Below are 72,089 nucleotides of genomic sequence, written 5' to 3' on the forward strand. Positions count from 1 at the left end.
TCAAACATCAATTTTTCATACATTCCATTGCAAGGATAAATAAATAATATAAAAATCAAAATTTATTTTATTGCGGAAAAAATTTATCCTTACAATGCAATTCAATTGAAAAACTATGTTAATACATATTTCTTAGCAATCTTATTCTAACTCCAAGTAGTAGCACAAGATTCTAATCTTCAAGTAATGCGATCGAAATCCATTTCTTCACGATTAGATTCCGCTCACTTCTTCCCTTAAGCTTCCTCTCTTTTCTTCGATCCTACAAGATATTGAAGTGTAATCTTATCACATCATGTATTAAGAATCTAGAATAGGAACTTAAAAGAGTTAGTTAATGGATTTTACCTAAAGCAGAGCCATACGTTTTGACTCTCGTATATCTTAGATCTCTTCGGTAAATAGGGCAACTTCGTCTCCAATTCCCCTTCTATTGGCAATAAAAGCAAATTGACTCTTTTGGAACAACACATGGAACTACTTTTGACTTTGCCTTTCTCTTATGATCAAACTTTTCGATCATGGCATTCCTTTCGTTGCCATTGCCTATATCCATAGAGGTTTGGAAGGCAGATCCACCAATCAACTTTGCTTTTCCAGTGTGCCAAATCATTGCTGATTCACCAACAATAATCATATAGGTGAGATCGATGAGGGTTACGTCGTGGTTCATCATATAGTACTCTCTTACGAACTCACTATATGAGTCAGGAAGTGACTGAAGAACCCAGTCAACAGCCAGCTCCTCATAGACAACAGATCCCAACATTCTTAACCTATCAATGTGTGACTTCATCTCTAGGATGTGTGCACACACTGACTTTACTTCTTCATGTTTACTTGCCAAAAGGGCTTGAGTGAGTTTGAACTTTTCAATCTTTTGAACTTGTGGGTTAGGGAGAACAATAGGAGGAGGTGGAGGAAGTGAATCATGATCTTGTGCTCCTCGATCGAATCATGGAATATCATCTTCATGTGAAAAGCTTGTTCCACGGGATTTGGGAAGACCATAGTTGTCATACTTTGACAACTACAAAACGGGAGAAAATTAAATTCAATTTAGTTGATTGATTGAGTCCTTAATAAATCATCCAAATGAGATATTAAGGCTAGGACCCAACACAATACTCTACAACCTAGAAAAGGGATGCCGTAATCTAGTTGCAAAATATTTGAAGGTAAGTGAATGACGATTCACTAATTTCCACCATGAAAAACGAAAAAGAAATTTAAGTTTTAAATCTATGAAAATTCCTTGATCTTTTGAGATTCATTGAACTTTTCAATGGCATGTTTAAATCTCAATATGCCCCTCTAGTTTGTGACTGGGATACCGAGGATCACAAAGCGGGTGTGAATAACCATGCAAACTTACATGGTGCCCCCACATGTTACAGTCACCTATTCGATGTGCTCGTTAACCACACACGCTCCACCGAACTACGACAAACATTGAGTCACCCTTTGCTACCTTTTCTTAGAACCATTTAGTGTGTCGGTTAACCACACACGCTCCACTAACGTCTTCGCAAGGGCACAAAGTGTAATTTCATGGAATTGCATCAATTCCCTTTTGCCTAAAGTAACTAAGATTGGGAATTTGTAAAAGCATTTAGTTACTTTTGTACTTCATTATACTTATAATGGAAGGTTTCTCTCCTATCCTACCCGTTCGGCTAACGACCCTCCACTAGTCAAGAGTGCGGTGGGTAAGATTGGATACCCATTCAATCGCCATTTTATAGGCAATTTCCTTAAACACCCCTTATAGACCAGCTTCGTGAATGAGGCCTACTAACGGTAAGACTGACTTTTACTCATACATATATATTAGACTTTTAATGTTATATATAGTATAGGGTGTATTTTACACTTTTAAAATACTAGGTGGTCAAATTTAATAATTACACTTTTAATCTAATTAAATTGTAAACCAAAACTTTATGGATTTACTAAACATCTTTTAATTACACACTTTAATTAATTAATAAAACCATAAGGGTGTGATTTGAACTTTTCAAAACAATACTAGGGTTTTAGAATTTAACATTTCTAAATTAAACTTTTAATCAACTTTTAAATTCCAAAACTTGAGGGAAAGTTTTGAAACATTTCAAAACATTAGGGTTTAACTTATTTAAATATCAAAACCAAAAGTTTTAAGTTCTAATTTAAACTATAAAACCTACATGGGCACAAATGAAACTTTTTCATAACACAAGGATCAAATAACAAATAATAGAAATAAAACAATTAATTTTGTCATTATCTATATTTGACCTAATTTCAATTTCTTGCAAGATAAGTTACCCAATTAATACAAATAATCATTTTTTAATCATATAAGGAAGTTATTATCTAATCAATTGGTAATTATCTTTTGTTTAATCAAGGATATACTCTAATATAAGATAAAATTCGAATATTAAAGACCCAAAACAGTTAAGGCAGGTATCCTCAAGCAAAACAACAAGAAATCCCGAAAATCCGCCTGTCTGACAGCTAAACTCGTCGAGTCCACCTTGGAACTCGTCGAGTTCATCAAACTCGTCGATTTCCTCATGGAACTTGTCGAGTTCATCAGGCAGTAGGCATAAAAATCGATTTTAAAGCTTGAACAAATAAACAAGGCATCAATACAATAGAAACCAATCAAGGCTCTGATACCACTGATGGGTTTTAGCCATAAGAACATCCTATGTGCTCATGCAAACCCTAATGATTGGATCTAGGTTTCTCTATTGTACATGCAATTCATCCAAGACTTTAAACCCTATTTCTTGCATACAATTAATCATATTAAATGTGAAAGGGTTTTTAGATCTTACCTTGATTGTTATGTAGTAATAACAATCTCAAATCCGCCTTGTAATGACTTTAGAAAGCTTAGAGTTACAAGTGTCACTCCTCTAATGGTTCATAAACACGAAGAGCAAGAGGATCAAGAATAAGGAGAGAGGAGGCTGCCCAAGAACGTCCAAAACCCTAGAGGAACTCTTAGCCACGTTTTTGGGGTTTAAGGGTACTATATATACATGTAGGCTATTAGGGTTTTTAGCTAGGAAACCGTAATCTGACTGCTTAAGCCCTAAGCAGCCCATGGACCCTTTTAGAATATCTCTTGGACGATTTCTAATGGGTTTCCCCATAGAATTCGTCCAACCTATTATTCCAAGGTGATCTATAGCCCAAATGCAATTATCTTATAATTACAGTTCCAGTCCCTTAAGTTTAATTAATTCTCTTTTAGCCACAAAATTAATTATCAATTAATTCTTGACTAATATTAATTAAAAAAATATGATTTCTCCTTTAATATATTATTCTCATAATATATTAATAAATCATAATTAATCATTTCTCTCCATAATTCATCCTATCAAGTTGCTTTGGTGAAGGCAACACAAAAGGACCATGCACCATCGGGTCAAGTGCATACGAAAATAGTTATGGACTTAGACACTAATCCAACACTGCTACCCTGCCGGCTCCTCCCCCTTAGCTGAAGAGGTACCTGAAAACAAAACTAAAAATGGTAAGCACGAAGCTTAGTGAGTTCCCCTATCATACCGCATACCATACAACCATAGATATTGCCGGACAATTCTGGGGTGCCCTACCTACCCGTGTCAAGCCATTTCGGGGTGTTGACCTACCCATGTCAAGCCATTATGGGGTGCTGACCTACCCGTGTTAGGCCATTCTGGGATGCCTGTCTACCCTACGGTCTATCTTACCTGGCTATGGGGACTATTTCACCCCCTACTACTATCACATAATAATATATATAAGAATCATGCTATCAGACATATCTGGGGTGTCTGACCTACCCTTCGGTCCTAACAACCGAATTAGGGACTATTTCCCTTCCTACTACCACTAGCACATAGAACATATCATACTGGCACATAGAACACATCTAATAATACCAACCAGAAAATTATCACATGGACAATCATCTTTATTGTAATAAACTACTAGTGGGTTGGCCTTGGTAACTTAGACCCACTTCTACTGGAAGGTAACTCACCTGAATGTCGTGTAGTGTCTGCACTATCCTCGGTACGGAAACCAACTCTTCTCGACTCGATCTCTATATGACAACTTTTCCAAGTTATTGATTCATACCCATAACCCTTACAAAGGTCACTCAAATCCCAGTCAAAGTCAAGGTCAAAACCTTGGTCAAAGTCAACATCTTGTTGACTCGACTCGCCGAGTTCCCATGACCACAAAATGCCATAATCCCGTCCCTACTCTTCGAGTCAAGCAAGAGCTCGATGAGTCCGCCTTCAACAACACATCAGACTATCTTCAACCGACTCGCCGAGTTCGTCCTTGAACTCATCGAATTCATCTTCATCCATATGAAGGTGTTCAGTCTACAACTCGCTGAGTTCATCCTTGAACTCGTCGAGTCTGTCTTCATGTGGTTGGGACATTTTCTTGAACTCGTCGAGTCCTTCGATATTCAAGTCCATAACAACCTTCTAACAGGCTAAGCGTTCCTTCCACTCAACCACAGACCATTTCCAGAAGGCATTTGGGGAAAATGTGACCCAACTTGCCGAGTCACCCAAGTGACTCGTCGAGTCCTTCTTTGTCCAAAGCCATACAATCGATTATAATGGGCCTTAATGCATCAAACCCATAGATTTGGACTCCTAGAGTCGATTTTGCAAGTAAAGCTACAAACTTGATGTCCATGCACGAGGCCTTTGGCACAAAAAGCCATAAAAAGGGGTTTATATGTTGCATGGGTCTCCCAAGGCCATAAAGTTGGCACCTTTATGCCATGGGAACCCTCAATGGTTCCAGTTTGAAGTTCAACTCCACATATACATAAAAATCCGAGTATAGGCTTTCAAAAGCTTAGAAAAGGTAGAAAATAGCTGCAAAACAAGATCTAGGAGATAGATGGTCAAGGTTCAAGCTTTTTACCTTGAATGAACTGAGATTGAAGAAAAACTTCTGGATCTACTAGCTTCCACTTGAACTCCCAAGCTTTCTTCTTCTCTTCCAACTTCAAATGCAGATAAAAGTCACCAAAAAGCTCAAGAACACTCACAAGGGGCTTAGGGTTTTGAGTTAGTGTTTCTCTGGGTTGGCAGGGACGATGGGGGCTGGGTTGAGGCAGAATAAGACATTTAAATAGGGTGCAAACCCTAACATTAGGTTTTCCTCCAGATAGCTCCTACTCATGGAGTCGGTCCCCCGACTCGTCGAGTAGGTCACTAAACCTCCGGGTCCAAAGTCGAGTCTACTCGACGAGTTGGGCCTCCAACTCGCTGAGTCCCAGGGTAAAACATGAAAAATACATGAATTAAATACGTACCATGGACCGGGCGTTACAAATCTCCCCCACTTATTTTAGACTTCGTCCTCGAAGTCTGCTGCTGAATCCAAAAGAAGCTCGGAGTAGTGCTCCCTCATCTTGTCCTCCGGCTCCTAGGTCCATTCCGAGCCCTTGCAGTGCTGCCATTGCACCTTCACCCGATCTACCCTCTTGTTCCTCAGATCCTTCGACTTCTTGTAGAGGATCGCTACTGCCCGCTCGATGTTCAGACTGTCATCAACCTAAATATCCTCCGATGGCACCACTGCCGAGTCGTGCACTAGGAACTTCCGCAACTGGGAGACGTGAAAAGTACTGTGAATCTGATTGAGTTTGGCTGGTAGGTCTAGCCTATATGCCACCTTGCCCACCCGGGCTACAACCCTGAAAGGCCTAATGTACCTGGGGCCCAACTTTCCCCGTTTCCAGAACCAAATGACACCTTTCCAAGGTGACACCATATTCCCGACCTGGAACTCCAGGTTTGAACGTCGCCTGTCTGCATAACTTTTCTGCTGACCCTAAGCAGTCTGAAGCCTGCTCCGCACCTGCTGGTTCCTCTCCGTAGTCTTTAGTACCACTTCGGTACTCCTCATCACCCTCTGGCCAACCTCACCCCAGCATATCGGGGTCCTGCACTTCCTCCTGTACAATATCTCGAAGGGGGGACGGTCGATACTCGCGTGATAGCTGTTATTATAGGAAAACTCTTGCAAAGGAAGGTAAGTATCCCAACTATCTCTGAAGTCTAGAACACACACCCACATCATATCCTCTAGAGACTGGATGGTTCGCTCTGACAACCCGTAAATTGTTCCGTCGCTGTAACCCATTCCCGTCAGTAAAACCCGTTTGACTTTCAATTTTCCCGTTAACATTTTGGATTAGGTCATTTAATTTAAGACTTTTATTATGACCTCGTGAGTATCCAAACCCGTTAGAAACACATGAAAACATCCAAAAATATTATTTAGAAAATTTCTAGTTTCGACCACGTCGGGTTACGACAAATTAATCGGGTACGACCATAAGCCTTGTTTAACGTCAGTATCGGGTAGAATTCCACCGGGTCTCAAACTCAAATCATATTTAAGGTTGAAAGGACCTCATTTGTAGCCTTTCCACTCTCTCTACTCTCTCTCTTCAATCCAAATATTTGATCCAAAACCACCCATTTCAAGTTCCAAATAGGTATGTAATCCACCACCCATGAGTTTACGGCCGTAAACTCATGGGGATATGGTCTATGGGCTGTAATCTCCATAAGGAGTTTACTCTTGAAGAGCAAACTCCATATCTAGACCATACACCCCCGTAGATGCCACCCGGATCACTCCAAACACTTGTAATGAAGTGTTTTCGCACCTTAGAGTGTATATTTTTATCTAATTAGTAGTTCAAAGTCTAATTAGATACAACTGTGTATCTCTTCATATCACATAGGAACCTCATGTGTTTTCAAGCCATGGACTGACACTTAGCATCCTAGCTGACACATTTCTCGTCCATTGAGTTCATACCCCTACACCTTTTTTTTTTATTGTTTTTCAATGTTTTCAGGGGGGAATACAAGCAAAAGTACAAGGATATCTTGTACTCAAACTTATTATTTCATTTGAAATGTTTCATATTCCACATGCTTTTAACAATTGAAACCGTATTAACCATCAATTTGACTTGCAGAGTTAGTTTTCAAATCTTATTATATATTGTTATATTTTATATTTCTCAGATGATTTTCCACTTTATTATTGTTAAATGCATTAGTTTAGTACTTTTGATTCGTCCTCTGTAACACTCCACAGAGATACGCGAGTGGAGGACCGCCCATTGTAATTAGAATCTAAAACAGGATTTTTCCGCATTATTACTTGTAAATTCGTTAATCTTAATAATTGGAGACACGTCCTCTGTAACACTCCACAGAGATACGCGAGTGGAGCACCGCCCTTGTAACCAGAATCTCTAGAGGGAGAGCGTGACTTAAGTGTATAGATCTATACGGGGCTGACTAGCCCGCACCTGGCTGCTAGCTACAGTCATGATACTGGACTTCTTATTGCCATATCTAGTCTATCGTATGGTTATGGAACTCTCAATTTAGATAACGGAGGTTTGCTTGTTGGTAATAATGAATTTAGTGAGCTAATAACCTTTAAGAATTAGTTTACTTTCCAAACAATAGTTTTATATACATGTTAAAACTAACATACATTTCAAGGATAACCAGGCTTTCAGGAAACTTCACACAAACACTTTAAGTATGGTAGATACTTGTACACTGCATTTCGAATCGATAAGCAACTACAAACTTTTAGGAAAATAAGGGTTTTTCCTGGGATAACTTAATTGTTCTTAACCAAACTGTGTAACATTGGATAACTAGACTTTTCTTATAAGAAAATATGAGATTTTCTTGGATAAAAACTGTTTTAGAAAAACTAAAGGAAACTTGTTCATTTACAGAAAAAAAAACAAACCGCTTATGAACCCACCAGCTTTATGCTGATTTTCAAACTGCTTGTATTATCAGGTTCTCCTTAGACAGGTATCCCACATTCTTTTGCAGAAGACGGAGCATGTGGAAGTCACGTCTTTACTTTTGTTTAGACTGTTATATCTATAAAACATGTATTACCTTACTTTAAAACAAATGTAATGATTCTATGTAATGTAATGTTTTGTGTTTTACTATGCTTACTATATACATTGGTGGTGATACTTAACATGACGTCCTCCGCCCCGGAACTTTTCTGCCATCGGTTTCGGGGTGTGACAGATTGGTATCAGAGCCCTTGTTTATAGTGAACTAGTATACCAAACCTTACATGGTATAAGACTATAAACACTAAGGGGCCGAAGTGCTCTGAACTAAGAGTATACTTTAAAATATAAGTATTTTTCAAAAGTATACAAGTATACCTAACCGCCGGAATCCGTAACCTCGAGTAGAACAAAACATAAGTAATTAGGTGTTGTACGCTGCGCTTAAACCTGGGCAGTTATGTAGTCGTGTCTAGGGTCAATATAGCCTGATCAAGTATATTCATTCGAGACACGACCAACATGTGCTTGGGAGTGATTGTGGTATACAACTTGCCTAAAACTTACCAAATACCCAAACAATGAGTCGTCATCGCAGCGAAACATAAAATACTATGGGAGTATTTTAGCCAAAGGCCGAATACGTTGTAGAAATTCATTCCAAGTGTTGCTACTTATTCTTTCTTTAGCGATAATTCCCTTGTTTTGGTAGTTTTCCTATATATTATCACTTAGTAGAACACTTTATCTGTCATAATGAGATATCTCTTGTTTCATATCTCATTATTCAATTCAGAGGACTTACCATCCTCTCTTTTCTAATCATTCTAGATCATCATGCCTCCAATGAAAGGACCCAACTCAAGGAACAACAACTCTTCGTCACTGTATACTTCTCAATTCGACCCTGTCCTATTTCAAGCAGTTGTTACTGCTGCAGTGACGGCTGCAATGGCGCTCTTGAACCCTAGCAGGTCCAGTGGACCAGGAAGTAACACCTATCCCCAAAACCATGAAGATGATCAGGAGCACCAGAATGAGCGTAATGAGAGTAAAAAGGTTTTCTAGAAAAAGCGAAAGGGCCAGAGTTCACAAGGACCCTCCAAGAAGCACAAAACTATGGCAGTCCACACTGCCACTACTCTTGTCGCTGCTCCTACAGCTCAAGCGCCTACCAATATGTATGCTGGTAACCTCCCTTGGTGTAATGAGTGCAGTTACCATCATCTCACTTCCAGCCCATGCCGTGAGGTGTTTTGCTACAACTGTGTTAAGAAAAGTCACCTTACGTGAAATTGCAAAACACCAACTCAGCCAACCAATCAAGCTTCCGGAACGGGTGTCGATCAGGGCTGCTACATGTGCGGTGAAGTCGGGCATTTCATGCTAAACTGCCCAAAAGCAACGACCAACAACATCGGGATAGTTCTAACTATGAAGCAGGAGGAGGCAGTCGCCGATCCCACCGTCGTCGTGGGTATGTTTCTTCTCGACAATTCTTATGCTCACATCCTTTTGGAATCTAGTGCTAAAGAAGTTTTATTAGTCATTCATTCAAGCATCTTCCTAAACATAGTCCTAGTCTAGTAACCGAAACATTTAACGTCGAGATGGCTAACGATGAGAAAGAATATGCCAACGATATATTCATAGGCTGTACCCTTACCCCGAACATCATTCCTTTCCCATAGACCGAATGCCAATTTCCATAAAGAGATTTGATGTTATCATTGGCATGGATTAGTTGAGTCCCAATCATGCAGATATTCTTTGTTACGAAAAAGCCATCCATCTTAATCTCCCCTCTGGCCAAACTCTTATGATCTACGGTGATAAACTTAGTTCCAATCTTCGCATCATTTCTTTCATCAAAGCTTAAAAACTCTTGCGAAAGGTGTGTTACGCATTTCTAGCTCATGTAATCAAGGAGAAACAGGAAGTTAAAGACCTCGAGAGCATCCCCGAAGTCTGTAACTTTCCTGATGTCTTTCCTGAAGAGCTCCTAGAAATTCCTCCGAACGTCGAGTTGAGTTTCGCATCGACATAATTCCTGGAGCTTCCCCTGTAGCCAAATTCCCGTATCGATTAGTGCCAGTAGAAATGCAGGAGTTATCCAGTTAGCTTAATGAGCTACTTAGTAAAGGGTTCATCAGACCGAGTTCCTCACCCTGGGGAGCTCCGGTATTTTTTGTAAAGAAGAAAGATGTATCCTTCCGGATGTGAATCGACTACCGTGAGTTGAATAAATTAACCGTCAAAAACCGATATCCTCTTCCTCGAATAGATGACCTTTTCGATCAACTTCAGGGAGCCAGCTACTTCTCGAAGATAGACCTCAGATCAGGGTACCATCAGCTTCGAGTTCACGAGAATGATGTTTCCAAGACGACATTCAGGACTCGGTATGGACACTACGAGTTCGTAGTGATGCCCTTCGGCCTAACCACTTTCCTTGGTCACGTGGTAAGCAAGGAAGGCATATACGTGGACCCGTCTAAAATCCAGGCGATAGAGAATCAGTCGACACCGAAGACACCCACAAAAATCCGTCAATTCTTAGGTCTCGCTGGCTACTATTGCAGGTTCACCCAAAATTTTTCCAGAACCGCCAAACCCTTAACTACTCTGACACAGAAAGACTTAAACATGAGGCAGCGGTGATGGGTAGAAATGCTTAGTGTTTATGAGTGTGAAATCCGCTACCATTTCGGCAAGGCAAATGTGGTAGCAGATGCCCTGAGCCGAAAAGAGAGTTCAAGCTGCAAGGTGAAGACATGGATGATGACCATCCATTCCCACTTGTCCGTACAAATCCGAGAAGCCTAATTAGAAGCCCTAAAACCAGAAAATGTGTCGAACGAAGCTCACAAGACCAAATACTCTGTTCACCCAGGTTCGGATACGATGTACCTGGATCTCAAGAAGCTATACTGGTGGTTAAACATGAAAGCTGAGATCGCTACCTTCGTGGACAAGTGTCTGACTTGCGCCAAGGTAAAAGTCGAGTATCAGAAGCCCTCGGGTTTGCTCCAGTAGCCCGAGATACCTAAATGGAAATGGGAGATGATTACCATGGATTTCATCACCAAGTTACCCAAATATCCGAGTGGGTACGATACCATTTGGGTAATTGTCGAGCGTCTGTCAAAATCCGCTCACTTCCTTCTGATTAAAGAATCAATGAAGAAGGGAAGACTTACGCGAACCTACATCCAAGTGATAATCCAACTGCACGGTGTACCTGCATCCATTATCTCTGATCGAGATAGCAGGTTTACCTCTAGGTTTTTGACAGTCCCTTCAGAAAGCTCTTGGAACTAAATTGGACATGAATACAGCCTATCATCCTCAGACAGATGGACAGAGTGAGAGGACTATCCAAACCCTAGAAGATATGCAGAGAGCATGTGTTATTAATTTCGGAAAGTTGTGGGACACCTATTTGCCTTTGATTGAGTTCTCGTATAGCAACAGCAACCACACCAGCATCAAGGTTGCCTTGATCGAAGCCCTCTACAGTCGTAAGTACTGATGCCCTCTGTGCTGGGCCAAGGTTGGGGACACGCATCTAGCCAAGAGTCAAATTCCCGACAGTAATCTCCCTAGTATTGATCCGCGAAATCACCGAGAAGATCATCTAAATCCGAGAACGACTGAAAGCTTCACGAGACAGACATAAGTTTACGCCGATAAACGACGGAAACTCTTGGAATTCCAGGTTGGAGACCATGTCCCGTTGAAGGTCCCGCCCTAGAAAGGCATTATACGCTCTGGAAAGCGTGGAAAACTTAACCCGAGGTACATAGGACCTTTCGAGATCCTCGTTAGGATCGATCTCGTAGCCTATAAACTCCGACTACTTTAAGAACTTAGCAACATCCATCTTGTATTCCACGTCTCTATTCTTAAGAAGTGCCTATCCGATGAAACCCTAGTAATCCCTTTGATGAGATCGAGATCAACGAAAACCTGAACTTCCTGGAAGAACCGATTGAGATCATGGATCGAGAGATCAAATGTATGATACAAAGCCGTATCCCGATAATGAAGGTTCGCTGGAATGCCAACCAGGGACCCGAGTTCACTTGGGAGCGCGAAGAATCGATAGTGCAAAAATATCCACATCTTTTCGATTATATGATATGTATCTTAATTTTTGAATTTCGGGACGAAATTCCCTCTAACGGGGAGATAATGCGACAACCCGTAAATTGTTCCGTCGCTGTAACCCATTCCCGTCAGTAAAACCCGTTTGTCTTTCAATTTTCCCGTTAACATTTTGGATTAGGTCATTTAATTTAAGACTTTTATTATGACCTCGTGAGTATCCAAACCCATTAGAAACACATGAAAACATCCCAAATTATTATTTAGAAAATTTCTAGTTTCGACCACGTCGGGTTACGACAAATTAATCGGGTACGACCATAAGCCTCGTTTAACGTCAGTATCGGGTAGAATTCCACCGAGTCTCAAAATCAAACCATATTTAAGGTTGAAAGGACCTCATTTTTAGCCTTTTCCACTCTCTCTCTATTCTCTCTCTCTTCAATCCAAATCTTTGATCCAAAATCTCCCATTTCAAGCTCCAAATAGGTATGTAATCCATCCTAGCTCATAGTGTATCATCTTTAGCTTTCAAATTCGTGTTTAAATCATGAAATAGGACCAAGAACATGTGTTTACGGCCCAGGAACATCCCCAAGCCGAAAACGCACATAAATGGGGTTTTGGAGCCCCAAAACCCTTCCAAAACACTTCTGGAGCTTAGATATGACTTAGGGGCTTACAAGATTGGACTTAGAACACCAAAACCTTAACATTTGAGGGGTAAACATGAGTTTACGGCCCAAGAACATGCTTAGACCTTAAACACCCTTTCTTAGGCCACCGACACCTTTTAAGGTGTTAAGATGCCCCTTAAACACCTCCTAAGCCTTGGAAAAATGTCTAGAACCATCCACGAATGTGTTAAGGGCCTTAAACATGAAAGAAATCATCCCCTTAGGAGATTACAACCGTAAACACCCGAAGGAATGGTTCTTGGGCCGTAAACTCCTATACAGTGGTCAAATGGTGCCCTAACTTCCTTCCATGGCTTGTACTTTGGACTAGAAACACTTATGCTTAACCTAGGACCATCAAAACACAAAAGGAATGAGTATGTGAGAGTTCCAAGACTGTAAACTCCTAGTTTACAGCCATAAACTCCTTTATATGGTCCATCTGATGATCAAACCCCTCTCAAAGCCTTAGAACTAAACCTAGCATCAACCCTCAAGTGTGGTAAGACCATTTAGCAACCAAGAACAAACCACCCATGAGTTTACGACCGTAAACTCATGGGGATATGGTTTATGGGCTGTAATCTCCATAAGGAGTTCACTCTTGAAGAGAAAACTCCATATCTAGACCATACACCCCCGTAGATGCCACCCGAATCACTCCAAACACTTGTAATGAAGTGTTTTCGCGCCTTAGAGTGTATATTCTTATCTAATTAGTAGTTAAAAGTCTAATTAGATACAATTATGTATCTCTTCATATCACATAGGAACCTCGTGTGTTTTCAAGCCCCGGACTGACACTTAGCATCCTAGCCGACACATTTCTCGTCCGCTGAGTTCATACCCTTACACCTTTTTCCGTGTTTTTCAATGTTTTCAGGGGGGAATACAAGCAAAAGTACAAGGATATCTTGTACGCAAACTTATTATTTCATTTGAAATGTTTCATATTCCACATGCTTTTAACAATTGAAACCGTATTATCCATCAATTTGACTTGCAGAGTTATTTTTCAAATCTTATTATATATTGTTATATTTTATATTTCTTAGATGATTTTCCACTTTATTATTGTTAAAGGCATTAGTTTAGTACTTTTGATTCGTCCTCTGTAACACTCCACAGAGATACGCGAGTTGAGGACCGCGCTTTGTAATTAGAATCTAAAACAGGATTTTTCTGCATTATTACTTGTAAATTCGTTAATCTTAATAATTGGAGACACGTCCTCTGTAACACTACACAGAGATACGCGAGTGGAGGATCGCCCCTGTAACCAGAATCTCCTGGAGGGAGAGCGTGACTTGAGTGTATAGATCTATACAGGGCTGACTACCCCGCACTTGGCTGCTAGCTACAGTCGAACCGAAAGGTTCAAGGGTGACGAAAGTCATAAAATGATACTGGACTTCTTATTGCCATATCTAGTCTATCGTATGGTTATGGAACTCGCAATTTAGATAACGGAGATTTACTTGTTGGTAATAATGAATTTAGTAAACTAATAACCTTAAGAATTAGTTTACTTTCCACACAATAGTTTTATATATGTGTTAAAACTAACATACATTTCAAGGATAACCAGGCTTTCAGGAAACTTCACACAAACACTTTAAGTATGGTAGATACTTGTACACTGCATTCCGAATCAATAACCAACTACAAACTTTTAGGAAAATAAGGGTTTTTCCTGGGATAACTTAACTATTCTTTTCTTATAAGAAAATATGGGATTTTCTTGGATAACAACTGTTTCAGAAAAACTAAAGGAAACTTGTTCATTTTCAGAAAAAACAACAAACCGCTTATGAACTCACCAGCTTTATGCTGATTTTCAAACTGCTTGTATTCTCAGGTTCTCCTTAGACAGGTATCCCGCGTGCTTTTGTAGAAGACGGAGTGTGTGGAAGTCACGTCTTTACTTTTATTTAGACTGTTATATCTATAAAACATGTATTACCGTACTTTAAAACAAATGTAATGATTCTATGTAATTTAATGTTTTGTGTTTACTATGCCTACTATGTACATTGGTTGTGATACTTAACATGACATCCTCCGCCCCGGAACGTTTCCGCCATCGGTTTCAGGGTGTGACAATCGCTCACTCTGAGAATCCGTCTATGGATGAAAAGCAGTGCTAAAATGCAGACGAGTACCCAGCTCGTTGTGAAACTTCTTCCAGAATCTGGAAGTGAACCACACATCTCTATCGGAAATCACCGAAACTGGCACCCCGTTCCGAGCCACTACCTCTCTGATATAGATGTCGGCCAACTTCTCGGCCGAAATGCTCTCCTGAATCGGAATGGAATGGGCGCTCTTGGTCAACTGATCCACGATGACCCAAATCGAATCCACTCCCCGTGCGGTCTTGGGAAGCTTCGTGATGAAATCCATCGTGATGTCTTCCCATTTCCACAACGAAATATCCAATGGCTGGGTCTTGCCGTGAGGCCTCTGGTGCTCGGCCTTGAGCTTCCTACAGGTCAAGCATCTCTCAACGAACCTAGCTACATCCCTCTTCATGAAGGGCCACCAATAATCAAGACGAAGATCCCTTTAGATCTTCGTCGCCCCGAGATGGATAGAAAGCCTGGATTTTTGCGCGTCCTCCATCAATCCCTGGTGCACAAGCCCATGATATGGGACCCACACTCTATGGTGTAGAGTCAACAATCTACGACTGTCATAATCGAAGGAGGGAACCTGACCCACAATACGCTCACTCTTGCGATATTCCTCCTTCATAGCCTCCTGCTGGGCCTCTCGAATCAGCTCCAACAGTGGGGTCACCACCTTTATCCTCAAACAAATATCTCTGATCAGCGCTGCCTTGCAGAAAAGTGCATCGGCCACGACATTGGCTTTCCCCGGATGGTAGAGGATCTCACAATCGTAATCCTTCACCAAATCAAGCCATTGGCACTGTCTCATGTTCAGATTTGGCTGATCCATAAGATACCTCAAACTCTTATGGTCCGTGTAAATAGTACAACAGACCCCATAGAGGTAATGATGCCAAATCTTGAGGGCAAAAACAACTGCCCCCAACTCCAAGTCATGCGTTGGATAGTTCGCCTCATGAGGATTCAACTGCCTTGAAGCGTAAGCAATAACATGGCCCCTCTACATCAATACCGCTCCCAAACCCGAGATGGACACATCACAATACACCACAAAATCATCCATACCCTCCGGCAGGGTCAAGACTAGAGCCTCGCACAAACTCTGTCTCAACACCTCGAATGCGGCATGTTGCTCTGGCCCCCAACGAAAGACCACGACTTTCCTTTTCAACCGGGTCAAAGGCACGACTATCTTTGAGAAGTCCTGAATGAATCTCCGATAGTAACCTGCCAATCCTAGGAAGCTCCGAATCTCAAATGCGTGTATGGAGAAATTGAACAAAATGAAATGGGGAGAAGAAGATGAAAGACACAAGACCGCTCTTTTGCTATTTGGTGAAAGTGCTGATGTTCAAAAAGTTTGGTTACGACTTTTGCGTACTAGTTGTTAGTCGTGGGTGATGGGTGCGGGTAGGAAGTATGGTTACCTTTGATGGGCGCGGGTAGAAGAGTTTGGTTACTAGTTTTTTTGTTGCATGACTTTTTGTTATTTGCTTGACTTTTGGATCCTATGTTTGATGACTTTTTTGGATGTTACTTTGGATAATGTTTACTACTTTTTTGTTATATGACTTTTGTTACTTTGGATGATATGTTGTTGGATATTGAATATGACCTTTGTTACTTTGGATGATGTTTATTAATTTTTTTGGTGCATGATTTTTTTTTTTACTTTAACATGTTACCTAATTGTTTGTAACATGTCAAGTATGGTTTCTGGTGGTGAAGTTGTAGCTTTTCTTTTACTTCTGTTTTATTGGTTGAGGTCAAACCGGCACAGACTAATCAGAATCCATAGAATTAGAGATAACGATTCAAGCGGGTATGCGTATACGCAAGATTTTATGTACGGAGACCCTACACAATGTTTCGATATGATGTGTCTTACACAAGAGACATTTGAATTATTATGCAACCATTTTACCCAAAAAAATTGGTTGCAAGCTAGTAGGACAATAAACATTGTAGAGAAGATGACTATGTTCTTACATGTTATAGGACATAATGAATGTTTTCGTGCAGTTAAAGGAAGATTTCATCACTCCACACAAACGATTCATCAATGTTTTCACGAGGTCCTAACTGCAATGATGTGTTTTTCAAAAAAAATTATAGTACCAACAACTCCTCATACAAAAAGACATAACTCAGAACGACATACACGGTTAAAAAATATTTTTTCCGGAGCAATATGTGCATTAGATGGAACTTTTGTACATGCGGTTATACCCGTTGATCAACAAAATCATTATAGGGGAAGAGGAAAAGGATAATGTTTTCAAAATGTAATAGGAATTTGTGATTTTGATATGATATTCACCTTTGTTTGGGCTGGATGGGAGGGTATAGCACATGATTCAAGAGTTTTGAAAGAAGTTGCATTCAATGCGACTTTTGGATTGCCATTTCTTGCACCAGGTTTGTAATCTTTATATACTTTTTATTATCTATCTTTCTTTATATAATATGTGTCACTCATTTGCAGATAAATATTACCTTTGTGATGCCACATAAACAAACACTCGTGGGTTTAGGGCTCCATACCGTAATACTAGGTATTGGTTAGCCGATTTTTGAAGAGTCAGGCCTTTAACTAGAGAAGAAAGGTTCAATTATGCTCATGCACAACTTAGAAATGTTATTGATCGTGCTTTATGTGTATTGAAGGCGAGATTCCCAATCTTAAAACAAATGGCTCCTTATCCTTTTATAGTGCAAAGAGACATAGTCATTGCTTGTGTCGCGGTCCATAATTTTATAAGGAAATACAATACAGAAGATGACTTGTTTAAAATTTTTGAGGAGGACACTATGGTTACTCCTGACGTCCAAGGTGGATGGATTGATAGATAAAACAGACAAGGCATAAAATGGGTCCAGAAGCCGTTGAATATATGCGTGTTTTGCGTGATCAGATTGCAAATCAACTACCTTCACCTACTTTGCATTATATTATTACGTTACTTTAAATCTCATTATGTTTTTATTTGGATATTAAATGATTTATGTTTAATTTACATTTTGTATGAAGTTTTTTATTTGTGTGTAATTTATATTTTGTATGACATTATGTATGTTTTTATAATTATTCAACAACTTCATCCATCACTATATATAACAGCAGGGTAAAATGGTCATTTTTCATCATTCAACACATTCAGTTAGATGTACAATTAAACAACAAGAATTCTTACTCAGTCAAGATTTCTTACCCAAACAGACCTTTCCCAATCAACACTTTCTAAGTCAACAACTATCAAACGGGGCCTAAGTTTATTGAATTTAGTTTAATCTAAATATGTTTTACAAAATTGACAGGACGCACTTAGTGGGAGCAGCAGAACTGTTATGATAGGTAACATATATAATTTATAGTTTTGTTTATTATTTACAATTTATAATTTTGTTTATTATTTAAAATCTTTGTTACTAAGTAAACATATAATTTTCCTAATTTCAACTTGTGTTAGTCCTGCTGATATAAATGCTGAGGAGATTCTTAGCACATTAAAGTATGCAAACAAGACTCGAAATATACAGAATGAGCCTGTGGTAAGTTTGAGTTATATGCTAGAAATAGCAACCTGCTTTCATTTATTTGCTTATTATAGAAAAAAAATTAAAGTGTGATGCTATAATATACAAATAAATCATTACTTTTTTAAACAATTTAATATGTGAATAGGGATCCGGTGTTTAGTGGAATGTTAAAGATGCGCCAACAACTAGAATGCTTGCAAGCAGCACTTTGTGCTTGTGGTGGAGGTTCTACTGTTGAATTACAGGTGTAATTTATGAAATGAATATCATATTTATTTAATATAATAAACCTAACTATTTAATTTCTTATAAATTTGTTGTATCGGATAAACTCTAATTTCAAGCATAGTTGAAGAACATGGTGATTGAATCGCTTTAGATTTTTCAATTTGGGATTCATATCCCTCTATCGTTGCTGTTCATGTATACGTTGAATCTTGGTGGTGGTGGGGCCATGATTGCTTTGTCTTTGTCGTCGTGGTTTCTTGTGTTAGGAGAGTTTTTTTTTTTATATATTTGGTGGTTGGTGTCCGTATTCTTGGAGGGGGTTTACATCGGCTGCTTTTAAGGATCTGTTACCTGTTGTGAAGCTCTCGATATCTTCCGGTGTTATGGTCTGGTAATTAATTAGGAACAAGCTTGTGTTTTCTATCGCTTCTAAAAAAATATGTGTTTTTGTTGTCAATAAAATGAAGTGACTCTTTTATTTTTGTATTTTTTTAGCTTGGAGTTATGGTACAATGCTATGCTGGTCTTGCTAGTAGGGTACATGGAAAATGCATAAGTCATGATATCCTCCTTCTCGATATGGTATCAAAATTGTTTTTTTATTTATAATTATATTTTTCTTTGATATGTGTTTGAGTTTTATCTTTTCTTAGAAATTTGCTAATATGTTCAAATTTTTCATAGTGGATCAACTTAGAAATCAGAATGTGGTAAATTCTGAAGTTGATGACATCAAGAACAGTTCAACAAGTGTTGATTTAAGTGTAATCCGAAACTTACTAAGTCGTGATTACATGAACCTTAAGGTTTCTGATTTGTTCCTCTTCTGTTGTATTATATACTTTCTACCATGTCCATTTAAAAACCAACTCATCCACCATTTATTTTTCTATAAGATATAAAATTAAGTTATATGGGTGTTGGTTTGTGTTGTGCAGTTATGGGACATCAACATGGACTCTGGTCTAGTTTCAACATTTCAGGTCCCTGATATTTAAGACCTAAGGTATACTTACTGTTCCTATATATATATATATATATATATATATATATATATATATATATATATATATATATATATATATTAGTATGGAATCGAGATAATTTATGTATGTAGTATGTATGTCCAGCTATGTGATTTATATCAAAACAATTCTATTTTCGGTAAATTTGAATGCTATATTGTCACAACTAGAAATTTTTGTGCCTTGTAACCAACACTTATACCAAATTATGAATCAAAGACATAAGAGCATGTATGATGCACACTCTATGACAACAAAATTTCAATCAAACACCCCATGCAAGCATTTCAAGTAGTCATTAAGCAATTGGAAACCCTAGAAGTTCTTGTTTAAGTCCATTTTGGACTAGGACTTCCTTATTGGGCCCAATGGACCAATAAGCTTCCAATTTGACTATCTTGGGCTTAGAACTCTTAAATGGGCTCTAATTGGACCCACTTCCAATTATTTCAATATTTTGGGCCATATTGGGCCTAAAATGAAATAAATTAATTATATGAACCATTTTGGGCCATAATTAACCTAATTTAGCCCTAATAGGTCATAAAAATTATACTTTGATTTAATTGAGTCAACATCATCTAACTTAACTATAATATGGGCTTAGGAGCAAAAAGCCCAAAAATCTCCTCTTTCCCCTCTCCATTCTCGGCCCAAGCCCACAAAGAGGAAGAGTTGACTTTGTTGGGTGCCACCTCACTTTTACATCAAGGATCTCCATGCAACACTCATACTTCCACGCAACCATCTTATCAATCCTCTCTCTTCTCCCTTATCTTTCTTCTCTCGGCCGAATCCAAGCACACACACACCCACATTTCACTCTCCATTCTCTAAAGAAAACTCTTTCATATCTCCTCCATATTTTCGAGATCTAAGAAGTATTCAAGGGAATTCTTACACAAAAATCATCATCTAAGGTAAGTTGATGTTAGATCCATAAGCTAGTTATTTCATTCCATTCAAGAATCACCTCTTAATCCATTCAAACTTATGATTTAGCACCTTAGAAGCATCTAAGTTCGAGATCTTCCAAGGAGGGTTGCTAAGGCCGAATTTCCTTCTCATTTTTCTTCCAAAACCGAAACCACACCCAAGGTCCAGCTTCATACCCCCTCTTTTTCGGTTTTTATAAGTTTTTGTAGGGGAGAATACAAGCAAATGTGTAGATCTATGAGTAAATGTATGCCTTGTGTGATTTTTATGCTTATATGTATGATCTTATGTGATTTGTGATGAATATGTTAGCCAAAAGAACCCAAAAACCGAGATCTACACTATGAGGAATGAAAAAAATATAACTTATACCATTTCACACTAATCGTGTCGAGAAAAATAGTTTAGTTGGTTAGAATGAACATTTTTGGACTTAAAACCCATTTTTGGGCTCAAAATGTCAAAAATACAAAACTAAGGGGCCCAAAACGACAAATGATAATTTATGAAGGTTGAAATGAGTCTAAAAAGTTTCTAATATATATTTTCTCAATATCAACACTTTTGAAGGGCTAAAAATGTAAATTTTGAACATAATGGGCTAAAATGGGCTTTTCGGCCGAATAAAGCCCCAATTTGCGATATTTTTGAAGTTGAGGGGCTGAAAATGCACATTTCTGTAAAACAGGGGATTGCAAGTATACTAAAACCATTTAAAAGGCCAAAAATTCTTTTCAAATTAAAAAGGGACCAAAAATGCAAAAAATTTCCATTTTGGGCCAAAATTGTAAGAGTTGCGAAAACGGGGGTTTCAACCGTTAAAATTTCATTTTTGAAGGACTCAAGCTGTTTATCAAGTAAATTTGGGCTGAAAATGTCTTTTCAACAAGTTTTGATACTAAAGTGTCAAGAAAAATGGTTTAAGGACTAAAATGGAAATTCTTTTATATAAAGGGTTAAAAGTGTAAATTTTATCAAAGAAGGGGCATAAAAAGGTAAACTCTAATGTGTAAAACAATAAATCCCTTAAGATAAAATACGAGTACCACGGCTACCGGCGAAACGTAATAGCAAATACACTTTCAACACAATTATCGTTACCAAACGAATTGATTTGGTCTCGAATCAATAACGAATAAAAAATCAATAAACAATAGTACTTCAATACACACGCGAAAATTTACGAGAAGTCAATATTCAATCTTTGGGCTTGAAAGTTTCAAATCGTGCTTGTTGGGCCTAGCCAGCCCAATGACATGATCTTTAGGCCCGAAGGGAACGCACTTACATGTTATTGGGTCTTCTATGACCTAATTCCGTGTAAAAGGACTTTCAATAGCTTTATTGTGCTGTTGGGCCCCAAGGGACCATTGGTACGGCTAGCAAAGTCGAGAAGTAAAATGCGATTCGGGCAAAGTGCCTTTCTCATTCACGATAACCTTGAACGACTTATGGAAATAACAGGGGCTTTGTACCCTCCTTTCTCCTTGGTTGTGGGGCAATGAGAAGTCAGGGTGGTTGGATTAAGTGAGTAGTACGGACGATGCCTAAGGGAGCGTTTGTATTTGGTAGTTGTAAACTATTCATTTTCATTAATGCGTGATTATAACGACTCGCAACCCATAATTAATCCAATGTCACCTGGAATTATCGAAAACCAACGTCGTATCGGTATAACAATAAATAAGACACGTAATTTGATGTATTAGGAAAACATCGGGTTTTCCTAGGGAAATTCTACACTTTCACCTATGTGATGTATACAAAGTCTAACAATTATTCACGTTTACAAAAATCAACAAGCATACTTACGGATCTTCATACTTTTTCTTATATACAATACTCTTTTCAGAAAATATCGGATTTTCTGGTGGTTTTCAAAGTCATACAAATCATTTCTTTTCAACACATTACTTATGAACGCACCAACATTTCATATGTTGATGTTTTTCCAAAATACTTGTATTCTAAGGTAACAGGTAAATCGAAGAATATGTATCCAGTGATGTCATGATGTTTTGTTTAAAATAGTATCGAATGGATTATGTTTTGGAAATGTAATGTTAAAACAATGTACTGAATGTAAACAATATCAGTTGTAATATTTCAATGCATGGTGATGAATGATGTTAAGATTCATGTATAATCATTGTGATGGTATTCAATTAAGTCACAATAGCCCTCGGACGTTTCTGCCGTCTGGTTCGGGGGTGTGACAGGTTGGTATTAGAGCTCTGTTTATAGTGAACTAGCATATCTAACCACACATTGATATGCAACTATAAACCAAAAGAGGGACCAACACAACTCTGAACAAAACAAGTAAAACATTACAATAAAACACCCTTGCTTGTATTAGGAACAAGAACCTAACACCGAACCAAACAAGATAATGCTAGTATCTCGGTTAATCCAGGACTTTTCTTAGTTGTATCAAGGAGTGGATGTAGCCTGATCAACTACATTCCCTCTAAGGTATAACTATCACACGTCCTGAGGAGATCGTGATAGCTAGGGAACCTAAAAACATACCACTTTATCACCAAAAAGAGAACATCTGTTTAGTCTATACCATAGTTGTAGAGTCATAGGAGTAACGATAATTCATACCTTCCCCCAGTCTTCATGGAAGGAGAGCAGCAGGGTATCCAGTTTCATCAAGTCCTAGTGGCTCACGGGATGCTTGAAGATGAACCCGAAGGGAATCAAGAGGGGACCTGACGAATACACGGACACCGACTATGAGTTCGAGGAGACTGATGAGGATATAGAGGAAGGACAAGACTCGGACGAAGATCACGTCACGTCGTTTGTTAGCGAGGCGCAGCAGGACCACCCCGCCCCACCAGTGATCCCCGCAAGGGAGAATCGCTGCCCCGAAGCTGAGATTGCTGCCCTGCGGCAACAGTTGTTCGCCATGGAAGCACGTGCAATGCGAGCTGAGCATGAGAGGGATGAGGTCATTGGAGACATGGCGGAGATGGCTCAGTTGTTGGCTCAACACTTCGGCATATGATTTCACCCCCCCCCCCCCCCCCGCCCCGTTAGGATACTCTGTGGAGTACTAGGGATAGCAGTATCAGTCTGTAGCACTATGTCATTAGGATCTATGCTATGTACCCCGACTCTATGTTTAAGTGACTACACTACTCATAGAGCCGTTATGTTGTCGAACTAATATCACTCATGTATGCTCTTTTCGAGCAAAATTTTCATGTATCAAATGCGGATAATATTAGTGAACTTTTATGTGTTTTATTATGACATTATAATCTGCTACGTGTTGCGAATCCATGATTGTATGCTAATTTGTAGAAGTACTTAAGTTCGTACCATGCAGCTAGTCGGTAGGATCACAACCTCACAGAAACCACATACACTCAACATCTTTCCGTTTCATGACAGAAAGATGCCTCGCCGACCTACTCGCGGAAACCCTGGACGAACCCCACCCGTAGTTGACTCCACTACATTCCAGGCAGCCGTATCTGTTGCGGTCACCGCAACAATGGCACAAATTCACCAAGGGAACAACGGAGGAGGCAACGGACAAGGGGACGGGAGTTCGAACAACGGAATGAATCAAGGACCCACCAAAACATGTACCTACAAGGACTTAACAAACGCCAAACCACGAACCTTTAACGGCACTGGAGGAGTGATCACCCTGAAACGATGGATCGAAAAGGTGGAATCGGTGTTCGAGATATGCGATTGCCCTGAAGAGATGAAGGTGAAGTTTGCTGCATGCACTTTTGTTAACCAAGCGCTCACTTGGTGGAATGGACACATGGAATCCATGACACTCCCCGTAGCCAATTCCATGCCATGGATAGAAATGAAAGAAATGCTAATGGTTGAATACTGCCCTCGTGGTGAAATTCAGAAAATGGAGCAAGATCTGTGGAACCTTATTGTCTGGAATGCTGATATAGATGCCTACATATCAAGGTTTAGCGAACTATCTCTGTTATGTCCTGGCATGATCACCTCGGAAGGAAAAAAGATCGAGAGATTCATTTGGGGACTAACCTCTCCAATCCAAGGAAACGTGATAGCTGCAAATCCCGAAACTTTCGACAGTGCCAAGAGATTGGCCAAGAAGCTGTATGACCACAACAACAAGAAGGGTGAGAAGCCAGCAGAGGCAGAAGCCAAGAAGGAAAGTGATGGCAAGAAGGGGAAGAACTACAAGAGAAAGGGGCGTCAAGGCTCCGAGACATCCAAGAAGCAGCAGACAGTGGCGGTTAATGCTGCCACCGCACAAGTTCCGGCCACACCACATGCTCCAACCTCAGCTGCTCCAAATGCTCCTAGACCTTATTTCGGTAATCTTCCCAAGTGCAACAAGTGTGGTTTCCATCACAATGGAGAATGCAAGGAGCTGCAGTGCACCAGTTGCAATCGGAAGGGGCACACGGCAAGGTATTGCAGGACTTACCCTCCCCAGAATCAACAACAGGGAAGCAACAACAACAACAACCGCAACAACAACAACATCAACACCGGCGACAACAATGACCTAGCCACACCTGCTATGGGTGTGGAAGGACTGGGCATTTCCGTCGAGATTGACCTAACAACAACAATCCCGGAAATGAGGAACAGGAAGGGTACTGACCATGGGTTAGGGGGAGGAGATTCAGGATCCCGCTGTTGTTACCGGTACGTTTCCCCTAAACCACACTTATGCATGCATCCTATTTGACACCGGAGCAGAGCGAAGTTTTGTGAGCAATAAGTTTAAACATTTGTTAAAACAACAACCCCAGAAGCTCAATGAAACCTTTACGGTGGAAATGGCCAATGGGAAAACCGAATCCACTGGGGAAATCTACACCGGATGTACCATAACCTTAAATCAACACGTCTATCGAATAGACTTAATGCCTGTTTCCATTAGGAGTTTCGATGTGATTATTGGCATGGACTGGTTAAGCCCCCACCATGCTAAAATTATGTGTCACGAGAAGGCCGTTCGCCTTCACCTTCCCAATCACGAAACCCTAGTTATTTATGGAGACAAACCTAGCATGAACCTTCGCCTCATCTCGTGCGTCCAGGCACAGAAGCACCTACGAAAGAAAGATTTGACGTTCTTGGCTCACATAGTGGATAAAACCAAGGAGGAGGTTAACATTCAAGACATTCCAGTAGCACGTGAATTCCCAGACGTATTTCCTGAAGATTTTCCTGGAGTACCCCCAGAGAGACAAGTTGAGTTCCGAATTGACCTCTTTCCAGGAGCAACCCCTCTCGTTAAATCGCCTTACCGACTAGCTCCTGCTGAAATGAAGGAGTTGTCCAGCCAACTCAGCGAACTCTTGGGCAAGGGATTCATCCGACCCAGGTACTCGCCATGGGGAGCTCCAGTCCTCTTTGTCAAAAAGAAGGACGGATCTTCTAGAATGTGCATCGATTACAGGGAGTTAAATAAACTCACTGTCAAAAATCGCTATACACTCCCACGAATCGACGATCTATTTGACTAGCTCCAAGGAGCTAGTTACTTCTCTAAGATAGATCTACGGTCCGGGTACCATCAACTCAAGGTCCGAGAAGAGGATATTCCTAAAACCACTTTCCAAACTCGTTACGGACATTATGAATTTGTCGTATTGCCCTTCAGTCTAACAAATGTCCCTGCCGCATTTATGGACCTGATGAACTGAATCTGTCGACCATTCCTCGACAACTTTTTCATCGTCTTCATTGACGACATTCTCGTCTATTCCCGAAGCGAGGAAGAGCATGGCCAACATCTCCGACAAATCCTAGAAACCCTACGAACGGAAAAGTTATACGCAAAACTCTCCAAGTGTGAGTTCTGGCTCCGTAGCGTGAACTTCCTAGGTCATGTTGTTAGTCAAGAAGGAATTCATGTGGATCCTTCTAAGGTCAAAGCCGTTGAAGGATGGGCAGTCCCGACAACAGCCACAAAAATTCGTCAATTCTTAGGCCTAGCAGGCTACTATAGGAGGTTCATTCAAAACTTCTCTAAGATCGCCAAGCCACTTACCTCGCTTACACAAAAGGGCGTACCATTCAAATGGACGTACAAACAAGAAGTTGCATCCCGAACCCTGAAGCAAGCCCTCTGCAATGCCCCGCTACTATCTCTACCAGAGGGAACGGAAGATTTCGTGGTCTGCTGTGACACGTCGAATCAGCATTTAGGTTGAGTTTTCATGCAGCGTGGAAGAGTGATAGCTTACGCATCCCGCCAACTGAAGACACACGAAGTGAATTATACAACCCATGATCTGGAATTGGGAGCGGTGGTCTTTGCTCTGAAAATTTGGAGGCATTACCTTTATGGTACGAATTGCACCATATTCACAGACCACAAAAGACTCCAACACATATTGAATCAGAAAGAGCTGAATATGAGGCAACGAAGATGGGTTGAACTATTAAACGATTACGAGTGTGAAATCAAGTACCACCCGGGCAAGGCCAATGTGGTAGCTGATGTATTGAGCCGGAAGGAGTACTCTAATCGTCGTGCAAAAACTCTCTCAATAACCATCCAATCTCACCTAACCACTCAGATCGAGGTAACCCAGTCAGAGGCCATGAAGACGGAAGACAGAGCAAGCGAAGCATTACGCGGGATGGAGAAGAATCTAGAGGTCGAGGAGAACGGAGTATAGTACTTCATGAACCGTATTTGGGTCCCTAAACTCGGAGGATTTAGGGAGGTAGTCATGAGTGAAGCTCACAAGACGCGATACTCCATCCATCCCGGTTCGAACAAGATGTATATGGATATTAAACAACATTATTGGTGGCCCAACATAAAGGCAGAAATTGCCACCTATGTCAGTAAATGCATTACTTGTGCCAAAGTAAAGGTGGAGTACCAAAAGCCCTCGGGGTTATTACAGCAACCGGTGATCCCTGAGTGGAAATAGGAAGGGATTTCTATGGATTTTGTGACCAAGCTACCCAAGACGTCGGATGGATTAGACACCATATGGGTAATAGTTGACCGACTGACGAAATCCGCTCATTTCCTGCCAATAAAAGAATCCTACAAGATTGAGAGACTGACACGATTATACATTCGAGAAATCATGAGACTTCATGGAGTACCAGTGTCTATTATCTCGGATAGAGACAGTAGATTCACTTAACATTTTTGGCAATCACTTCAGAAAGCACTTGGAACCCATCTCGATATGAGCACCGCTTATCACCCACAAACGGACGGTCAAAGCGAACGAACCATTCAGACGCTCAAAGACATGCTTCGCGCATGTGTGATAGACTTTGGGAAGTCTTGGGACACCCACTTACGTTTAGTTGAATTCTCGTATAACAACAGTTACCATTCAAGCATCAAAGTCGCTCCTTTCGAAGCACTATATGGACGTAAGTGTAGATCACCGTTGTATTGGGCTGAGGTGGGCGACACCCAACTAGCAAAGGAACTAGCACCGGACAAGGCGTTAACCAGACCGGAGATCATTCGTGAAACCACGGAAAAGATAGTTCAAATCAGAGCTCGATTACAAGCATCGCGTGACCGAAAAAAGAGCTACGCTGATAAACGGCGAAACCCTTAGAGTTTCAGGTCGGGGATCGAGTGCTGTTAAAAGTTTCACCTTGGAAAGGGGTCATTCATTTCGGAAAACGGGGAAATCTGAACCCACGATACATTGGACCCTTCGAGATCGTTGCCCGAATAGGTCCAGTGGCGTACAAACTGCAGCTACCCGTAGAGCTAAACAGTGTACACCGCGTGTTCCATGTCTCCAATCTAAAGAAGTGCCTATCAGATGAAGCACTCATCATTCCCCTTGATGAGATTGAAATCAACGAGAATCTTCTATTCGTTGAAGAACCGGTTGAAATCATGGATAGGGAGGTGAAGCGTACTAAGCAAAGTCGCATCCCGATCGTAAGTACGGTGGAACGCGAAGTGTGGGCCAGAATTCATGTGGCAACACGAAGACCAAATGAAGCAAAAGTACCCTCAACTATTCTAGCATTCTCAAATCTAGCTTTCAAAAGAATTTCGGGACGAAATTCCCTCTAACGGGGGGATGATGTCACAACTAGAAATTTTTGTGCCTTGTAACCAACACTTAAACCAAATTATGAATCAAAGACATAAGAGCATGTATGATGCATACTCTATGACAACAAAATTTCAATCAAACACCCCATGCAAGCATTTCAAGTAGTCATTAAGCAATTGGAAACCCTAGAAGTTCTTGTTTAAGTCCATTTTGGACTAGGACTTCCTTATTGGGCCCAATGGACCAATAAGCTTCCAATTTGACTATCTTGGGCTTAGAACTCTTAAATGGGCTCTAATTGGACCCACTTCCAATTATTTTAATATTTTGGGCCATATTGGGCCTAGAATGAAATAAATTAATTATATGAACCATTTTGGGCCATAATTAAACTAATTTAGCCCTAATAGGTCATAAAAATTATACTTTGATTTAATTGAGTCAACATCATCTAACTTAACTATAATATGGGCTTAGGGGCAAAAAGCCCAAAAATCCCCTCTTTCCCCTCTCCACTTTCAGCCCAAGCTCACAAAGAGGAAGAGTTGACTTTGTTGGGTGCCACCTCACTTTTACATTAAGGATCTCCATGCAACACTCATACTTCCATGCAACCATCTTATCAATCCTCTCTCTTCTCCCTTATCTTTCTTCTCTCGGCCGAATCCAAGCACTCACACACACCCACATTTCACTCTCCATTCTCTCAAGAAAACTCTCTCATATCTCCTCCATATTTTCGAGATCTAAGAAGTATTCAAGGGAATTCTTACATAAAAATCATCATCTAAGGTAAGTTGATGTTAGATCCATAAGCTAGTTATTTCATTCCATTCAAGAATCACCTCTTAATCCATTCAAACTTATGATTTAGCACCTTAGAAGCATCTAAGTTCGAGATCTTCCAAGGAGGGTTGATAAGGCCGAATTTCCTTCTCATTTTTCTTGCAAAACCGAAACCACACCCAAGGTCAGCTTCATACCCCCTCTTTTTCGGTTTTTATAAGTTTTTGTAGGGGAGAATACAAGCAAATGTGTAGATCTATGAGTAAATGTATGCCTTGTGTGATTTTTATGCTTATATGTATGATCTTATGTGATTTGTGATGAATATGTTAGCCAAAAGAACCCAAAAACCGAGATCTACACTATGAGGAATGAAAAAAATATAACTTATACCATTTCACACTAATCGTGTCTAGAAAAATAGTTTAGTTGGTTAGAATGAACATTTTTGGACTTAAAACCCATTTTTGGGCTCAAAATGTCAAAAATACAAAACTAAGGGGCCCAAAACGACAAATGATAATTTCTGAAGGTTGAAATGAGTCTAAACAGTTTCTAATATATATTTTCTCAATATCAACACTTTTGAAGGGCTAAAAATGTAAATTTTGAACATAATGGGCTAAAATGGGCTTTTCGGCCGAATAAAGCCCCAATTTGCGATATTTTTGAAATTGAGGGGCTGAAAATGCACATTTCTGTAAAAAAGGGGATTGCAAGTATACTAAAACAATTTCAAAGGCCAAAAATTCTTTTCAAATTAAAAAGGGACCAAAAATGCAAAAAATTTCCATTTTGGGCCAAAATTGTAAGAGTTGCGAAAATGGGGGTTTCAACCGAGAAAATTTCATTTTTGAAAAACTCAAGCTGTTTATCAAGTAAATTTGGGCTGATAATGTCTTTTCAACAAGTTTGGATACTAAAGTGTCAACAAAAATGGTTTAAGGACTAAAATGGAAATTCTTTTATATAAAGGGTTAAAAGTGTAAATTTTATCCAAGAAGGGGCATAAAAAGGTAAACTCTAATGTGTAAAACAATAAATCCCTTAAGATAAAATACGAGTACCACGGCTACCGGCGAAACGTAATAGCAAATACACTTTCAACACAATTATCGTTACCAAACGAATTGATTCGGTCTTGAATCAATAACGAATAAAAAATCAATAAACAATAGTACTTCAATACACACGCAGAAATTTACGAGAAGTCAATATTCAATCTTTGGGCTTGAAAGTTTCAAATCGTGCTTGTTGGGCCTAGCCAGCCCAATGACATGATCTTTAGGCCCGAAGGGAACACACTTACATGTTATTGGGTCTTCTATGACCTAATTCCGTGTAAAAGGACTTTCAATAGCTTTATTGTGCTGTTGGGCCCCAAGGGACCATTGGTACGGCTAGCAAAGTCGAGAAGTAAAATGCGATTCGGGCAAAGTGCCTTTCGCATTCATGATAACCTTGAACGACTTATGGAAATAACGGGGGCTTCGTACCCTCCTTTCTCCTTGGTTGTGGGGCAATGAGAAGTCAGGGTGGTTGGATTAAGTGAGTAGTACGGACGACGCCTAAGGGATCGTTTGTATTTGGTAATTGTAAACTAGTCATTTTCATTAATGCGTGATTGTAACGACTCACAACCCATAATTAATCAAATGTCACATGGAATTATCGAAAACCAACGTCGTATCGGTATAACAATAAATAAGACACGTAATTTGATGTATTAGGAAAACATCGGGTTTTCCTGGGGAAATTCAACACTTTCACCTATGTGATGTATACAAAGTCTAACAATTATTCACGTTTACAAAAATCAACAAGCATACTTACGGATCTTCAGACTTTTTCTTATATACAATACTCTTTTAAGAAAATATCGGATTTTCTGGGGGTTTTCAAAGTCATACAAATCATTTCTTTTCAAACATTACTTATGAACTCACCAACATTTCATATGTTGACGTTTTTCCAAAATACTTGTATTCTAAGGTAACAGGTAAATCGAAGAATATGTATCCAGTGATGTCATGATGCTTTTTTTAAAATAGTATCGAACGGATTATGTTTTGGAGATGTAATGTTAAAACAATATACTGAATGTAAACAATATCGGTTGTAATATTTCAATGCATGGTGATGAATGATGTTAAGATTCATGTATAATCATTGTGATGGGATTCAATTAAGTCACAATAGCGCTCAGACGTTTCCGCCGTCTGGTTCGGGGGTGTGACATATATGATAATACTAGTGATAATAATAATAATGTATCTTCTGAGTATGACTAGAGAGTGGATTAATGTATTTTTTGTGTAGGTGGTGGAACTTGATTTTCTATATCCAAGTGAGGGGATCCATATAAGATGGGATAATGGTTACTGTATTACATCAAAAGCTGTAACTTGGGATCTATATGTTGTCACAGGCTGCAAGAGATGCTGGAGCCCTTAGGGACGCTAAGGACAAACCGGAAAAGTGAGTTGATGAGCTGACATGGAGATTAGACTTTGAAAAGAATTTGGGGGTATATATATATTTTATATTTCTTGTATCTAATTAGTTTGTAAATTTTTGTAACAACTTCTATTCATTTGTTTTATCTATCCATGGAATGATTATTTGTATGACATTAAATTTTATGTAATGGATTGTGTTTTTTGTATATGATATTTTATTTTCTATTATGAGATTAAATAAAAATTTAATTTGAAAATTAGTAAATCTATAAATAATATTTCTTGTAAACATTTAAAATTATGATACGCAAAAATGTGTGTCATCTTCATTTATGACATCGCCTTTCATGATAGGGGCTTTAATGATACACAATGCGAGTCGTAAGAGTACGACACACAAATGCATATCATCTTCCTTTATGATAGGGCCTTCCTTGGTACAGAATGCATGTCGTAAACACGCGTCGTAAATGTGTACCGTACTTGCGTGTCGTAAATGGACGACACAAAAAAGCGTGTCGTCTCTCGTTATGACAGGGCCTTCCTTGACACACATTTTCGCGTCATCTGAGCGTTTTACGACACACATTGCGCGTCGTAAAAGGCTATTTTTCTAGTAGTGATTGACAGACATCTAATCCCCTGGAGAAATCTTTGTCTAAATGCTTTCATCTTCTATTGTTCGATCTCTATTACAAACACATTCTTATCTATTTGTTGAACTATGGTGGTTTAGTTCATGGATCACTTTCATTATTCTCACTATTGAACTCTTACTATTATATTCAGCTTTGTAAACTTACAGTTGAAAGATGCCTCCATGTAGAATAACAAGACGCAGCCCTCCGATAACTCCAACTCAGCCACCACCTCCTCCTCAATACGATCTTGCAGTCCTTCACGCTGCCGTGGCTGCGAATGTTATCGTAGCCCTAATTCAATTCAATGCTAGCGGTACTAGCGGAGGTGGAACGAGTGTTAAATCAAACCAAGGTGACAGTCATGGACGCTCCAGGGAGTGTTCGTGCAAAGACTTCACCAACTGCAAGCCCAGAACCTTTAACGGGACTGGGGGAATCATTTCCCTATCGCAATGGTTCGAGACAACTGAGTCGATCTTTGAGATCTGCTCCTGCTTGGAAGGAAGCAAAGTAAAATTTGATGCCTACACCTTCTCGAACAAAGCCCTCACATGGTGGAATAGCCATGTCAAGTCACTTACTCTCGTAATGGCTAATGCGATGGGCTGGGAAGCTCTGAAGGAGATAATGATTAAGTAATATTTCCTGAGGGGCGAAGTTTAGAAACTTGAACAGGAACATTGGAGCCTAACCATGAAGGGCTCCGACATAGTAGCCTACACTGCCAGATTCAGTGATCTGGTGGCTCTATGTCTGGGGATGGTCCCCACTGAGGGGAAGAAGATCGAGAGGTATATTTGGGGGATCTTACCTCCATTTCAGGGGAATGTGCTAGCTTCGAACCCCACTACCTTCAACAGTGCCAAACGATTGACTCAAAGACTCATTGGTCGTGGAGTCTGCACGCCAAAAATAACCCCTGTTGTCCCAAAACAAGCCAAAACAGCCGACAACAAGCGGAAGTTTTGGGACAAGAAGAAGAACAACACGACGCAAAACTCTGCCAGAAAGCAGCAGATCGTGGCTGTTCATGCCGCAACAACACCTGCTGCCACTGTGTCGACGAAACAGTATGCTGGAAGTTTTCCGAAGTGCAACTTCCATCACAACGGACCCTATCAGGAGATGCAATGTGCTAACTGAAACAGGAAGGGGCATACCGCTCGTTTCTGCAAGGCTCCGGCTAGACCAATCACCCAGGTCCCTAGCGTCGGAGTAGGCCAGGCCTATTATGGGTGCGGTGAGGTTGGGTACTACAAGAGGAACTGCCCGAAAGCAGGGAATGCTGGTGGAATGGGAAGAGTCTTGGCGACAGGCCATGAGGAAGCTGTGTCAGACCCTATAGTGATCACTGGTATGTTTCTCCTCGATAACTCTTATGCATGCATACTATTTGATAGTGGATCGGAGAGGAGTTTCTTGAACCAAAAATTTGCACACTTACTTAAACAACAACCACGAGCACTAAAAGAACCGTTCACCGTAGAAATGGCTAACGGAAAGACAGAGAGCACTAGCAATACGTACATAGGATGCACCCTATCTCTAGATAGCCATTCATTTCAAATCGACCTCATGCCTATCTCAATTAAAAGTTTCGATATCATTATCAGCATTGGTTGGTTGATTCTTCATCGTGCTGACATCATGTGTTTTGAGAAAGCTGTTTGTCTTAATCTACCGAATAACAAAACCCTAGTTATCTATGGCGACAAACCAGGCACAAACCTTCAGATCATCTCAAGTATACAATCCCAGAAGTACTTACAAAAGTAATATCATGCGTTCCTTGCTCATGTGGTTGATGTGAGCCAAGAGGTGAAAGACATAAAGAACATCCTAGAAGTACACGACTTTTACAACATCTTTCCCGAAGAACTACCAGGATTACCACCACAACGTCAAGTCGAGTTCAGAATCGACTTAGTTCCAGGAGCTACCCCAGTAGCCAAATCGCCTTATCGACTAGCACCAGCTGAGATGTAGGAACTATCCGGTCAACTGAACGATTTGCTCAGCAAGGGATTCATTAGACCAAGCTTCTCACCTTGGGGAGCACTGGTCTTGTTCATAAAGAAGAAAGACGGATCGTTCCATATGTGCATCGACTATAGAGAACTAAAAAAACTGACCGTTAAGAACTGATATCCTCTACCACGTATAGACGACTTGATCAACCAACTGCAAGGGGAAAACTACTTTTCCAAGATTGACTTGAGATCCGGGTATCACCAGTTACAAGTTTTAGAGGAAGATGTGCCCAAAACAGCCTTCCGAACTCGTTATGGACACTACGAGTTTGTAGTGATGCCTTTTGGATTAACCAATGCGCCCGCAGTGTTCATGGAATTAATGAACCGAGTGTGCCGTCCTTACTTAGATCAGTTCGTTTTTGTATTCATCGATGCCAAACTTATCTACTCTCGTAATAAGGAGGAACATAGTTGTGACAACCCGATATTTCAACTCTATGTAATGACCTAAAAGTCAAGTATTGTAACCACTTTTGTGATCATGAAATTAGCTTCAAAAATAAAATGTCCAAAATGTTTCTATTTAATTACATACTATGTTTGATGTCATTAAACCATGATCTTACGTAAAAAGAACGCCCGAATCCGACTTTGTATATTGAAGTTATGATTTTTGCAAGTTCGGCTTAGCGACAGACAGCTAAAAACTCGAATCGTAGATCGAGCGACTTTTGACCGGAATGACCTAAACGAGAATCGAAGGTCTCGACAATGGTATTTCAGCGGTAAAAAGTCTGGCTAAAACAGACGTCAGATAAAGAAGTTATGAATTTCTAACGAAATTTTCTTAACGCGTCATTTTAAAAATGAATAATAAAAATAATTTCAAAGTTTGCCGACGGAATCTAAACGAAAGTTGTAGAGCATAGTCTCACCTACGCGTGGATATAAAGAACATCGAAAACGGAGTTCGTATGAAGAAGATATGAATTTTAGAATTTATTAAATAAATAAAATATAAATTTTATTATTTAACCTTGGTATTATCCGAAGGGGAGTCATCAGATAGGGCCGAGTTACGCGCAGCGTACTCAAGGCCTAGGCCTCGAATCGACTACGTCTAGCCCTATGCGAAGCTACACCCGTCCCATACGAACTCCGAGGCAGTCAAGGATCCGGTCATGTGTGACGCACGCGTACGCCCAATGTACCCGCGTACGCCCAGCGTACCGAGGTGGTTCCCACCCCCTATAAAAAGGATGCGAGGGTTCCGAAGAAAAGGGCCATTCTCTCTCATTTCTCTTGCGTTGTTGCCTCGTTTTCCGTACCCGTGCTAACCCGAAGCCCCGGTCACTTTGCTCAAGTCCCGAAGGTCGTTTGTACTACCGAGATTCCCGAGAATCCCGAGAAAATCCGTTTTCCCGAGAAGAAATTCTGCCCGGTTTTCATCTCGCCTTTCTTCGATCTTTCAAGTGAGTTCATACCCCTTAATTAACCCTTTTAAATATTCTATAAATGCTTTTATATGCTTTCAAGGGGAGGGGGGATACAAGTAAAACACCTGACTATTATCGTGTGTTATATAAAGTATTATTATACACTTTTATTCAACGGAATCATATGTGATTTATAAACTTTATAGGGAACTTTCGTATGAAAAATATATCACGATAACATTATATCTTTTGGAACGAGAAATGTTGTTATATAGGTATAAATTAAACACTCTGTTTTAGATTGCATGTATATGTGTCCAACTTAGACACTATAAAAATCTATACTTTCATAACAAGGGATTCATTTTCTAGGGATTTCTAAACAAACGAGACACACTTTTAGAAAGCTATAATAGGTATAGTTTTACGAGAACATTACTAACTTTTACATACTAGAAACGCGATTTTCAAGAAGTCACTTTCACATGCAAGAACAAACGAGCATTTTAACACGTAAATCTGTTTTTATACTAAGTTTTGTGAGACATTAACTTCACGTACGTTCGAGTACACATTTCAAGTCCTGTATTATATACCAGAATCCCTTGGAGGGGGAGCATGGTGTTTGTGTATAGATCTATACGGGCTTGACAACCCGCGCCCTGACTTTTAGCTACAGTCCACCATTTGGGGTGACAAACGTCAGAACATTCCAACGCCTGAAGAACGTTGTGTATAGGCAATCCGAGTCAATAGCATGGTTATAAAACTCACATGGGGTATTAAAAATACATTGATTTACGAGGTTTTTTTTCAAACATATTGGATATTTTGTACGTACATACATTTTCTAGAAACAAACATTAGTCTTGATAGAAGGCTACATTTATACTAGTAGAAAATATGGGATTTTCTAGGAACAAACAAACAAAAACAAAACATTTCGTTTCATACGAATATTGTCATTTAATACTTATGAAACTCACCAGCTTAAATGCTGATCTAATCTTTCAAAACTACTTGTATGTCCCAGGGATTCAGTAATTACATGTATCAAACAACTTTTGAAGAAGGGACGCTGCGTCGTCAGTTTAACTTTATATTTTGGCATCATATTGTAATTGGTTTTGAACATGTACTTTTTAAACAATGTAAACTTTCAATTATATATATGATGGTTTTATTGCTTTCTTTACTATGTATTCATTTGTTATGCTACCACATGAAGTCATCCGCCCCCGAACGTTTCCGTCGTTCTGGTTTGGGGGTGTGACAGATTGGTATCAGAGCAATGTTTATAGTGAACTAAGTATATCGAACCAAATAAGATATACAAACTATAAATGCTTAAGGAACTAATACTCTCTGATAAAACTTTTTTTTTGTTTTACGCCTAAGCCGCGTTTCGTTTAACTTATAATGTTAGTTCATTCAAGTACAAATACTTGCATACAACAAACCTATTTTCATGATTATAACTATACAAGAAGTATTTAGACAAGTTGGACACTACCATTAAGACTCGATATATGTAATTGGATTTGGGACAAATATAGCATGATCAATTATATTTGTCCTAGATCGGACCAATATATATCGAGGATTCCTCGTAGTAAACAACAAGTCAAAACTTACCAAAACATCACGAGAATCAAACACACGAATTTAAATACTATAGGAGTATTTATTTCTTATAATAGCTTAACATACCTGTTTAGTCTTACGTGTTGCAAACATTATTCGATTCTTATAAATCCTATTCTCCTACAGTCAAATGGCGGGATTTCACCACCCCAGCGACCCCTACTATCCCAACCAGGGCAACGGGGGATGGATCGAAGAGGATCCCGAGGAGGACGAAGAACCCATAGAATTGGATGATGACTCCAGTACCGAATCAGAGCCGGAAGTGATCAACCCACCACCCGCACAACCTCCCGTCTTCGTAAGGAACTTTCAATGACCGACTCCCATCTGGGGAAGTCACCTCCACCATTGGAGCCAACAACAAAACCTACGCCCTCCCTACGGCATGTGCCGAGACTTCTACGATGTCCGCGGCGGAGGTTCGGCTGATCGGGCACTCCCAGTAATGGTGGGCAAACTAGCCAATCAGTCCTACCAATCCGGAGTTCAAGCTTGCCGGATTCGGGATGTCAACGTGGAAGTACAGGTTCACACTTCTGACATCCGTAGGCTGGACAGAATTCAGGACAATGCCCAACTCCAGACCGAGGCATTCCAAGCACAAATGATTGCAGCCCTCGCCGAATTAAGGGAACAACAAGCCGCCTTTGATAGGCGTCTAATGGAATCGAAGCAATCGGATGCGGAGTCAAGCTCCAAGCGCAACCTACGTCGCAAGTAGTGCTTGCCAAAATCCCAAATTTTGTTATAAGTGAGGACCTCGGCTAAAAGTTTTTAAATTTCTTAAACTTTGTAACCGGAGACCCTTATAGGGGTCAAATTTTCGTGATCATTGTATCAACTATTATATTAATTTAAGTGGCACTATTATTACTACGTGGGGTATTTCATTCAATCCTTAAAAAGTTGTGGAAAAACCAAATGCTTGTTTCATATTTTCAGTCTTACAAATAACTTTCATTCTTCTATTTTGAGACTCGTACTATCATCTGTTGTTGGGCTATAGCAATTTAGTTCATGAGACACATATAGTTTCTATGCTATGGAATTCTTATCTTTATCTTTTCAACGTATATTTGAAGGATGCATCCGCGTAGGAACCCAAGACGAAACAACGGTGGGGAAGCACCTATACCACCACCTCCATTTCCTCAATTTGATGTTGTCATGTTCCAAACAGCAGTGACCGCAGCTGTAGCAGCTGCCATGTCACAGATCAATAAATCGAGTACTACTGGCTCGAGAACTGGCACACACCCATCCAACCATGGCGAGAGTCATTGGCAATCCCGAGAATGCACCTATAAGAACTTTACTAATGCCAAACCCTGGATGTTTAATGGAACTGGTGGTGTGATGACTCGGAGGCAGTGGATCGAAAGGACAGAGTCAGTCTTTGAAATCTGCTCCTGTCCCGAGCACATCAAAGTCACGTTTGCAACCTTCGCACTTACTGATTGGGCTTTAACTTGGTGGAATGGCCACGTGAAGGTACTTACCCTGATAGTGGCAAACTCCATAAGCTGGGAGAGCTTAAAAATCATGCTGATGAGAGAATACTGTCCATGAGGAGAGATTCAAAAACTCGAGCACGAACTCTGGACTGTTGGAATGATTGGTACCGACATAGCAACTTATACCAACAGATTCTGCGATCTGGCAATCCTTTGCCCAGATATGATTGCTCTTGAGAGCATGAAAATAGAGATATACATTTGGGGACTGTCGCCCCAAATTCGATCAAGTGTGTTAGCTTCAAAACCTGACACTTTTGAAAGTGCCAAGGAACTGGCACAATCTCTTGTTGATTTCGGAGGTCATCAGAACTCAACGGTTTCTACACCAGAACCACAAAAGGGAAACAACAACAACAATAACAGGAATAGAATATGGAATAAAGGGAAGGGTGGGTCTTCCCAAGAATCCGCGAAGAAACAACAACTGGTTTCAGTGAATGCTGCTACTATACCTACTACCGTTCCTACAAATCCCTACCCAACAAAGCCTTATGGGGATAACCTTCCAAAGTGCACCAAATGCACTTATCACCATCATGGACCTTGTCGGGAAATGCAGTGCTCCAACTGCAACAGAAAGAGACACACTGTCCGTTTCTGCAAGGATCCCGCGAAGCCGATCACTCAAGTTCCCAGCGCGGGTGTAGGCCAAACTTGCTAAGGTTGTAACGAGGTGGGCCACTACAAGAGAAACTGCCCAAAGGCAGCAAATACCGGCGGGGTGGGACGAGTTTTGGCTATAGGCCACGATGAAGCCGTAGCTGATCCGACTGTAGTTGCTGGTACGTTCCTTCTCGATAATTCATATGCATGCATATTATTCGATAGTGGAGCGGAGAGAAGCTTTGTGAGTCAAAACTTTATTCACTTACTTAAACATAAACCTAGCAATTTCGAAAAATCATTCACTGTAAAGATGGAAAATGGAAAAACGGAAAACACTAACTGCATATACATGGACTGTACATTAACTTTAGACGATCATTCTTTCCCAATCAACCTCATGCCGGTCCAAATTAAAAGTTTCGACGTCATAGTCGGCATGGATTGGTTAAGTCTTCTTCGCGCCAACATCATGTGCTTTGAGAAAGCAGTTCGTCTTAGTCTTCCTAACGATGAAACATTAGTGATTTACGGCGACAAATCAAGTACAAACCTTCGCATCATTTCATGCATCCACGCTCGAAAGTGTTTGTGGAAGGACTGTCATACATTTCTTGCGCACATCGTCGATACGAGTCAGGAATTAAGAGATATCAAGAGCATTCCTGAAGTACGCGACTTTCCCGATATCTTTCCACCACAACGCCAAGTCGAATTCAGAATCGACTTAGTTCCAGGGGCTACCCCGTTAGCGAAATCGCCTTATCGCCTAGCACCAGCAGAGATGCAAGAACTTTCTAGTCAGCTTAACAAACTCCATCAAAAAGGATTCATTAGACCAATTTTCTCAACTTGGGGAGCACCGGTCCTGTTTGTAAAGAAGAAAGACGGATCGTTCTGCATGTGTATCGACTACAGAGAACTAAACAAACTTACTGTCAAAAATCGTTATCCACTACCTCGCATTGACGACCTACTTGATCAACTTCAAGGAGCAAACTACTTCTCAAAGATAGATCTACGATACGGATATCACCAATTACGAGTACTAGAGGGGGATATTCCCAAGACAGCCTTCCGAACTCGTTATGGACACTACGAATTTGTAGTGATGCCGTTCGGATTAACCAACACACCAACAATATTTATGGACCTAATGAATAGGGTGTGCCGTCCTTACTTAGATCAGTTCGTCATCGTCTTCATCGATGATATACTTATCTACTCTCGAAGTAAGGAAGAGCATAGTCAACACCTACGAAAAGTCTTAGAAACATTGCGATCGGAGAAGCTCTATGCGAAGTTCTCTAAATGCGAATTTTGGATTCGAAGAGTCGAACTTTTGGGCCACGTTGTTAGCGAGAAGGGGATACACGTGGACCCCTCCAAAATTAAGGCCATTGAGAACTGGTCGGCACCAAAGACACCTACAGAGATTCGTCAATTTCTAGGTCTCGTTGGCTACTATCGCAGATTCATAAAGAACTTCTCTAACATTGCGAAACCTCTTACTGCATTAACCCAGAAAGGCGTGGCCTTTGACTGGGAAGTGAAACAAGAGAAGGCGTTCTAAACACTGAAACAGGCCTTGTGAACCGCACCGATACTATCCCTTCCCGAAGGGATAGAAGATTTTGTAGTGTATTGCGATGCATCAAACCAAGGACTTGGTTGTGTTCTTATGTAGAGAGGGATGGTTATTGCTTATGTCTCCCGACAGCTTAAGACACACGAAGTGAACTATATGACACACGATCTTGAGTTAGGAGTAGTAGTATTTGCTCTGAAGATCTGGAGACACTACTTGTATGGAACCAAGAGTATTATATTCACCGATCACAAGAGCCTTCAACACATTTTTGATCAGAAGGAGCTCAACATGCGACAATGACGATGGGTCGAGTTACTCAATGACTATGAATGTGAAATTCGTTATCATCCTGGCAAGGCCAACGTGGTAGCTGACGCCCTCAGCCAAAAAGAATACACTGGGTGGAGAGTAAAATCTCTGACTATGACTATCCATTCCCACTTATCCACACAAATTAAGGAGGCTCAACTGGAAGCATTACAACCTGAAAATGTGGCGGGTGAATCCCTGAGAGGAATGGAAAAGAATATAGAAATCAAGGGTGGCGGAGCGTATTATCTCATAGATGGAATCTGGACACCGAAACATGGTGGTTTCAGAGACGTAGTCATGACTGAAGCACACAACACGAGATATTCCGTTCACCCAGGTTCAGATAAAATGTATTTGGATCTTAAGAAACTATACTGGTGGCCTCACATGAAAGCAGAAATTGCTACGTTCGTAAGTAAACGCCTTACTTGTGCTAAGGTTAAGGTCGAGTATCAGAAACCGTCAGGATTACTGCAACAGCCGAAGATCCCGGAATGGAAATGGGAATGGATTACTATAGACTTGGTAACCAAGTTGCCCAAGACGACGGGTGGACTCGATACCATATGGGTCATCGTCGACAGATTGACCAAATCCGTGCATTTCCTACCAATCAAGGAGACTGACAAGATGGAAAAGCTTACAAGAACTTATTTAAGGGAAATAGTGCGACTGCATGGTGTTCCGATATCCATTATCTCCGATAGAGATAGTAGATTCACTTCAAGATTCTGGCAGTCACTACAAAGTTCCCTGGGGACTAGGCTAGACATGAGTACAGCCTACCACCCACAAATAGACGGGCAAAGTGAGAGAACAATACAAACTTTGGAAGATATGCTGAGAGCCTGTGTGATTGACTTTGGAAAAGCATGGGATGTCCATGTACCCCTTGTCGAATTTTCATACAACAATAGTTATCATACAAGCATAAAGGTTGCTTCGTTTGAAGCCCTGTATGGTCGAAAGTGCAGGTCCCCTCTGTGCTGAACGGAAGTTGGCGACACCCAGTTAGCTAAAGGACGAGTTCCTGAAAGCACTCTCACCGGTCAGGAAATCATACGAGAAACAACATAGAAGATCGTTCAAATTCGTGAACGATTGAAAGCCTTTAGAGACCGACAGAAAAGCTACGCTGACCAAAGGAGGAAACCTTTAGAATTCCAGGTAGGAGACCACGTTATATTAAAGGTCTCACCGTGGAAGGGCTTAATACGCTTTGGAAAGCGTGGGAAACTAAATCCAAGATACGTAGGGCCTTTCGAGATTCTTGCTAGAATCGGCCCTGTGGCATACAAGCTTAATCTACCGTGTGAACTTAGTAACATACATCCAACCTTCCATGTCTGTCCGATGAGACTCATGTTATTCCACTCAACGAGATCGAGATCAACGAGAGCCTTAACTTTGTGGAAGAACCGGTAGAAATCATGGACCGAGAGGTCAAACAAACGAAACAAAGTCGCATACCCATCGTGAAGGTTCGCTGGAACGCCAAGCGGGGATCTGAATTCACATGGGAACGCGAAGATCAGATGAAACAAAAGTACCCTCATCTTTTTCTCTGATTCACTAGTATCTTTACTACTTTAAATTTCAGGACGAAATTCCCTCTAACGGGGGGATGATGTGACAACCCGATATTTCAACTCTATGTAATGACCTAAAAGTCAAGTATTGTAACCACTTTTGTGATAATGAAATTAGCTTCGAAAATAAAATGTCCAAAAAGTTTCTATTTAATTACCTACTATGTTTGATGTCATTAAACCATGATCGTATGTAAAAAGAATGCCCGAATCTGACTTCATATATTGAAGTTATGATTTTTGCAAGTTCGGCTTAGCGACAGACAACTAAAAACTCGAATCGTGGATTGAGCGACTTTTGACCGGAATGACCTAAACGAGAATCGAAGGTCTCGACAATGGTATTTCAGCGGTAAAAAGTCTGGCTAAAACAGACGTCAGATAAAGAAGTTATGAATTTCTAACGAAATTTTCTTAACGCGTCATTTTAAAAATAAATAATAAAAATAATTTCAAAATTCGTCGACGGAATCTAAACGAAAGTTGTAGAGCATAGTCTCACCTACGCATGGATATAAAGAACATCGAAAACGGAGTTCGTATTATCTGAAGGCGAGTCATCGCCGAGTTACGCCCAGCGTACTCAAGGCCTAGGCCTCAGATCGTCCACCTCTCGCCCTATGCGAAGCTACACCCTTCCCATCCGAACTCCGAGGCAGTTGAGGATCCGGTCATGCGTGACGCACGCATACGCCCAGCGTACCCGCGTACGCCTAGCGTACCGAGGCGGTTCCCACCCCCTATAAAAGGGATGCGAGGGTTCCGAAGAAAAGGGCCATTCTCTCTCATTTCTCTTGCATTGTTGCCTCGTTTTTCGTGCCCGTGCTAACCTAAAGCCCCGGTCACTTTGCTCAAGTCCCGAAAGTCGTTTGTACTCCCAAGAGTCCCGAGAATCCCGAGAAAATCCATTTTCCCGAGAAGAAATTCTGCCCGGTTTTAATCTTGCCTTTCTTCGATCTTTCAAGTGATTTCATACCCCTTAATTAACCCTTTTAAATATTCTATAAATGCTTTTATATGCTTTCAAGGAGGGGGGGATACAAGTAAAACACCCGACTATTATCGTGTGTTATGTAAAGTTTTATTATACACTTTTATTCAACAGAATCATATGTGATTTATAAACTTTATAGGGAACTTTCGTATATAAAATATATCACGATAACATTATATCTTTTGAAATGAGAAATGTTGTTATATAGGTATAAATTAAACACTCTGTTTTAGATTGCATGTATATGTGTCCAACTTAGACACTATAAAAATCTATACTTTCATAACAAGGGATTCATTTTCTAGGGATTTCTAAACAAACGAGACACACTTTTAGAAAGCTATAATAGGTATAGTTTTACTAGAACATTACTAACTTTTACATACTAGAAATGCGATTTTCAAGAAGTCACTTTCACATGCAAGAACAAACGAGCATTTTAACACGTAAATCTGTTTTTATACTAAGTTTTGTGAGACGTTAACTTCACGTACGTTCGAGTACACATTTCAAGTCCTGTATTATACACCAGAATCCCTTGGTGGAGGAGCATGGAGTCTGTGTATAGATCTATACGGGCTTGACAACCCGCACCCTGACTGTTAGATACAGTCCACCATTTGGGGTGACAAACGTCAGAACATTCCAACGCCTGAAGAACGTTGTGTATAGGCAATCCGAGTCAATAGCATGGTTATAAAACTCACATGGGGTATTAAAAATACATTGATTTACGAGGTTTTTTTTCAAACATATTGGATATTTTATACGTACATACATTTTCTAGAAACAAACATTAGTCTTGATAGAAGGCTACATTTATACTAGTAGAAAATATGGGATTTTCTAGGAACAAACAAACAAAAACAAAACATTTCATTTCATACAAACATTGTCATTTAATACTTATGAAACTCACCAGCTTAATTGCTGATCTACTCTTTCAAAACTACTTGTATGTCCCAGGGATTCAGTAATTACAGGTATCAAACAACTTTTTAAGAAGGGACGCTGCGTCGTCAGTTTAACTTCATATTTTGGCATCATATTGTAATTGGTTTTGAACATGTCCTTTTTAAACAATGTAAACTTTCAATTATATATATGATGGTTTTATTGCTTTCTTTACTATGTATTCATTTGTTATGCTACCACATGAAGTCATCCGCCCCCGAACGTTTTCGCCGTTCTGGTTTGGGGGTGTGACAGATTGGTATCAGAGCAATGTTTATAGTGAACTAAGTATATCGAACCACATAAGATATACAAACTATATAAATGCTTAAGGGACTAATACTCTCTGATAAAACATTTTTTTTGTTTTATGCCTAAGCCGCGTTTCGTTTAACTTATAATGTTAGTTCATTCAAGTACAAATACTTGCATACAACAAACTTATTTTCATGATTATAACTATACAAGAAGTATTTAGACAAGTTGGACACTACGATTATGACTCGATATATGTAATCGGATTTGGGACAAATATAGCATGATCAACTATATTCGTCCGAGATCGGACCAATATATATCGAGGATTGCTCGTAGTAAACAACAAGTCAAAACTTACCAAAACATCACGAGAATCAAACACACGAATTTAAATACTATAGGAGTATTTATTACTTAGAATAGCTTAACATACCTGTTTAGTCTTACATGTTCCAAACATTATTCGATTCTTATAAACCCTATTCTCGTACAGTCAAATGGCGGGATTTCACCACCCCGGTGACCCCTATTATCCCAACCAAGGCAACGGGGGATGGATCGAAAGAGGATCCCGAGGAGGACGAAGAACCCATAAAATTGGATGATGACTCCGGTACCGACTCAGAGCAGGAAGTGATCAACCCACCACCTGCACAACCTCCCGTCTTCGTAAGGAACTTTCAAGGATCGACTCCCATCTGGGGAAGTCACCTCCACCATTGGGGAAGTCACCTCCCGTCTGGGGAAGTCACCTTCTACGATGTCCGCGGCGGAGGTTCGGCTGATCGGGAACTCCCAGTAATGGTGGGAAAACTAGCCAATCAGTCCTACCAATCCGGAGTTCAAGCTAGCCGGATTCGGGATGTCAACGTGGAAGTACAGGTTCACACTTCTGACATCCGTAGGCTGGACAGAATTTAGGACAATGCCCAACTCAAGACCGAGGTATTCCAAGCACAAATGATTGTAGCCCTCGCCGAATTAAGGGAACAACAAGCCGCCTTTGATAGGCGTCTAATGGAATCGAAGCAATCGGATGCGGAGTCAAGCTCCAAGCGCAACCTATGTCGCAAGTAGTGCTTGCCAAAATCTCAAATTTTGTTATAAGTTAGGACCTCGGCTAAAAGTTTTTAAATTTCTTAAACTTTGTAACTAGAGACCCTTATAGGGGTCAAATTTTCGTGATCATTGTATCAACTATTATATTAATATAAGTGGCACTATTATTACTACGTGGGGTATTTCATTAAATCCTTAAAAATTTATGGAAAAATCAAATGCTTGTTTCATATTTTCAGTCTTACAAATAACTTTCATTCATCTATTTTGAGACTCGTACTATCATCTGTTGTTGGGCTATAACAATTTAGTTCATGAGACACATACAATTTCTATGCTATGGAATTCTTATCTTTATCTTTTCAACCTATAGTTGATGGATGCCTCTGCGTACTAACCCAAGACGATACAACGGTGGGGAAGCACCTATACCACCACCTCCACCTCCTCAATTTGATGCTGTCATGTTCCAAGTAGCAGTCACCGCAGCTGTAGCAGCTGCCATGTCACAGATCAATAACTCGAGTACTACTGGCTCGGGAACTGGCACACACCCATCCAACCATGGCGAGAGTCATGGGCAATCCCGAGAATGCACCTATAAGGACTTTACTAATGCCAAACAAAGAGTCCGACAAGATAGAGAAACTGACAAGAACATACATTAGGGAGATTGTACGACTGCATGGTATTCCCATTGTCGGATATAGTTTCTAAGTCCATAACTATATTTGGTATGTGCTTGACCCGACCCGACATGGTCCATTTGGGTTGCACTTCACCCGAACAATTTATGGATAATCTTTTGAGAATAGTATAAGTTATGATTTATTAATATATTATAAGTTCTAATATATTAATATAAGATCATATTATTTAATTAGCATTGATCTATAATTAATCTAGGATTAATTTAGAGATCAAAAGTATTACTAATTAAATATGGGCTTCTACATTTATATAGTGTGGGCTAATGCTTATTTGGAATGGGCTAGGCTTGCATGGAAAGTCCATGGATACTCCATGGAGCTTTAACCCATGGATCTCATGGAAATGAAGAGACATGGGTATTAGGGTTTACATGGATGTAACCCTAATCCACCACACTATATAAAGGAGGCTTTGGTTCTTGAAATCATACTAGTTGAGTGAGTGAAGAAAGAGGGCCGATTTCAAGATAGTAGTTACTATTCTCTCAAAGTTCCAAGTTTGTGGTGATTTTTGATTTCCATTTGAGGCATCCACACTATTGGTGCTAGGCTCTAAAACTCCAAGGAATCAACTACAACTACAAGGTAAGTATTTCTACTAGCTTTATTTGATTCAAGTTCCCCATGCCATGCTAGTTAGGATATGAACCTTGGAAAAATAATTATTTGCATGTATCTTAGACAAACATAGATCCAAGGTTTATTAGGGTTGCATGTACACTTAGGAAGTGTTAGAATGCTCAAAACCCATCAATGGTATCAGAGCCTGGTTTGTTTGTTTGATACTTGATGCAAAATATTGGAAAAAGTCGAAAAACTTGCTGCCTGCCTGATGAACTCGCCGAGTCCATGGGGGGACTCGCCGAGTTCATGTGTATCTTCATCCTACTCGGCGAGTAGGTTCGTGCAATCGACGAGTAGGAGCCATAGAGTGCAGATTTTCAACTTTTGCTGCTGGAAATGGACTAGAAACATTACCCTAAACTGTTTTGGTGTTATAAAACTTGTTTTAGATGGTGTAATGTTTGTTCTAATCCATTTACAATGGCTAGTATCAATTTTTCATGATTATATGTGTTCATATGATCTTGAAACTTTGATATGGATATTCATGTTCTTGATCTTATGAATTTAGATGATCATAGGAATTACTTGTAACCTACTTGGTAGTTTAATTCTTGATCATAATGTGTTTTAATGGAGTCCATAACTTGTCCTCAAGTTATGGAAAACCAAGAGTCACACTTGAATTAAAACCATTAAAAGAACACAAGAGTTAGAAAAATGAAGAGTCTTCATTTTTATTACTCTACTTAACTCATACGTTACAAGAAATGAAAAGTTTTGAAAGTTTACAAAACTTGCCCTCAAGTTTTGGAACAAGTAAAGTCATATTAAAAACTTTAGTTCCAACCCTTAGAATTTTAAAAGTTAAAATTCAACCCTTATACTTATAATATTATAAGTTAATAATATTATATATATGTATAAGATTAAAGTTGTCTTACCGCTAGTACGCCTCATTCACGAAGCCGGTCTATAAGGTGGGTATAAGGTTGTTGCTTATAAAATGGCAACTTAATGGGTGTCCATTCTCACCCACCGCTTGCTTGACTGGTGGAGGGTCGTTAGCCGAACGGGTAGGACAAGGACTTATAAATTCTCATTAAAAGTATGATGAATATTATAAAGTAACTAAATGTTTTATTAAATTCCCAATCTTAGTTACTTTAGGAAAATGTGAATAAGGTGCTAATCGATGAAATTACACTTTACACTTTGTCTAAGTCGTTAGTGGAGCGTGTGTGGTTAACCGGCACACTAACTTGAACTTAACAAGGTAGGTAAAGGGTGACTTAATGTTTATCATAGTATCGATGGAGCGTGTGTGGTTAACCGGCACATCGATTGAGGGGTAATACATTAAGGGTACCAAGTAATTTGCATGGTTACTTCACACCTCGTTTTGTGATCCTCGACATCCCAGTCACGAAACTTGGAGGGCACACTCGAGATTGAAACATGCCTTTGAAAAGTTCATTGAATCTCAAAAAGAATCTAGGAATTTCTAAGTACCAAATTAAAACTTAATATTTAATATTTCGTTTTTGGTGGAAATTGGTGAATCGTCATTCACCTACCTTTCAAATATGTTATTACTTAGATTATGGCATACCTCTTGTAAGTATAATATATTGTGATTGGGTCCTAGCCTTAATATTACATTTGGGTGTTTTATTAAGGACTATCTCTATATCTAAACTAAACTTTTCTTCTTTTCAGATGTCTGCAAACACTGCTGCTTCTGGCTCTAATCCTAATGGCTCCTTTTCTCTTATGAACTTGTCTGGGAAAGTCACTTTTGATGGATCCAACTTTAATGAATGGATCAAAAACATCAGAATGATCACTCGCTACGAGGAAAAGGAATACGTCCTCGATAAGGAGCTTAAGGAGATTGATGAGACAGTTGCTACTCCTCAAGAGATCGTTGAGTTTAGGGCACATGAAAGGGATGCCACCAAGGTGGCATGCATCATGATGGCCACTATGATCGCGGATCTCCAAAAATCCTATGATTTCTACCCCTATGAGATGCACCAAGACTTGATGGAAAGATACCATCAAAGTGCTCGTCAAGAGAGGTATGAAATCATCTCCTCCATGATAACAACTCGCATGAAGGATGGTGAACCCATTGCGGGCCACATGTAGAAAATGCAAAGATTTATGGACCGTTTGCTGAAGCTTAATGTGAACTTCCCCGAGGAGCTTGCAATAGATATCATTTTGCACTCCTTACCTTCATGTTATGATCAATTCCGCATGACATACCACATGAACAAGGAAGAGGTCACACTCAGCAAACTTCAAGGACTCTTAAAGACCCGCAGAAAGTGGTCTTAAGGGTAAGGCGATTGTTACTCCTACTCCTACAAACTCCACCCCTGTCTTGGCAATCGGGAAAGGACGAGGGAAGAAGAGAAAGAGTTCTTCGAGGGGTACCAAGGTTAGGACCCTTGATGGCTCTTCTTCAAGTGGAACCAAGAAAGGTTTCATCACTCCTTCGTCTGACCCAAAAGAGGCTGAATGTTTCTATTGTCATGAAAAGGCACATTGGAAGCAAAACTGCCCAAAGTACCAGCAAGATGTGAAGGATGGGAAAGTTAAACCCAACCATGCAGGTATTTACACTATCATTTCTAATAACTCACCCAATTCTAATTCTTGGGTCCTTGATACCGGTTGTGGTATTCATATTTGTTGTGACTTGCAGGGACTAAGAAGTAGTGAGAATGTGGAGCAAGGAAGGATAAACTTAATCATGGGGAATAGGAAAGTTACACCTGTCACCAAGATTGGAGTTTATACTTTATCGCTAAGTAGTCGGTTTAATTTTGATTTGAATAAATGTTGGTACTCACCAGAAATGGCACGAAATATTATTTCCTTTCATGCATTGTATAAACAAGGGTTTACCTTTTCATTTAATAATGAAGTTGGTTCTATTGATGCTTTCTTTAATAATGTTTTTTTATTTAAAGCATTACCTTGTGATGGTGTGTATGAAGCTGTGTCTGTTGTAGATAACTTAGGAAATAATGTGATGTGTATTGATTCTATTAATAATAATAACTTGGATAAAGCATTATTATGGCATTGTCGTCTTGGACATATAAGTAAGAAACGCATAGGCCAACTCCAAAAAGATGGAGTCTTGGAGTCGTTTGACCTAAAGTCAGATGATAGTTGTGAATCATGATTACTTGGAAAAATGACAAAGTCACCCTTCACAGGTTCTTGTGAGAGGGGTGAAGGTTTGTTGGACCTTGTACACACAGATGTGTGTGGACCATTCAAACATGCCACAAGGGATGCTAATCGTTATTATTTTACTTTTACTGATGATTACAGTAGATATGGATATGTCTACTTAATCAAGCATAAGTCAGAGACTTTCGAAAGGTTTAAGGAATTTAAACAGGAAGTCGAGAATCAATTGGGCAGGAACATTAAGATGCTTCGATCCGATCGAGGTGGTGAGTATCTTAGTTCAGAGTTCCTCGACTATCTTAGGGAATGTAGGATTGTCTCACAATTGACACCTCCCAGGACACCACAGTTGAATGGTGTAGCTGAGAGGCGTAATCGAACCTTGTTGGATATGGTTCGTTCCATGATGAGTCAAACTTCACTACCAATCTCATTCTGGGAGTATGCCTTAGAGACTGGCGCCCATATCCTTAACCTAGTCCCTACAAAGAAAGTTGCCAAAACTCTTCACGAGATGTGGACTGGTAAAGTACCCAAATTGGATCACATCAATATTTAGGGTTGTGAAGCTTTCGTGACATGTGAGACTCATGATAAGCTTGAACCCCGAAGCGAGAGGTGTATTTTCATCGGCTACCCACAAAGATCCTTTGGTTACCTCTTCTACAGACCTAGTGATAATGTGGTCTTTGTAGCAAGAAGAGGAGCCTTTTGTGAGGGAGAATTTATAAGCCAAGGAGACAGTTGGAGGCAAATTGACATTGAAGAACTTCAAGAGTCAAGTGGTGAAGGAACTTCAAACCCTAGCCCTCAACTTGAGGAGGAAACTCCTGTTGAGCCAATTGACGATTCTGTACTTCTGAGACATTCCACGAGAGTTAGGAATGCACCTGAGCATTACTATGGTTTCCATATTACTGCGGAAGGTGAGACACTTATTAGTGATGAGATACTAGTAGGTCTGGATGAGCCTAACAGCTACACAGAAGCCATGGCAAGCCCTGAGGGTGCTAAATGGAAAGAGGATATGGATAGCGAGATACAGTCCATGTATGACAATCAAGTTTGGAACTTCGTTGACCATGTACCTGATCGTAAGGTAGTTGGGTGCAAATGGATCTTCAAGAAGAAGACCGACATGGATGGTAATGTACACACTTATAAGGCACGACTGGTTGCAAAGGGTTATTCTCAAACTCCGGGAGTTGATTATGATGAGACCTTTTCACCAGTGGCCAAGATAAAGTCTATTAGGGTTCTGTTAGCCATTGCTGCATTTCATGATTATGAAATATGGCAAATGGATGTCAAAACCGCTTTCCTTAATCGAAAGTTGGTTGAAGATGTTTACATGGTTCAGCCTGACGGTTTTGTCAATACATAGTACCCCAATAGAGTCTGTAAACTCGAGAAATCCATTTATGGATTGAAACAGGCACCTCGCAGATGGAATCTTTGCTTTGATGAGAAAGTCAAGGAATTTGGCTTTTCAAGGAGTGAAGATTAATCTTGTGTCTATATCAAGGCTAGTGGGAGCATAGTCAGTTTTTTGGTACTGTATGTGGATGACATACTACTCATAGGAAATGGCATCCCAACCCTGCAAGAAGTAAAGTCCTGGCTTGGGAAGTGTTTCGCTATGAGGGACCTTGGTGAAGCTGCCTATATTCGAGGGATAAGGATTTTGAGAAACAGGAGTAAAAGACTAATTGGACTTAGTCAAAGCACCTATGTGGACAAAGTGTTGAAAAGATTCAACATGCATAACTCCAAGAAAGGTGAGTTACCCATTCAGAGTAACGCCGGATTGAGTAAGACACAAAGCCCTAGTATTGAGGCTGGGATAGCAGAAATGAGTCGAGTACCTTATGCTTCAGCTGTAGGATCGATCATGTATGCTATGACGTGTACTCGACCTGATGTAGCTTTCGCTTTGAGCATGGTTAGCAGGTATCAGGGGAACCATGGCAAGGCACACTGGACTGTGGTAAAGAATATCCTCAAGTACCCGCGAAGGACTAAGGATTGAGTCCTTACCCTTGGTGGGAGTGATATCTTGAGAGTTGTAGGGTACAGTGATGCTAGCTTTCAGACTGATACGGATAATTTCCGCTCTCAGTCGGGTTGGGTCTTTACCCTAAACGGTGGGGCAGTTACTTGGAAAAGTTCCAAGCAGGAGACATTGGCTGATTCCACTTGTGAATCAGAGTATATAGCAGCAAGCGAGGTAGGAAAGGAGGCTATATGGCTGAAGAACTTCATCGAAGACCTTGGAGTTGTACCAGCTATAAAGGAGCCAATGGAGATTTTCTATGACAACAATAGTGCGGTTGCCTTAGCCAAGGAACCAAGAGATCATGGGAGATCCAGACACATTGACAAAAAATATCACTTCATCAGACATCGAATAGAAGAAGGAATCCTCGTGGCAAAGAGGGTATCATCGGATGAGAACCCATCAGATTCCCTCACAAAGGGACTGACTCGGGCTAAGCATCTCTAGCATGCTCGGAGCATAGGGCTGAAGGATGATATTAGTTTTAGTAGTTAGATAATCTTGAAATTTGTAAAATGTAATTGACATTTGATGATAAATAAAAGTTGTTATTTATGAGTAAAGTGTTGCTATCATTTGTCAATTGTTTATTATATTACTTTTGCATGTTTTGACTTCCAGAATAATTATGTTTGGTATACCATATTATTCGAATCTCCACAATCGGTCATACGTCGGAAGTAGGTATGAATCAATACTGTCATGATTGGTTGCAGAGGTCTAAGGTGTTGGACATAGGCTACAACAATCATGAGTGCTCATAAGTTCTGAGCATTGGACTCAACCCACGCTCACTGGAATCACTTCATGGAATTTATCTCGAGTGATCGTGAGACGGTAATATCATATAAGTCTTCAGACCTAGAGATATGATTTGTTACTTACAAGTTGGTTATACATTGATTGTACGAAAACGCATTGGTAACTCGATGTTATAAAACGTGCTTTTGTGTATAATTCAATGAGTGGTAGAACAAACATATGAGTAAAAGTTTATCTGTTCCTTCTAGGATTAGAAGCGATATCTGGGCCCCTCGATGATTTTGTTTCGACCTATGTACCGGGCCCGGTCAGAACTAAATTGATGTGTTCAGTTAAGTTCTATGTCAACCAAATCGGAAATCGGGAAACAAATGCTAGAAAATAAGTAAGACCGTGCTCCATGTATTTGTCCGGCTGATATCCAGAACAGAGGATTATATGATCACTTATCTAAAATGGCGCGTTCTAGTTCAACAGAGTTTAAAGAGCTACGATTGCTGATCGGTTCCTGAAGTCATACTTGCAACTATAGTTATTAGACTTATCCAAGTGGGAGACTGTTGGATATAGTGTCTAAGTCCATAACTATATTTGGTATGTGCTTGACCCGACCCGGTATAGTCCATTTGGGTTGCACTTCACCCGAACAATTTATGGATAATCTTTTGAGCATAGTATAAGTTATGATTTATTAATATATTATAAGTTCTAATATATTAATATAAGATCATATTATTTAATTACTATTGATCTATAATTAATCTAGGATTAATTTAGAGATCAAAAGTATTACTAATTAAATATGGGCTTCTACATTTATATAGTGTGGGCTAATGCTTATTTGGAATGGGCTAGGCTTGCATGGAAAGTCCATGGATACTCCATGGAGCTTTAACCCATGGATCTCATGGAAATGAAGAGACATGGGTATTAGGGTTTACATGGATTTAACCCTAATCCACCACACTATATAAAGGAGGCTTTGGTTCTTGAAATCATACTAGTTGAGTGAGTGAAGCAAGAGGGCCGATTTCAAGATAGTAGTGACTATTCTCTCAAAGTTCCAAGTTGTGGTGATTTGTGATTTCCATTTGAGGCATCCACACTATTGGTGCTAGGCTCTAAAACTCCAAGGAATCAACTACAACTACAAGGTAAGTATTTCTACTAGCTTTATTTTATTCAAGTTCCCCATGCCATGCTAGTTAGGATATGAACCTTGGAAAAATAATTATTTGCACGTATCTTAGACAAACATAGATCCAAGGTTTATTAGGGTTGCATGTACACTTAGGAAGTGTTAGAATGCTCAAAACCCATCACCCATATCTATCATCTCTGATAGAGACAGTAGATTCACATCAAGATTCTGGCAGTCGCTACAAAAGTCCTTGGGAACTAGGGTGGATATAAGCACAAACTACCACCCACAAATTGATGGACAGAGTGAGAGGACGATACAAACGTTGGAAAACATGTTGCGAGCTTGTGTAATCGACTTTGTTAAAGCATGGGATACCCATTTGCCGTTAGTTGAGTTTTCATACAACAACACCTACCATTCTAGTATCAAAGTTGCTCCAATTGAAGCCCTCTATGGTCGGAAGTGCCAATCCCTTTTGTGCTAGGTTGAGGTGGGTGAGACACAACTAGCTAAAGGAAGAGTTCCTGACAGCACTCTCACGGGTCCAGAATTCATTAGGGAAATGATAGAGAAGATCATTCAAATTCATGAATGATTGAAAGCCTCTAGAGACCGACAGAAAAGCCACGCTGACAAGAGACGGAAACCGTTGGAATTTCAGGTTAGTGACCTTTTTCTATTAAAGGTCTCACCCTGGAAGGGGTTGATACACTTCGGAAAGCGTGGTTAGCTAAATCCAAGGTATATAGGGCCTTTTGAGATTCTCACAAGGATCGACCCTGTAGCTTACAAACTCAAACTACTTCAAGAACTTAGTAACGTTCACCATACCTTCCACATATCGAACCTAAAAAATTGCCTATTCGTTGAGACTCTTGTTATTCCACTCGATGAAATCGAGATCAATGAGAGCCTCAAATTTGTGGAAAAACTAGTAGAAGTCATGGACAGGGAGGTCAAGCAAACGAAACTAAGCCGTATCCCGATAGTGAAGGTTCGTTGGAATGCAAAGCTGGGACCTGAATTCACTTGGCGTACCAAGCATCCTATATCGAACTTTCATTCAAATCACTCACTGCAGGTGAGTTCAGACCCCTATAATTACCCTGGTAAATGCTTTTAGGGGATAATACAAGTAGGACACAGTGCAAATGTGTTAACCATTTTTATGTGAAAACAACGAACAAAAGGATTTCTAATACTCAAAAACTTGTTAAAACTCTTTTAAACTATTTTTAACTAATTTTATATCAAATCGTATTTAACTATCTATTTACGTATAAGTATGCTTTAAAGGACTTAGGACTACTGCTAGATACCTTGACTCCTATTCCTTGTTTGGTTGTGGGCTTAGGGTAGGATCACTAGTCCGGCTGTCGGCTAAATCATAGTTATACTTATTAAATACATATATGAAAATTAAACCCATTTTTAAGGATCATACTTAACTTAGTTGCTTATGGTGAGTAAACGAGTCTTTCTTCAACTTAGTAACAATTCAGAAAAACATACTAGTAAACTAGAATAGAGAAACATACATGAGTCAGTACATTCATACCATTACTGTACATTACAAAACATACTATAACAAGAACATAAAGGAACATACATACCATAACAAGAACAAGATAACAATAATGTGAGCCACTATTTCTTGGCATAGCAATATAGTTGTTGTGTCACGTTTTGTAACCAGAGTCTCCTGGAGGGAGACCATGAGTTTGTATATAGATCTATACGGGATTGACCATCCTATACCTTGCTGCTAGCTACAGTGGGACCTGCAGGTCTACGGGTGACAAATTTCATCCATTTTCGACATCTGAAGAACGTCGTGTTTTATACTAGTCAATCAAGCATGGTTATAACTTAATCACATTTTAAACCTTAATTAACAACTTGGTTTTAAGGTAGTTAGTGCTTCAATAGTTATTTTATACAACACTACTGTACACTTTCATTTTTCCATTATATTCATACTGTGATATTCTCACATTGATAAATGCAAACTATTTTCTAGTAAAGATAGCCATAAACTTGGAAAAACATACATTTTTACGAGAGAACATACATACAATCCAACTGAGTCTTGGTAGAAGACTACTTTTCATATTAGTAGAAAATATAGGATTTTCTAGGAAGTATGCAAACATTTACATTAAAACACTTACAAACATTTTCATGAAACAGATACAAAATTTTGACACTAAAATACTTATGCACTCACCAACTTAAATGTTGATCTACTCTTTCAAAATAACATGTATTCTCAGGTCACCAGTAGGCAGGTACATTGGACCAGGTTTTGAGAAGACGGAGCATGTTCACGACTTGTCTTTCATTTTGATACATATATTTTTGGTGTCTTACAACTATATACAGAACACACATGTATAAACTATATTATTTATGCAATGGATGATTTTGTTGCTTGTTTTACTATTGTGTATTGTTATGATATTGTACATGACGTCCTCCTCCCCCAAACATTTCCGCCGTTTCAGTTTGGGGGTGTGACAAGCAGGATCTAGTACCCAATAACAGGATTTGCTATCACTGTGATCAGGTGGGCACTGTGAAGAACAATTGTCCCTTGCTTTCTTATAGACAAAAACTGGCTCCAACGTCGGCTATTCAGAGAATCATTGATGGGAGCCAGGATAGGGTGGAGCCCCTGCGGGCTTGATGTCGTGCTTTCCAACTCATGATGAAGGAGGCCAGGGCGACACCAGACGTCATGACGGGTATGTTTCTATTTATTGTTCTGTCCATTGTTTTTTGGCATGCTTATATTTATGATTCTATTAGGTACCGTTCTAGTGAATTTCTTGTTTCCTCTTGTGCTTTTTGACTCGGATGCGAGTTGGTCTTTTGTATCCTAGATATTCAGTAGGGAGTTTGATATGCCCATTGGTGAGCTAGAGTTTCCATTGTGGGTTTGTATCGCCAACGAACACGGGGTTTCTACATCCAGATTGTATCATGGTTGTGTATTGAAGATCTTTGGGGTTCCTTATCGGATTGATCTGGCTCCTATTCCCATGGGGGATGTATGTGTGATTGTGGGTATGGAAGCAGGTTGGTGCCATGATCGATTACGAGGGACAACGAGTGGTAGTTCAAACCCCAAGTGGAGGTGAGCTGATTATCTATGGAGAGGGCATCATGTTTGGTTTAGGATTTTGTTTAGCAGCCAAGACTTGGTGGTATATTCAACATATGTGTGCAGGTTATTTGGCTTATGTGATTGATACTCAGGTTGCGGAGCAGAATCCAGTTTTAGAGGTGCTAGTTGTTAGGGAGTTTGCTGATGGATTCCCGAAGGAGTTACTCAGTTTGCCTCACGAGAGGCAGGTTGAGTTCAAGATTGATCTAGTGTCAGGTGCGGGTCCGATTACCAAGGCGTCGTATCGCTTGGCACCACCTGAGATGCATGAGTTCTTCTCTTAGCTTTAGGAGTTTTTAGGCAAGCAATTTATCAGACCAAGTAGTTCGCCGTGGGGAGCACCAATACTGTTCGTCAAAAAGAAGGATGGTTCATACCGGATGTGCATTGATTTATGGGAGTTGAACAAGTTAACCGTGAAGAACCGTTATCCCCTTCCACGAATTAATGACCTCTTTTATTAGTTTCATGATGCATCTTAGTTTTCCAAGATCGATCCGAGGTCTGGTTATTATCAAGTGAGAGTGAGAGAGGAGGAGGTAGAGAAGAACGCAGTCCGGGCTCATTATGGACATTACGAGTTCGTGGTAATGCCATTTGGTCTCACCAATGCACTTGTTGTGTTTATGGATTTGATGAATCCGGTGTGCAGGACGATGCTTGACCGATCTGTTATAGTGATCATTGTATTGCATTAGGTGTCTAAGCCCATAATTATAATTGGTATGTACTTGACCCGAGAGTAGCATGGTCCATTTCGGGTTGCCTTCACCAGAACAATTTGATAGGTTAGATATTTGAGAAAGATGTTATTTATGATTTATTAATATATTATAAGTATAATATATTAATTGAGAAATCATATTATTTAATTAGTATTGATCAAGAATTAATTCAGTGATCTAAAGAGACTAATTAAATTAACGGGGACTGATTATGTAAATCAGTGAGACATATGGTTTGGGCTTATAATACATGATTAAGTGTAAGAATTAGAGTTACATATAACTCTTGGAATTCTACGCTATATAGGTAACCTACTAAAGCCAAAAATCGGACCAAGGGTGGGTTATTATAAGAGATGGACGATTTTGTGTGCTCCATAACCTCTCTCATTATTCTCCATTGTTCATGGTGTTTGTGACTTGTTTGAGGCATCACACTTGAGGTGCTAATCTCTTGAAAGGCCAAAAACTACATGCTACAAATAAGACGTATTCTTCTAACTTGTTTTATGATTCATGTACCAATTTTGTATACTAGATAGGTTTTATGCTTTGGATAATTTTGTTGCATGTATAACTAGAGAAAACTAAGATCCAAATATATTAGGGTTGTATGTGCACCATAGGAGCTAGTGTTATAGTACACAAAACCTAACAGTGGTATCAGAGCCATGGGTAATTTTATGTTATATAGATGCATTGTCTAATTGTTTAAAGTTGAAAAACCTGAAAAATTGCCTTCTGACTGCTGGACTCAAGGAGTCCATACATGAACTCGACGAGTCCATGTTCATCAGTGATGAACTTGACGAGTTCATTATCAGACTCAACGAGTTGGATCATCTGATGGTAGAATTTTCATGTTTTTGGCTTGTTTTGGATTAGGATCATTACCACAAAATGTTTTAGTTCATAATATTTGATTTTGTTGGTATGGTAATGATTATCGCCATCCAATAACAGGATGATTGCCAAATTTTATGATAATTACTTGATTTTGTGAAAACCAAGTATTTGTAAAATTTTGATCATCTTGCTACAGGAGTTGTATCAGATCAATTTAGTAATAGATAAAATGATATGATAGTTTTCTTAGTTTAAAGTTTGATCTAAATGTTTCTTGAATAGTTTCATAACTTGTCCTCAAGTTATGGAACTTGAAAAGTCTCTATTCATGAAACAAATTAGTTCCTTAAGTTATGGAATTCAAGAGTCTGGGATGGTTACAAAACTTGTCATCAAGTTTTAGAATACAAAAGGGTTTGAAGAGTTTCAAAACTTGCCCTCAAGTTTTGGAATTTGAAAAGTTAAATTAAAAAGTTTTAATTGGAAATACTGAAATCTAAAACATCTAGTAATTGAAAGGTTTCAAAGGATTCAAATCTTGGGTTCATCACTTAAAAATTAATTATATAGTTTTAATTTTGAATTTTTAATAACCTAGATGCTTTGAATAGTTCAATTACACCTTATGGACTATTTTAAATTGATTAAATGTTTAATTAAAAGAGTATTAATAAATCCATAATTATATGGTTTGAGTTTAATTAAATTAAAAGTTTAGCTTGAAGTATTAATTAAACTTAGTCATGGATATAGGAATACCATGTTGAAATATTTAAACATTGGAAATTCTATATATGGAAATATTATAGCAAAAGACTGGTCAGGTATCATGTCTTTATGTAAGACAGTATGAATCGTGTCCCATATGCTTCGGATATAGGATCGATTGCATATGCTATAATATTCACGTGTTCTAATTTTCCAAATGCATAGGGCATTAAGAGGGAAAAAGGACTAGAACCAGATATGACTAAAGTTATTAAACAACTGTCAAGGCCGATCTGAAGCATAGTAATGGATGGACCATATTGAAATTATTATGTATATACATGATTCTATTAATAATGAGTTGTCATATGGAAAATATGGAAATATTTCCATAGTGGGAGATGGTTATTAAGAATGTATTTTTGCAAGAAGGATGTTCAAAGGAATGTACTTTGAATATGAGACTTGTAACAACGTAAAATTTTCAAACCAAAATTTTCATTTTTAAAATGCATAAAACTCATATATTAATATTTCATAAAAACCATAAGTGTCTCAAATGTCACATAAATCCACAAACAAAAATCAAATCCCAGAATCCTCAACATAATCTCGAACAAGTTTGTACAATCATGTTGATGCCTTCCCGTGTGTAACAACCCAAACATTTTATTCTGATAAAAGTCAAATTTGGTCAAACTTATTCCTTCTATTATCTTAAAGTAGCTAGATTATTGGTTTATAAGTATATAAGCCTTGTAACTAGTGTGTTATAATTTGGAGGGAAAAGCCTTAAGAAACCAAGAGCCTTTGCATGGACCACAAACCCTCGCAGTCGTGAACACTTCCGAGTCGTGAACTCACTTCGGTTTGCGTCCATGAACTTCAGATCGTGAACCCACAGACCATGAACTAGACCCTATATATAAGAAGTAGATTGATTTTATCTTCATTCTTCATCTCTTGGCCGCAAACATCCCTTTCTCTGTCAAGGATCATATATCAAGAACACCATTTTCACTATTTTCACCCCTTTTCCTTTTGCATCCTCTTAGTATACCACTTAGGACCTTCAAACACTCGCCAATCATCAAGATATTCAAGTGTTCTTCCTTGCATTGGGCTGTGAACACCCAGATTGGGCCGTGAACTCAAGAACACCAAGTATTCTTGGGCCGTGAACCATCAAGCCTGACCGTGAACTCCCTTTCAGCCTCCTAACTTCCTTCTAACACTCCTTTGATGAGTTATTATTGCTTCCTAGGTTATTTCCTAGACAACTTTGTAGATATATTCACTAATTTCATGCCTATATGTATCATAATATGCTATTTAGGACTCGTTTAGGGGGGGGGGGGGATACAAGTAAAACACAAGATATGTTGTGTTTTAAAATATAAATTGCTTATTATGTTTTTCTTACCATTGAACTATATTTAAAACATGAAACTTATTAAAACATGGAAAATAAGCTTATAAACTATAATAAGTATAGTTTATGGAACAAAAGGATCTTTTATAAACTTATCTGATATTTATAAAAAGGGTATTCGGGTTATTACTTGTAAAGTCGTTAATCTAGTTTGTGACACACGTCTTCGGGTACCTACATATGTACTAGTGGAAGTCTACCCTTATGAACCAGAGTCTCCTTGAGGGAGAGCGTGAGTTTGTGTATAGATCTATATGGGACCAAAATCCCACACCTCTACTGTTAGTTACAGTTGGACCGGTAGGTCTGCGGGTGACAAAGTCATAAACGATATTGGCGTCCATTACACATCGTATCTAATAGTATGGTCATAAAACTCACAAGTAGATAACAATGACATATTTACGTAGTAATATACTTTTCTTAAACAAATTTCAAGGGATATTAACTATCTGATTACTTAATAAATATAATAGGGTTAGGTAAAACTGAAGTCCGGTAGACAGTGGAATGTGTGACTTCTTACTTACTTCCTGTTCCTTATTTGGTTGTGGGTTTAGGGTAGATACACCCATTCAAATGTCTATTCGATCTCGGTTATATACAACCCATATGTGTTAAGTAATCATAAGAGGGTAGTATCGTCGCATCAGGTTTCCAGAACAACCAAGTCTTCAGCCAGTCTAACTTATCAATAAAACTAAATAATATTACAGTAAGTACAATATTTGTACTTGTGCTTTTTGTTCTTCGAACTAGTAAGACTACAAATCGGTTTGATAGAAAATATAGGATTTTCTATGGTAAACACCGTTATTTCAAAGGTAATCAATATTTCAATAGAACTTTCTGAAAACAATAACAATTAATACTGAAAACAACGTTTTACATTAGAGTAAATGGAATAAAGAACTTTTTTACAAAAGGTTCAAAACTTGTTAACAAACTAGTATGACATAAAGAACTAGTGGTTAATTCTATAATTCCTTAGTTTATACATCAAAGTTATATATAAATAATATCCGATAGGCAGTGGAATGTGTGACTTCTGCCTTACTTCGTGTTCCTTGTTTGGTTGTAGGCTTAGGGCAGATTCACACATTTAACTGTCTGTTCAATATTAGGTTATATATAACTAGTATAAACTAAGTGATTGTAGAAGGAACTATTGTGGTTATCATTTTACTAGAGAAAATATAAGATTTTCTTAAAAGAATATTTTCATCATATTTCAAAGAACTACTACAGTTAACTCCGTAAGCACATGGTGAATACATCAGGGTTATATACAATGAGGATCTAACAAACAATGGGATGTGTGACTTCTGTCTCATTTCCTATTCCTTGTTTGGTTGTGGGCTTAGGACAAATTCACACAATCGATTGTCTATTTGATCTGGATTGTATATAACTTGTATTCATCAAGTACTCATAGAAGGAATTATAAGATTCATTTTTACTTATCATTCAGCACACCAGAAAATATAGGATTTTATGGAGCAACAGGCAAACTTTTCCAAAGAACTAAGAGTATACTTTTTATAACGAAAATACTTATGAACTCACAAACTTAAATGTTGATACTCTCTTTCAAAATCACTTGTATTCTCAGGAAAGTAGTAGACGGGTACACGAACAGGGATTCAGAAGATGGAGCATAGTAGTTTCATGTCTTTGTTTTGTTAATTACTTTTGGAATCAATCTTTTGTGAATCAAATATAATGTATAATCGAATACAATGTAAACATTTTAATATTAATGTTATGGTTGTTGTTACTTTGATTCCTATGATGCATGTTTTGTGATATTGAGTATGACGTCCTCCGCCCCCGAACGTTTCCGCCACTCCGGTTTGGGGGTGTGAGACCGCGGTCCTGAGAAGTACCTGAAACACATATCACACAACACGGTAAGCACGAAGCTTAGGGAGTTCCCCAAAATACCACATACACAAATAATAAGCCTCTCATGGCTATAACTCGGCATGGACCCTCCAGTCTCATGCGTCTCGGTGTGGACCCTCCGGTCATGTATCTCAGTGAAGACCCTTCGGTCTTATAGCTCGATTTGGACCCTCTGGTCCTGTCTCAGTGGAAACCCTCTGGTCCAATAACTCGGGTTGGACCCTTCGGTCCTGTCTCAGTGGGAACCCTCCGATCCCATAACTTGGTTTGGACCCTCTGGTCCTATCTCAGTAAACATAAAACATAGCATATATATCACACAAATAAAATACATAATATCACATAACTCAAGTAACCACATAAGACCCTCGGGTCACTCATAGATACCACTCATGGTATGTTTAATGAGAAGACTCACCTCGTAAGAGATCGGATAACCTCGAACTCAAATCACCGGTCTAGGCTCCGCCTAACACATATGATAATTATTCCTAATTAATAATGACTCTCAAAGAAGCTAGACTAACCCTTCTACAAGCTCACAAAAGGGTAAAATACCATTTTACCCCTCCATGGACTTAATACTCCACAAATTGACCTAACGCTAAAAGTCAACTAAAAGTCAACGGCAGTGCATACGCTGCGCGTACCAGACTTCTACGCTGGGCGTACTCCAACGCTATGCACACATCAACGATTCTCAACCCTACGTTGCGTGTACTTGGATTACGCTCAACGTACATCCCAGTTTTGCTCTTCCTACTCATTTGGTCTTAATCCGTTAAGACCTTAACTCATATCACAGATCTGGACTCCCTAAAGGCTCTTACTGCATAAAGTCTGTGACATTAAGCCTTTGCATGGATGATAAATTCACAAACACCCAAAACTCTCATTCTCTTAAAATGCTCATATCTCATCCATGGGTTGATTCGCACATCCAAGTCTTGATTTTTATGACCCTATATCACTAAAGACACTCAAAGGAGCTGATCATAGTCTCTGGAGCTCAATATCTCATAAAGCATCCAACTTTGGGACGAAAACCCTAAAATGATCTAGCATGATGCACAAAACAAAAAAGTGAGAAAGCTTTGAGATTTATACCTCAAAATGAAGCTCTAAACTCAGATAAGCTCAGATCCGAATCCTGGAATCCCACTCCTTCTTCTTCAAGGCTCCTTCTTCACTCCAAAGAAACAGAAAATCACTCAATAGATCACAAATGGACACACAAGCTCAATGGACAAGAATTTAGGGTTTGAGAGGGTTGTTTGTACGAGGATGGTGGCTAGGAATTAGGACATCATATCCTTTATATAGGGACACACCCCAAATTAGGGTTTTCACTCTGGGCCTATTATGCCCAACGTACCCTCTGGTACGCCCAACGTACTAGGTGGCTTCCGCGTCAAAAACACGTGCATTAGTATGCCGAGTGTAGACACGAGTGTGCCCTGCGTACTTATTTACCACCTTTTTCTTAATAAGGGCTAAACTTGACAATTTACCAAAAGAACAAGGGTTTATAAGGAATACATGGTCTTGGGTTGTTACAATTCTCCCCCACTAGAATCATACTTCACACTTGAAGTCAGGCTCCAAAAATAACTCTGGTTACTGCTCGCGCATCTCGGACTCCGACTCCCAAGTGCATTCGAACCCCTTCCGATGTTGCCACTGGACCTGAACCAAGGGTACCTTCTTGTTCCTCAGAAACTTCATTTTCCAATCCAAAATCATAATCGATCTCTCAATATAATTCAGGCTCACATCCACCTGAATGTCCTCTAATGGTACCGCTGTCATCTTATTGGCTACACACTTCCTCAACCGAGACACGTGGAAGGTGTTATGAATCTGGCTCAAATCTGCTGGTAGCTCTAACCGGTACGCTACCCTACCTAGTCTGGCTATCACTCTGAAAGGACCAATGTATTGGGGCCCCAACTTGCCCCGTTTCCTGAAGCGGATGACCCCTTCCATAAGGATACCTTTAGGAGGACAAAATCTCCATTCCGGAACTCTAGCTCGGATCGTCGCCGATCCGCGTAACTCTTTTGGCAACTGTGGTGTGTCAGTAAACTTTGCCTGACCTGTTGAATCTGCTCGGTCTTCTTCAGTACTATCTCAGTGCCACCCATCACTCACTTTCCTACCTCTCCCCAACATATGGGAGTCCGAGACCTCCTCCCATATAGAATCTCAAAGGGAGGCATACCAATACTGGAAAGATGGCTGTTGTTGTAAGAAAACTCAGCCAAGGGAAAATAAGTGTCCTAACTTCCTCCGAAGTCCATTACACATGCACGTAGCATGTCCTAGAGCGTCTGAATTGTTCGCTCGCTCTGCACGTCTGTCTGCGCGTGGTATGCGGTACTGAAATGCAAACGGGTACCCAACTCCTCATGAAGTTTCTTCCAGAACCTGGAAGTAAAGTGCACATCTCGATATGAAACTATCAAGGTTGACACTCCATGTCGTGCTACCACCTCTCTCACATAAATCTCAGGAAATCTCTCTTCAAAAGAGCTCTCACTGATAGCGAGGAAGTGAGCACTCTTTGTCAACTAGTCCACAATCACAAATCTCGCGTTAATCCCACGCGCAGTCCTCGATAACTTGGTGATAAAATCCATAGAAATCTATTCCCACTTCCACTGGGGAATCTCCAAAGGTTGTAACGGACCATGCGGACGCTGGTGCTCCGCCTTAACCTGACGACAGGACAAGCACCTCTTAACTACCCGTGCAACATCCCTCTTCATATAGGGACACCAATAATCTCTCCCCAGATCCAAATACATCTTAGTGGCCCCTGCGTGGATTGAGAATCCACAAATACACGATGAGTTCCTCCGGTATAGGGCACCCAAAATGCGACCATGGAATGTCATAAACCCACGACTGTCCATCACAAACCCAGAAACCTGCCCAATCACACGCTCTCTGGTGCGATTCTCTGGCCTCACAACCTCCACCTGAGCCTCTCGGATGGTATCTAAGACTGGAGACATCGCCATCATCGTTATACACACATATTGGATCAGAGTGCTCTCAACTTTGCGACTCAAGGCATCGGCTACCACATTAGCCTTGCTCAGGTGATATAATATCTCACATTAGTAGTCGTTCACTACATCCATCCATCTCCTCTGTCTCATATTCAGGTTGGGCTGATCCACCAGGTACTTCAGGCTCTTGTGGTCCGTATATATGGTACATTGGACTCCATACAAGTAATGCGGCCAGATCTTGAGGGTGAACACCACCGTCCCCAGCTCCAGATCGTGGGTGGGATACCTCGTCTCATGAGGCTTCAGCTGCCTCGATGCATATGCTATCACGTCCCCCCTCTGCATCAACACCGCACCCATCTGATATATGGAAGCATCACAATAAACCACAAAGTCCTCCACTACCTTGGGAAGGGCTAACACCGGGGCTTCGCACAATATCTAGCGAAGGGTCTCAAATAAGGTTTGCTGCTCATGAACATAAGTAAAAGTAACACCCTTCCAGGTTATCCTGGTGAGAGGAATGGCAATCTTAGAGAAATCTATGACAAATCTCTGATAGTAGCCGGATAAACCCAAAAAAATCCTGATCTCGGTCGGGGTTCTCGGCACCTCCCATCTCATAACCGCCTCAATCTTGGCCGGGTCGACCAATATGCCATTCTGATTAACGAGGTGTCCCAGGAACTGGACCTCTCGTAACCAGAAATCACACTTGGAGAATTTGGCATAAAGCCTCTCCGACCACAAAACCCCAAGAATCTCTCTAAGATGCTCCTCATGCTGCTCTCTGGATCTAGAATATACTAGGATATCGTCGATGAACACGATCATCGATCGATCCAACATTGGCATGCACACCCGATTCATGAGGTCCATGCACACTGCCGGTGCATTGGTGAGCCCGAAAGGCATCACCACAAACTCATAATGCCCATAACGAGTTCTAAAGGCTGTCTTCTGAATATGCTCCTCGCACACCCTCATCTGGTGATATCCAGATCTCAAATAAATCTTGGAAAACCAAGATGCCCCGCAACTGATCGAATAAATCGTCGATACTCGGAAGTGGATAACGATTCTTGATCGTCAGCTTGTTTAACTCCCGGTACTCTATATACATCCGGTGTGAACCATCCATCTTCTACAAAAAAAGGATCGGTGCTCCCCACGGCGAGCTACTCGGTCTGATAAAACCCTTCCCCAGTAGCTCCTGTAGCTAAGAGGATAACTCCTGCACCTCAGGCGGCGCAAGGTGATAAGGTTCCTTGGCAATAGGAATCGCTCTCGAAACGAAATCAATCCGGAACTCAACCTTCCTCTCAGGAGGCACTCCAAGTAACTCCTCGGGAAACATGTTTGGGAACTCGCACACTATCGGAACCTCAGAGACAGAACGCGGTCCCTCTAAAGCAACCCGTGTATCCGTCACATACGCCAGAAAACCCATACAACCCTGTTGTATTTTCTGTCTCACTCTGGAAGCAGAGCAGAAAGCTGATCCGGACCTGGTACCCTCGCCGTACATGGGAAGTACTCCCGTACTAGGGTCTCTTATAGTCACCATCAGACGCTCACAGTAAATCATAACTCCAAATTGACTTAAACAGTTCTACCCACAACGACACAAACGTCACCCATCGCTATCGGCACCAGATTAATCGGGAACTCCATGCCACAAATCTCCAATACACATCCCCAGAATACCTCGGTCGCATAAACTGCACGCTCTTCGGCTATAGAAACTCTCAGAGGTCCACTCAACGCCTCTCGCTCGACACTAAGGTGACGGCTAAAAGATAAGGACACGAAGGATCGACTCACACCCAAGTCAAATAAGACCAAAGCAGGTATAGAACTCACAAGAAAAGTACCTATATATAACACAATATAATCATGCACAAAATCACAAAATAGCAAGAAAAGAGGGAAATACATACTAGCTACAACATCAGGTGCTGTGCGGACCTCCTCCGTTGTTAGCTGAAAAGCTCTCCCACGAGCCCTTGGCGTCTCGGCCTTCACTGGCCAACTGTTTATAGCATGAATAGCAGCAGGAGCAGAACCCTGGTTGCAATGGAAGCAAACAAAAAACCCGTTGGGGCAGTCCCTCACCATATGCCCCTCCTTACCGCATTTGTAGCAAATCCCCAACCGGCAAGATCCCTCATCGATCTTTCCGTACATGCTACAAGTGCGGCTCTTCTGGCCTCCAGTACTCGAATCAGTGGGCTTTTCCTGCTTAGCTGCTGGCTGCGGCTGTGTCGGTCTCCTATCTCTCCCCTACTACTCTGCCTCCTCTCTGGACTGAATCTCCAACTCAATCTCCCTCCTCCTGGAATTGGTCTGCAACTCGGCCAATGTCCGATAAGACGAGTTCGCCACGAACTCCCGAATGTCTCTCCTCAAGATGCTCAAATACCGAATTACACGTGCCTGCTCAGGGCAGAGCAACTCCCTCTCATGGAACATCCTCGTAATCTCAGTCACCGACTCTGTCTTTTGCTTGAGAGACAGAAACTCCTGTGCCAAACGCTACCTCTCCACCTGGGGAACATACTCATCTCGAAATAACGTGGTGAGCCTCTCTTAAGTCACTACAACATGATCTACCGGGGTAAAATCAGTCGTCACAAACATCCACCAGTCCTTCGCTCCCAAGCAAAGCTGGTTCAAGGCGAACCGGACTCTCACATGCTCTAGGCATGAACAAATATAAAAGCATTCCTCAATGTCAACAATCGATCTCATGGCAACAATCAGATCCTCCATCCCATCAAACTCTGGTGGCTTGGTGTTGCTGAACTCTCGAAACAACAACGAGTCACCTCCCTACGGCCTAGCAGCAACAACAGCCGTTGTGGCTATAGCAACAACAGCTTCAGAAACAACAGTGTATCATTCATCAAATGTCTAAATCAGTATAGTCTTAATAGAACCAAACATCTCCAGTATCGCCTCTCGAATGGCTGCGGCCACCTCGTCATGGATGATCCTGCGGATCTCCTCATCACTGGTCCCACTGCTCTCGGGGTTGTGGCATGTACCCACCATGATGTCTCTGAAACACAACACAAAATCATCAGAAACTCGGTTGAGCAAACTCACACTCGATTCCCGCCCCTACAGGCTCCTTAGTACCCTAAGGATTCTTACTTGGGCTGCATAGATATCCGTTGCTTTCAGTAGTACAGGCCCAATACTACCTTCCACACCAACCTGTAGTCATCCCATGTCCTCCTCCCATGATTCTAATTCACAGGTACTCTATCTCTCACAAATATTAGGCTACTCTCTCGGTAGGCTACTTATATTCTCATCTAGGTATCTCTTCCTAGATTATATCTCGACTCAGAACTCAGCACATACTACGAGAAAATAACAGATAACACTAATTAAAAAGCATCTCCTAGGCTAAGTTATCACCAGTCAAGCAACTCTAGCCCTGGAATATGAAATACCTAGCCTACTCTCTAGAATGCAATACTAATATCTCATAAACATCTCATAAATATGTCATAAATATCTCGGAAAGTAAACAGTTAAGGGTATTTTGGGAAACCACCGTTCGGGGTCTGACTGACTGTACACACAGCTCCGTCTCGTTTTCTCTTAGAATCTCTTACTCAGTTTATAAAAATCATTTCTATTGAAATTTTTTCTCAAATCCTCAGTTTTAGTCCAGATATACTCGAAGGTGATTCCGAATCCCTCAAACCAAGGCTCTGATACCAACTTGTAACGACATAAAATTTTCAAACCAAAATTTTCATTTTTAAAACACATAAAACTCATATATATATATATATATATATATATATATATATATATATATATTATATTTCATAAAATCCATAAGTGTCTCAAATTTCAAATAAATCAACAAACAAAAATCAAATCCCAGAATCCTCAACACAATCTCGAACAAGTGTGAACAATCACGCTAGCGCCTTCCCGCGGTCCTGAGAAGTACCTAAAACACATATCATACAACACGGTAAGCATGAAGCTTAGTGAATTCCCCAAAATAATACATACACAAATAATAAGCCTCTCATGGAAATAACTCGACATAGACCCTCTGGTCTCATGCGTCTCGGAGTGGACCCTCCAGTCATGTGTCTCAGTGAAGACCCTCTGGTCTCACAACTCAGTTTGGACCCTCCGTCCTCTCTTAGTGGAAACCCTCTGGTCCCACAACTCGGGTTAGACCCTCCGGTCCAGTCTCAGTGGGAACCCTCCCGTCCCACAAGTCGGTTTGGACCCTCCAATCCTATCTTAGTAAACACAGAACATAGCATATATATCACATAGACAAAGTACATAATATCACTCAAGTAAGCACATAAGACCCTCCGGTCACTCATATATATCACTCATTGTAAGTATAGTGAGAAGACTCACCTTGTAAGAAATCAGATAACCTCGAACTCAAATCACCAGTCTAGGCTTCGCCTAACACATACGATAATTATCCCTAATTAATAACGACTCTCAAAGAAGTTAGACTAACCCTTCTACAAGCTCATAGAAGGGTAAAAGACCATTTTACCCCTCCATGGCCTTAATAGTCCACAAATTGACCAAAACCTAAAAGTCAACTAAAAGTCAACGGCAGTTCGTACGCCGCGCGTACCAGACTTCTATGTTGGCGTACTCCAACGCCATGCACTCATAAAGGATTCCCAACCCTATGTTGTGTGTACTGGGATTACGCTCAATGTACGTCCCAATTTTTCTCTTCCTACTCATTTGGTCTTAATTCGTTAAGACCTTAACTCATATCACAAATATGGACTCTGTAAAGGCTCTAACTCCATAAAGTCTATGACTTTAAGCCTTTGCATGTCCAATAAATTCACAAACACCCAAAAATCTCATTCTCTTATCTCAAAATGCTCATATCTCATGCATGGGATGATTCACACGTCCAAGTCTCAATTTTTATGACCCTATATCACTAAAGACACTTAAAGGAGCTAATCATAGTATCTGGAGCTCAATATCTCTTAAAGCATCCAACTTTGGGACCAAAACCCTAAAATGATCTAGGATGATGCATAAAACAAAAGTGTGAGAAAGATTTGAGATTTATACCTCAAAATGAAGCTCCAAACCAGATAAGCTCAGATCCAAAGCCTGAAATCCCACTCCTTCTTCAAGGCTCCTTCTTCACTTCAAAGAAACACAAGATCACTCAATAGCTCACAAATGGACACAAAAGCTCAATGGATGAGTATTTAGGGTTTGATAGAGTTGTTTGTCTGAGGATGGTGGCTAGGAATTAGGCCATCATATCCTTTATATAGGGACACACCCCAAGTTAGAGTTTTCACTGTGGGCCTAGTATGCCCAACGTACCCTCTAGTACGCCCAGCGTACTAGGTGACTTCTGCATAAAAAACACGCACATGATTACGTTGAGCGTACACACGAGTACTCCCCGCGTACTCATTTACCACCTTTTTCTCAATAAG

The sequence above is a fragment of the Lactuca serriola genome, chromosome 4 (genome assembly GCF_051521515.1).
Source record: "Lactuca serriola cultivar US96UC23 chromosome 4, Lser_US96UC23_V15, whole genome shotgun sequence".
NCBI lineage: Eukaryota > Viridiplantae > Streptophyta > Magnoliopsida > Asterales > Asteraceae > Lactuca > Lactuca serriola.